Source organism: Rhinoraja longicauda, chromosome 14, assembly GCF_053455715.1.
Source record: "Rhinoraja longicauda isolate Sanriku21f chromosome 14, sRhiLon1.1, whole genome shotgun sequence".
Classification (NCBI taxonomy): Eukaryota; Metazoa; Chordata; class Chondrichthyes; order Rajiformes; family Arhynchobatidae; genus Rhinoraja; species Rhinoraja longicauda.
In genome coordinates this window covers 40,726,622-40,792,323 of record NC_135966.1, presented here as the reverse complement: position 1 = coordinate 40,792,323, position 65,702 = coordinate 40,726,622, and the positions used below count along the sequence as shown (strand labels likewise).

At 45.0% G+C, this 65,702-nt stretch overlaps 1 protein-coding gene across 2 annotated transcripts; it reads left to right on the top strand.

Annotated features, from left to right (window-relative positions):
* Positions 1-9,600: 9,600 nt before the first annotated feature.
* LOC144599930 (fibroblast growth factor 1-like) lies at positions 9,601-53,284 on the top strand. Of its 2 annotated transcripts, none has more exons than XM_078411195.1 (4): positions 9,601-9,788; positions 38,617-38,828; positions 43,472-43,575; positions 51,844-53,284. In XM_078411195.1, exons 2-4 carry the CDS (start codon positions 38,654-38,656, stop codon positions 52,036-52,038), a joined length of 474 nt encoding a protein of 157 aa, XP_078267321.1. In that variant the 5' UTR covers positions 9,601-9,788; positions 38,617-38,653; the 3' UTR covers positions 52,039-53,284. The 2 variants fall into 2 exon arrangements, with proteins under 2 accessions (XP_078267321.1, XP_078267322.1); XM_078411196.1 differs by lacking the exon at positions 9,601-9,788 and adding an exon at positions 27,812-27,939.
* The last annotated feature ends 12,418 nt before the right edge of the window (positions 53,285-65,702 follow it).

Here is a 65,702-nt window from a genome sequence, read left to right as displayed (position 1 = left end):
CCAGTTGCAAGGTTCAGAAAAGAGTGGTGTCAAGTTTCCCGTTCCAAGCTATATTGAAATTAACCTTGTTCCCTCCAGTTTTCACTTGCACCCGAGAGATGTACAGGTTAGTAGGTTAATTGGTGACACCAAAGTATTTCTAGTTTGCAGGCGAATTGTAGAATCTATGGGCAGATGTTGAGAATGTAGGGACAATACAATACAATACAATATAATACAATATATCTTTATTGTCATTGTACCCAGGGGTACAACGAGATTGGGAATGTGCCTCCCATACGATGCAATAATTTAGGTAATTTAGACAGCAGCAACCCAACGAAACGAAACAGTTGTAACAGTTTTGGACAGGGTAAAGTGCAAGTTGATCTATGCGTTGAGGCCATCGGCTCAGCAGGACCGGTTCATAGCAGCTATGGCCCTGGGGATGAATGTTCCTGAGTCTGGAGGTGCGGGCATAGAAGGCCATGTATTGTCTGCCCGATGGAAGGAGTTCGAACAGACTGTTGCAGGGGTGTGAAGAGTCTTTGTGGATGCTGGTGGCTTTTCTGAGGCATCGTGTGTTGTAGATGCCCTCCAAGTCTGGTAGCTGTGTTCCGATGGCCCTCTGAGCTCTATGGACTACCCGCTGTAGAGCTTTCCTTTCTGCCTCCGTGCAGCTGAGGTATCACACAGGGATGCCATGCGTTAGGATGCTCTCTATGGTGCAGCGGTAGAAGGTCGTCAGCAGCTGTTGGGGTAGACCAGACTTTTTCAGTGTTCTTAAGTAGAACAGTCTTTGTTGTGCCTTCTTGACCAGCGCAGCAGTGTTATTGGACCATGTTAGGTCCTCCAAAATGTGAGTGCCCAGAAACTTGAAGCTGGACACTCTCTCCACACTGTCCCCGTTGATAGAGATCGGGGCATATTCCCCGTTATGTGACCTACGGAAGTTGATGATCAGCTCCTTGGTCTTGGTGGTATTTAGGGACAGGTTGTTATCCGAGCACCAGTCCGCCAGGTTCTGCACCTCCGTTCTATAGTTTGTTTCATCCCCGTTGGTGATCAGCCCGATCACCGTTGTGTCATCTGCAAACTTGACAATGGTGTTGGTGTCGAATGCAGGAACACAGTCGTGTGTGAAGAGGGAGTAGAGCATGGGGCTCTAGAACACAGCCCTGTGGTGTGCCGGTACTCAGGGTGATAGTGGAGGACAGGTGCGGGCCCATTCTCACTGCCTGCGGTCGTTCCAGCAGGAAGTCCAGGAGATTACATGGAAAATTAATAGGGTCATGGGACCTTTGACCAACACAGTACAAATGAAAAACTGATATGCTCACGTTCACATGGACCATCTCTTACCTTCATCAGTTCTGACACAACTACAGGCTGCACTTTCAGAGCAGAACAGAGCCAGAAACCATTTGATATGCAGCAGATAGATACAAAATGCTGGAGTAACTCAGCGGGACTGGCAGCATCTCTGGAGAGAAGGAATGGGTGACGTTTTGGGTCGAGACCCTTCTTCAGACAGATATGCAGCAGTCTCACCTGTATCTGTCTCTTATGAACGTAGATCCCCTCACAGTTGTATAGGGCCCTGGTAAGACCGCATCTGGAGTATTGTGTACAGTTTTGGTCTCCTAATTTGAGGAGGGACATCCTTGTAATTGAGGCAGTGCAGCGTAAGTTCACGAGATTGATCCCTGGGATGGCGGGACTGACATATGAGGAAAGATTGAAAAGACTAGGCTTGCATTCACTGGAGTTTAGAAGGATGAGAGGGGATTTTATAGAAACATATAAAATTATAAAAGGACTGGACAAGCTAGATGCAGGAAAAACGTTCCCAATGTTGGGCGAGTCCGGAACCAAGGGCCACAGTCTTAGAATAAAGGGGAGGCCATTTAAAATTGACGTGAGAAAAAACTTTTTCAACCAGAGAGTTGTGAATTTGTAGAATTCTCTGCCACAGGGGGCAGTGGAAGCCAAATCACTGGATGGATTTAAGAGAGAGTTAGATAGAGCTCTAGGGGCTAGTGGAATCAAGGGATATGGGGAGAAGGCAGGCACGGGTTATTGATTGGGGACGATCAGCCATGATCACAATGAATGGCGGTGCTGGCTCGAAGGGCCGAATGGCCCCCCCCTGAACCTATTTTCTATGTTTCTATGTATTATTCATTGCAAGTATTATTCATTGGTAGCTGACTCTATAAGTGGGCAGAATAACCTCTAAATATTATCTGGAATGGATAATCTACTTCGGTCTAATCTACTTCAGCCCAGCACCTCTTGGTTGATTGATTGCATTGATTGAAAGATACTGCGTGGAAACAGGCCCTTCAACCCACTGAGTCCACACCGACCATCGATTTATGTTATCCCACCTGCGCATCACTCCGTATCCTCCAGGATCAATTTACAGATGTGCGGAGCAAGTTTGTTTACACAGAGGGTGGTGAGTGCCTGAAGGTTGCTGCTGGGCATGGTGGTTGAGGCAGATACGATAGTGGCATTTAAGAGGCTTTTGAACAGGCATATGAAAATGCAGGGAAGAGAGGGATTTGGATTGTATGCAGGCAGATAAGAGTTGGTCTAGGCATCATATTCGGCACAGACATTGTGGATCGAAGGGCCTATTTCTTTGCTGTGCTGTAATCTTCTATGTCCTATGAAGTCACCTCATTCTTTAACTCCAAATGCCCCTAGGATTGCAGGATGCAAAAGTGGGATAACATAGAACTAATGTATGTGTGATCGATGGTCAGCACGGACTCGTTGGGCTGAAGGGCCTGTTTCCACGCTGTTTCCCTAAAGGAGACTAAACTTGGCCTACAGTCAGCAATCGTCCAGCCTCCTCGGTGCCTCACTCAGTCTAATGAATCTGCTCTGCACTGTTTGTGTGGCTTCCTGCTGCCTGCTTTTAATTAGATTAAAGTCCTGGATATAGCAAATCAGGGAACAGAGTAGGGGACAGCTGCAAAGAGGAGGAATTAGAAAGTGCGGTTTGGCATTCCATCCCTTGGTGATGATATATTAAGGTGCTGAGTAGACGTTGCCTGTTGTTTATAAAAGAAAATGCACGCAAATTCAATGAAGAAACCTGCGGTTGCATTTGGATGTTGGAGTGGTGAATGTCTGACGTGTGAATGTTAGTGGAGATGTCTGAATGTTGGAGAGCTCGTAAAGTGGCTGCTACAAATTGATCCATGACAAGAAGTGACAGCGAGGATAATGCAATATTTTTTTAAGATGGAAAAGAAAAAGAAAAATGTAAAACATGCAAGAGTATAATTGTCCAATTTGAAGACCCAAGGAACTGATGGAGTAACTCATTGGATAAAGCAGCATCTCTGATGGATATGGACAGGCGACATTTTTTTGGGGGCCCCTTCTTGTGACTGCATAACCCACTGAGTTACTCCAGCACTTTGTGTTCTTGTCCAAACTGAATGTGTGTGGATCTGCCCAGACCAGTGGTGAGTTGGGAAGACTCCCCCTCGGCCAAATCATTCAAAGGCACGGCAATTCTTTCCACTGCTATGTGGATGACACACAGCTTTATCTTCCCCTGAAACCCAACAACCGGTCAAATTTAATCAGCTTCATGAACTGCCTTGAGGACATAAAATGTTGGATGGCACAGAACTTCCTTCAACTCCCCCCCCCCCCCCACTCCATCAAAACGATACCAGGCAGCCTTGGAAGCCTATCCTCCCTAGTCAGACCGCATATCAAAAACCTTGGCCTGACATTTGACTCTGCATTAAAGTTTGACAAGCAAGTCAACGCTGTGGTAAAAGCCAGCTTCTTCCAACTTCGTACCATAGCTAAAATCAAACCATTCCTCCAATTTGACGACCTTGAAAAAATCATCCACGCATTCATTTCCTCCCGCCTAGACTACTGCAACTCCCTATACACTGGGATCAGCCAATCATCCCTGTCCCGCCTGCAATTGGTCCAAAGCGCCGCAGCGAGACTCCTGACGGGTACCCGTAAAAGGGACCACATCACCCTGAATCTGGCCTCTCTCCACTGGCTCCCAGTACAGTACAGAATCAACTTCAAGCTCCTCCTATTCACATACAAAGCCCTAAACGGGCTTGCCCCCCCCCCCCCCCCATATATCAAAAATCTTCTAACCCACCACTCTATCTCCAGGTCCCTCAGGTCGGCCGACTTGGGGCTACTGACTATCCCGCGGTCTAGGCTTAAGCTCAGGGGTGACTGTGCTTTTGCGGTTGCAGCTCCTAGACGGTGGAACAGCATCCCTCTCCCCATCAGAACTGCCCCCTCCATCGACTCCTTTAAGTCCAGGCTCAAAACCTATTTCTACTCCCTAGCATTTGAGGTCCTCTGAGGGGGCGCTGTGAACTGTTTATGTATGTGCTGTTATGTTTGTGTGCCATTGTATGTTCTTTTTTAGTACCTGCACTGATGTACAGCACTTTGGTCAACGTGGCTTGCTTTTAAATGTGCTATACAAATAAAATTGACTTGACTTGACTTCATGTGTGGGTGCAGAAGTATTGTAGTCATCCAGACTCCGAATCTAATAATAGAATATATGAGTTCAAATCCTGCTCAGTCATGATGGTAAATTCAAGTAGGTTTATGCGACTAAACTGTTTCAAAATCCATTTAGTTTATTGATATCTGCTTTGGATGGAAACAAAACAAGGACAGCAGCTGGAGGAACTCAGCGGGTCAGGCAGCATCAGTGGAGGAAAATGGATCCGAAACATCGACCGTTCATTTCCTACCACAGATGCTGCCTGACCCACTGAGTTACTCCAGCGTCTCTCCCTTTCTTGCTACAGATTCCAGCATCTGCAGTCTCTTGTGCCTCCATGTAAGGAAATAACATTGTTATTCTATATTGTAACCCCAGACCACAGTTATCCCCTGAAAATGTCACACAAGCCATGTGTTTCAATGGCAATTAGAGATGGGCAACAAATCTTGGTTTTACCAGCAATTGCCAGCAAGGATGAATGAATAGAAGTCATGTGGTTGGATTTTGCCAACAACCAATTGTAATGAGAGGATCAAATCACTAGATGGCAACAGAATATAATGGAAGTGTCCAAATTCAACTGAGCAAAGGCATAAACAGCGATAAATCAGTGGGAAACTGAGGAATATTGTGACCATCTATGGGGATACATTTTGTAAACATTTGCTATCTTAGGCCTTTTGTTCTGTTACTGGCTTTTAATATGCAAGGTCAACTTCCAACAATAATTTGAATTGATTTATATTTATATTATAACTAGAAGGAGGCCATTTTGGCTCATTGAATCCATGCTGCATTGTAGTGCAATGCTATCCCCTCACTAATTTGTTTCCTGTTCTCCCTACATTCTCATCAGTTCTCCCCAAATTCTTCCCCCCATTTACACTGGGGGGCAAGTGACAGTGGCTAATTAACCTGGCTAAAACAACCCCAAAACTTGCAACAGGGGGTATTATTGGGCTGAATTTGATATTGAGTTAATTTGATATTGAGATATTAGAGTAGGAGCCCAAAAGCTTGGTCAAAAGGATAGATTTAAAGTACAATGGGATTGTAGCAAGCTCATGTGGTTGGATTCGTGAATCATATTCATAGAACTTAAAAACAAACAAAATAAAGCTAAATAATTGGATTGCGGTCTTAATGTTATCCCAAATCCTCTACTATTCCAAATAATTTCTGTTAGAAAAATTATAAGTTTGAAAAATGTAACTTTTTAAAGATTATTGTTAGCTGTAATTTCTGGTTCACTGCTATTTTAAGATTATTGGCATCTGTAATTTCTGATTTAGTGCTTCCTTAGGGGAGCATTACTACATAGCCAACCCATTAGTCTGTGGCTTTTGTGAAATAATTGAGTTCCTAAATGATATTGCAGGTTATATTCAATGCAGCGTGCAAGATATAGATTTTATTGTGTACACTGTCTTAAAAATCCAGATGTACATGAGTTGGTCTGCAATATCCTTCACGGTTGCAACCTGGGAATTAGATCCAAAAATATGCCCTTTTTTTCAGTGTTAAGTTAAACTTGTTTCCTGGAAATGTCACGAGAATATGTCTGAATGCAGAGTGATTGTAAAGCAAAGTCAATAATGGATGTCCCAGGAAATGGTGTTCTTGCACTGTGTATTATCTATGAAAAAGACAATTAAAACTCCAACCGTCAGAGGGATCGAGAGCAGGCTCTGCCTCAAAAAGGCAGTCAATATCTTCAAAGACCCTCACCACACTGGTCATGGCTCATCTCACTATTGCCATCAGGAAGAAATTACAGGAGCTTGAAAACCGTGACCACCAGGCTCAATAATAACTTCTTTCCACCAACCATTCGGCTCTTCAACATTGAACAACACCAACCACTCCCTCAATAACTATGATCATCCATGGATAGCGTTTGTGTTACAGTACAGACTACGATTTTGCACTATTATGGTTTTATGACGTTATCTTTGTTCATTTTTTATATTATATAATCATTTTTTTGTGTATTGCATTAATGGTCCAGTTAAGCTGCAAAAAGTAAAAAAATTGTTGTTAGGTTGCCGGTATATATAAAAATTAAACACTTTTGACTAACGACTCTTCAGTGAAAGGGAGGATAAATGTATCCACTGGAGCCCTATCAGTTGGCCACATTTGTTTGTGGCTGCCTCAAACTGTACACAGAATCTAACTATAGAAACACCAAGTGTCACTATGTGCTAAGGTCCTACCCAATTCAGTTTAGCCTGGGGATATTGTTGCATCAGAAGATTAAGGAGATTTGGGATGTCAAAGAGGATTCTCTTGAACTTCTACAGATGTACAGTAGAGAGCATATTGACTGGTTGCATCACGGCCTGGTTCAGCAACTTGAACGTTAAGGAGCAGAAAAGACTGCAAAAAGTTGTGAACACTGCCCAGTCCATCACCGGCTCTGACCTCCCCACCATCGAAAGGATTTATCAGAGTCGCTGCCTCATCAGAGACCCACACCACCCTGGCCACACACTCATTTCACCACTGCCATCGGGAAGAAGGTACAGGAGCCTGAAAACTGTAACATCCAGGTTCAGGAACAGCTTCTTCCCTACAGCCATTAGGTTATTAAACACAACAATAGATTATTATTATTATTATTATTATTATTATTATTATTATTATTATTATTATTATTATTATTATTATTATTATTATTATTATTATTATTATTATTATTATTATTATTATTATTATTATTATTATTATTATTATTATTATCATTATTATTATTATTATTATTATTATTATTATTATTGTTGTTGTTGTTGTTGTTGTTGTTGTTGTTGTTGTTGATGTTGTTGTTGTTGTTGTTATTATTGTTGTTATTATTTACAGTGTACTAAGTTTACATATTCTGTTGTGCTGCAGCAAGTACGAATTTCATTGTTCTATCTGGGACATATGACAATAAAGTACTCTTGACTCTTGACTCTTGATAATGTTCCATGCAATTGGACCTTGGACATTACCGAGGCCACATTCAGAGTATTGTGTTCAGTTTCAGTCACCCTGTTATCGGAAAGATGGTGTTAAGCTGGAAAGAGTGCAGAGAAGATTTAAGAGGATGTTACTGTGATTCGGGGGCCTGAGCTATAGGGCGAGGTTGAGCAGGCTGGGACTTTGCTCCTTGGAGCACATGAGTGATAGAGGTGTATATGATCATGAGTGGAATAGATAGGATGAATGTACAGACTCTTTTACCCAAAGTAGGGGAATCAAGAACCAGAGGACATAGGTTTAAGGTGAGTAGGTAAACAATTAATAGGAACCTGAGGGGTAACTTCTTTACACAAAGAATTGTAGGTATATGGAGCGAGCTGCCAGAGGGGGCAGTTGAGGCAAGTACTATCACATTGTTAAGAAACATTTAGACAGGTACATACTTAAGATAGGTTTAGAAGGATATGAACCAAACATAGGCAGGTGGAACTAATGTAGATGGGGCATGTTGGTCGGCGTGGGCAAGTTGGGCCGAAGGGCTTGTTTCCACGCTGCATGACTCTATGGCTATGAGGTGCAACAATCCTTATCAAGATTCATCCTGAGCAGCTGTGCCTCAAAGTACTTTACAAAGTTTTCCCAGAGATATATACCAAGATTAACACCAGTCACTGCTGGAAGATCATCATCTCAGTGAAGGTCTGCCTGAACATTCAGTCTAAGGAGATGTCCACAAGTGAATGCTGTTTATCAGCATGTTCCAGGGTACAGATGTTCATGCCGAGGGATGGATGAAGCTTGGTGCAGCCACTGCACATGCTTTATGGGGAAGGACCACAGCCTAAGATTCCACTGGGCACTGAGGAAGTGAACCCAGTGTAACAGCCTCTCCAAGGCTTTATACAAGCATTGTTTATGCATGAAACATGAATGGCATTGATGCGTTGTGGTTGATGGCTAAATGGACATAGAGAAAGACATATAAGAAAATAACTGCAGATGCTGGTACAAATCGATTTATTCACAAAATGCTGGAGTAACTCAGCAGGTCAGGCAGCATCTCGGGAGAGAAGGAATGGGTGACGTTTCGGGTCGAGACCCTTCTTCAGACTGAGAAAGACATGTCCCTTCTGCATTTATTAATTATGTTATAAATAAAGTATATATTTCAAAGAAATATCAGTCTCATCAGCTTTAAAACGGTGTCATGGGTGCTTGGAGGTGACATGCAGATCATTTTTGCTTTGGCAAACATTTCAAATTTAATTTGTAATTTGGACATGAGTTAGTATGTCTTACTGTCTCTGTTTGGATGTGACTGGGTAGGTTGATGCTAAGGATTCATTATTGGCTCTGTAGTTCTGTAGTATGAGGTCATTATTTCAAGAAGTTGTTTCATCTAAAGCAAAAGACAAAGTGATAGAGGAACTCAGCAACTTTGGAAGGAAATGGACAGACGATGTTTCAGGGTCAGGATCCTTCTTCAGAAACATAGTCTGTCCAATTCCCTCCACAGATGCTGCCTGGCCTGCAGAGTTTCTCCAGCAATTTGTTTTTTGCTCACGATTCTTGCATCTGCAGTCTCGAGTGCCTCCTCTTTGTTTCATTTAAAGTCTCTTTCCCAAGACTCTGAAGTTCAGCAACACAGCTGGCCACAAGAAAACATTTGGGAGAATTCTGGGCGAATATAATTTCTGAAACCCATACACAAGTCTGAGCAACCAACGAGGGCAGGTTAACCTCTTCCAGCAGAAGGATCAACAGACAAACCAGAGAATTCGGAAATTCTGTCTGTAGGTTCACACAAATAAAGTTACTTAAACTGTGAATATTGATCCGGGAGCCTGCAATCAGCACCAAATCCCCACAACTCGGAGAATAAGTAGGGAGAAAGTGTAAAGCCTGAATGTTTTTACTGGGAATAACAGTTCAAGTTGAGCACGCTAGCTCCAATTCTTTTTTTTTTAAACTATCGTTGCCACAGTGTGAACCTTATTTGATTCCAGCACCAACATTTTACTGTTATATCAAGAAAGCCTAACCGGAACGCGACGGACTCAGAGGTTAAAAAGCATTTGCCAGCTATTGACGTGTCTGTTGTTTGTTGCACTGCGTCGTCCAGCCCTAACCTTGCAGTCTCGCCAGGACAGTCAGCTGAAGGATTAGAAATCTGACTGGTTACCGGCTCAGGCAGTGGAGTTAGTGGAGCTCAACGGCAGGCAGATCCTGCACTCTGAGGCCTTTCGTGCTGACTCTGTGTGTGTGTGTGTGCTGCCGACTGCCCTTCCCACCACATTGCCTAGGTACCCGGATTCCTTGAAAGGTAAGGAAGCACTTCAATAAATATTTTCGGCAGTGCCAGGATGACACTGAACTGCACATTTAATGGTGTCAGGATGACATGCGATTTTGCAGGCCGACACAGATTAGATTTCAGCCATCAGTGGAATAAACCTGCTCACTCCTGCGTGTTTAAAATGGTTTATTTAAGAAAGATAAAATGCAGATAGAGAGACTATTTTTTTCTCTGAAAGAGATAAAGCTCTATTCCAATATGTACATTTGCTCTCGATGCCACTGACCTATAATTTAACTGTTGCATTGCTCTGGAACCTTGCATTTTAAACTGCCTCCCTCGTTATTTTTACAACACCGAGCTTCCTGTCGAAAATCTTTATTTTAGAGATTCAGCATGGAAACAGGCCTTGTGGCCTTCCTGAGTCCATGCTGACCACCGGTCTCCTGTTCACACGAGTTCTATGTCAACTCACCCACTCCCTACGCACTAAGGGTGATTTATGGATGCCAATTAACCTACAGACCCACACGACTTTGTGGTGTGGGAGGAAACCGGATCACCCGGAGAAAACCCACACAGTCACAGGGAGAATGTGCAAACTCCACACAGTCAGCACCCCAGGTCAGGATCGAACCTGGGTCTCTGGTGCTGTAAGGTAGCTGATCCACCAGCTGTTGCACCCAGCCACTTACCTTTTCCACAATAAAAGAGATCATGAGTCTGGTAAAAAGTAAAGAATAAATGTAGTACAAAATTCAGAGTTGCAGTCAGTTTTGGAATGTCCAGCTGGGGTCTGACTAACCACAATTCACTTGAAATATTTTGATCCATATATGATAAAATGTGGATGTATTTTTTAGAAGCTGAAAGGGACGTTGTTAAAATTCTCACTCGTATCCAAGATTAATACAGGAAGATTTTCACTCTCCAGGTCTCGACCCAAAATGTCCCCCATTCCTTCTCTCCAGAGATGCTGCCTGTCCCGCTGAGGTACTCCAGCTTTTTGTGTCTATCTTCGGTTTAAACCAGCATCTGCAGTTCCTTGTTACACAATACTTTTTTACCTTTTTTTCCACCCGATATTGTAGTTCCCTATTGTTCCAGTGATAGGCGGTGGTCGTGGTTTCTGGGTCCATTAAGAAAATGGTGGCCTGGAGGCAATATTGTGGAGCTAAGTACCAAATCCAAGGTTAAATGATACTAGCTGTGCTGAGGAGGAAGAAAGATCTGCTTTTAAGAAGCAACATCCATAACCTCAGAATCTCTGCTTTGCAGTTCCTGATTGAATACTTTGGATGTGTTATGATTCAAGAAACACGGATTTCGTACCTTGGATTTGGTACTTAGTTCCACAATATTGCCTCCAGGCCACCATTTTCTTAATAGACACAGAAACCACGACCACCACCTATCACTGGAACAACATGGAACTCCAATATCGGGTGGAAAAAATGGTAAAAAGGGTGAAAAGGTATTGTGTAAAAAGGAACTGCAAATGCTGGTTTAAACCGAAGATAGGCACAAAAAGCTAGAGTAACTCAACGGGACAGGCAGCATCTCTGGAGAGAAGGAATGGGTGACGTTTTGTGTCCTGGAGAGTGAAAATCTTCCTGTATTAATCCTGGGACAGCAACCCAGCATATTTAACATTGTGACAATGCTTTCTTGTGAAGATGGTTGAGGTATAAACGTTGCCCAGGTCATTGAAGGATAAATGTTGCCCATAACGCTGAAGGTAGTTCCTCTACTCTTTGAACTGGTGCCAGGAAACCAGGAGGGAGCAGACTAGACCTTGGTTCAACTTGTTTACGAAGAAGAAAGGCACCTCCGTATGTAAAGCTTCCCTACAGTAACCACTCAAGCAGAGAGCCATCCAAACTTAGAGCATCAAAGGCCACACTGCAGCCCATGAAATATGTCACTTGAGATCAGGTGATTCAGGTCCACTCTGGTTTTGTGGCTTCTGGGTTGAAAGAGGTTACATGAGTACAAATATTCACCTCAGGGCCCTAGAAAATGTATAAATCACTTTACCTGCCATTATCAGGTGATTTCTGTTGATAGACAATAGACAATAGACAATAGACAATAGGTGCAGGAGTAGGCCATTCGGCCCTTCGAGCCAGCACCACCATTCAATGTGATCATGGCTGATCATTCTCAATCAGTACCCCGTTCCTGCGTTCTCCCCATACCCCCTGACTCCGCTATCCTTAAGAGCTCTATCTAGCTCTCTCTTGAATGTATTCAGAGAATTGGCCTCCACTGCCCTCTGAGGCAGAGAATTCCACAGGATAGATGCATGGCCAAGGTTGTGTTGCATCCCTCAATCATGCTGATCCCACACTGTCCAAGCTCATTTACATGGATCAGAATCAGGGACCAGGAACCAGAAGACAGCTATGCTTGTGGATTATTTTTCTCTTCCTAAGAGAGTTCTTCAGGATTGTGGATGACTTACTTCTGCTCTGGTTCTCTGGAATAGAGTGCCTGTCTCACAAGTCTGGTGCTGGGTATGCATACAAAGGTAAGTCTGAAAAGGGGTCCCGACCTGTAACGTCGCCTATCCACGTTACCCAGAGACGTTGCCTGACCTTCTGAGTTACTCCAGCACTTTGTGTCCTTTTTTTACACAAACAAAGTGACTTTCCCAAAGGAGTTAACAAGGAGCTCAATGGTGAGGATGTTGACCCGAGAGAGAACACTATCACAAAATGCTGGAGTAACTCAGCAGGTCAGGCAACATCTAGGAGAGAAGGAATGGGTGACGTTTTGGGTCGAGACCCTTCTTCAGAATGATCAGTCTGAAGAAGGGTCTCGACCCGAAACGTCACCCATTCTTTCTCACCTAGATGCTGCCTGACCTGCTGAGTTACTCCAGCATTTTCTGATACCAAAGTCAGATTTAGTGGTAATTTGTCTATGTCTTCTGTTGGTAGTCCTCGTCTCTCAGAAGGGATCATTGTGGTCAGTAAACTATTAATTTTATGCCAGGTTGGGGGGGGGGGGGGTTGGGTCTGGTTTCCAAGCACCCTTTTCTATTGGTCTACCAAAGGTGATGGTGAATCTCGTCATTGATGCCTGGTGGCGATAAGAGGCGGCTCCCAACTTATGCGAAACAGTCCCAACTTAAAATAACAAGCCCATGGGAACCGCTGGTATCTCCACTGAATCCTGAAGTTCAGCAGTGAACACCTTCAGTTAAAAGCCTCAACACCCACATCTGAGAAGAGGAGTATGTATGAAGGGACCTCAAAGATGCTGTAAAGGTTAACCGTCTTCATGAAAGGAGACAATCTGGCTGCGATAACTACAAAATAGCTCATCCTGCTGGAGTACGGTGAAGGTCGTCTCCAAGGTCCTCTTCAACTGCCCGTCCGCCCGGTGGCTAAAGAGCAGCTCCCTGAATCACAGTGTGGATCCCAAGCATCCAAAGGCACAGTGGACATGATCTCAGTAGGTGGCCTTTTCTCCCTCTTATCCAAACCAATTATTCCTTTGGGGGTCACAAGAGAGGAAGAAAATTGCAGAAGAATCCCAATTTGTGGCCATAACCTTGTCAGCCTTCTCTCGAATGGAGTTTGCACGTTCTCCCTGTGACACCGTGGGTTTCCTCCATGTACTCTGGTTTCCCCCCTCATCCCAAAGACGTGCAGGTCTGGAGGTTAAATGGCCTCTTTAAATTGCCCTGGGTGTGTAGGGAGTAGGTGAGAATTTAGATGACATAGAACTAATATGAACAGGTGGTCAGTGCGGACTTGGTGGGCTGAAGGGCCTGTTGCCATGCTGTTATCTTTCAACTCAATTCAAATAATTGCATTCACCAAAAATAAAGCAGATTTAGTGTGGAAACAGTACCCCCTAGTGGTCTCAAGCACCCCCTAGTGGTCGACGGTACTGCACTACAACTGCAAAGGGTAACAGATCTGGAAAGAAAGAAATACTCTCATCAAAACCTGCAGGGATCACATGTTGTAACATCGAAAGGTAATCTTAAAGTAATACTTTCTGAATCTTGTTGTTAAATGAATCCCTCTTTCCCAACAAACTGTTGGCAGTACTGATAACAACCTTCTACTATAACAACTGTCATTGATCTGTGCGCACAGTGACAGCCCTTTCAGCCCAACTGGTCCAAACCAACCATGAGGCCTACGTGTAATTTCATTTGCCTGCATTAAACTTGCGTCCCTCTAATCCACTCCTGTCCAAGTACCTGTCCACGTGCCTTTTAAATGTTGTGATTGTATCTGCCTCTGCCACCTCTTCCGGCAGCTCATTTCAGACACCGATTGCTCCTTGTGTGAAAAACATACCCCTCCGATCTCCTTTCAATTTCACCCCTCTCAGCTTAAACCATTGCCCTCTGGTTTTTGACTCATCTACCCTGGGAAAAAGAATCTGACCATATTTTTTCCCCACTTGATCTTATAAACCTCAATATGGTCACAGCTCAGGCTCCCGTGCTCCAACGAGAACAAACCCAGCCCATTTAATCTCTCCTTATAACTATAGCTTTCCCTGGCAGCTCAGTCCATATTTGCACCAACATCTATATTAAAGTTTGCCCCTCTGGTCTCCTTTGAATCTTACCCCTATTATCTTAAGCCTGTGCTCTTTAGTTCTGGATTCTCCAACTTTGAAAAAAGACTGTGACTATTCACCTTGGCACAGCTGGCGGAGCTGGGGAACCTGAGTTCAATCCTGACCTTGGGTGCTGTCTGTGTGGAGTTTACACGTTGTCCATGTGATCCCATGGGTTCCTCTGGGTGCTCTGGTTCCCTCCCACATCCCAAGAACGTGCAGGTTTGTAGGTTAATTGGCCTCTGTAAAAATTGCTTCTAGTGTGTGTGTGTGTGTGTGTGTGTGTGTGTGTGTGTGTGTGTGTGTGTGTGTGTGTGTGTGTGTGTGTGTGTGTGTGTGTGTGTGTGTGTGTGTAGAAAATGGGATAACTTAAAATTAGTGTGAATGAGCGATCGACGGTCGGCATGGACTTGGTGGGCCACTGGGCCTGTGTCCATACTGTATCTCTGAACAAAGCTGAGCTAAACCTTATCCATTCCTCTCATGATTTTGTATCCTCAGCTCCTCTGCTGTCCTAGCCTATCCACCTTCTGCTGACAACTCAAGCACTTGAGTTCTGGTAACCCCTTGTTCAACACCTTTTCCGCTGAATGATATCTTCTTACAGCATCGTGACCAAAACTGCACACAATACTCCAAATATGTTCTCGCCAACATCTTGCACGGCTGGAGACTGACAGCCCATCTCCTGTACTCTGTGCCCTCACTGACAATAGACAATAGACAATAGGTGCAGGAGGAGGCCATTCGGCCCTTCGAGCCAGCACCGCCATTCAATGTGATCATGGCTGATCATTCTCAATCAGTACCCCGTTCCTGCCTTCTCCCCATACCCCCTGACTCCGCTATCCTTAAGAGCTCTATCCAGCTCTCTCTTGAATGCATTCAGAGAATTGGCCTCCACTGCCTTCTGAGGCAGAGAATTCCACACCTTCACCACTCTCTGACTGAAAAAGTTTTTCCTCATCTCAGTTCTAAATGGCCTACCCCTTATTCTTAAACTGTGGCCCCTTGTTCTGGACTCCCCCAACATTGGGAACATGTTCCCTGCCTCTAACGTGTCCAACCCCTTAATAATCTTATACGTTTCGATAAGATCTCCTCTCATCCTTCTAAATTCCAGCGTATACAAGCCTAGTCGCTTCAGTCTTTCAACATATGACAGTCCCGCCATTCCGGTAATTAACCTAGTAAACCTACGCTGCACGCCCTCAATAGCAAGAATATCCTTCCTCAAATGTGGAGACCAAAGCTGCACACAGTACTCCAGGTGTGGTCTCACTAGGGCCTTGTACAACTGCAGAAGGACCTCTTTGCTCCAATACTCAACTCCTCTTGTTATGAAGGCCAACATTCCATTGGCTTTCTTCACTGCCTGCTGTACCTGCATGCTTCCTTTCAGTGACTGATGCACTAGGACACCCAGATCTCGTTGTATGTCCCCTTTTCCTAACTTGACACCATTCAGATAATACTCTGCCTTCCTATTCTTACCACCAAAGTGGATAACCTCACGCTTATCCACATTAAACTGCATCTGCCATGCATCCGCCCACTCACACAACCTGTCCAAGTCACCCTGCAACCTCATAGCATCTTCCTCACAGTTCACACTACCACCCAGCTTTGTATCATCTGCAAATTTGCTAATGATGAATACAAGCATGTCAAATGACTTCTTCACCTCCCTTTCTACCCGTGTCACCACTTTCAGTAAAAGAGTGTGCCTTTACCCCTAGGTCACTCTGCACCACAATACTCTCCAGTGCTCTCCCATTTACTGTATAAGCTCTACCCTTGCTTGACATCAAAATACATCTCCTCACTCTTGTCAAAGTAAAATTCCTGATGCCATTCCTTGGTCCATTTCCCTAGTTGACCCAGATCCTTATGTAAACGTAGAAAGTCTGTCTCACTGTCCAATATACCACCAATTTTGGTGCATCCTCAAATTTTCCAACTTCGTTAACGACATTGGCATCCAAATCATTAATATAGATGACAAACAGCAGTGGACCCAGCACATGGCTCACCACTGGTCACAGGCATCCAGTCGGAAAAACAATGAAGACCTGGCCCATCTCCTGTGTCAGGACACGTAGATTACCCCATGTTGATCCTTAAGGGGGTATATTCTCTTCCTTGTAACCTTTTTGCTCTTACCATACCTGTAGAATCTCTTAAATCTTTCCTGTATCTTGTGTAGCAGAGCTATCTCAAGTCCTTTTTGTGCCTTCCTGATTTCCTCCAAAGCTTATTCTTACAGTTGTTATATTCCTCAATGGATTTGCTTGATCCCAGCTGGCTGTACCTAACGTATGCCTTCTTATTTCTGTAAAGAGTCTCAATATCCTCATCAACCTAACCTGCCAGCCTTTCCCTTCCCTCAAACAGGAACATGCTGTCCGTAATCTCTCCCAATCTCACCTTTGAAAACCTTGCACTTTCCAAGCATCTCCCAGCCAACTTCTGCGAGATCCTGCCTAATACCTTCAAAATTGACCTTGTCCCATTTTTTGTACTTAAAGTAGTTCCCAGTCAACAACTTTGGCAGATCTAATCCCCCATTAGGCCAGAGGAGATAAAAATAGTCAATTTCCTTCCGCAAAGAAGAATTGTTGTAACTGGATAAATAATAATTGTCACTATTAGTTCAATTTCCATTAGTTAGTAAACTGAACGTAATTTTGACGGCTTCCATGTTGAGATTTATATTCACACTTCACAATAAGAGTGAAGGCTTAGGCTTAGTAATCTAATAAGGTGACCATCACTGTGCCCTTTATATTTATTAAGTTTGTAAACAAAGACCAATTTCAGTTGTTTGTTAGTTGATATTAATATCTATAATTCTTTGTTACCCTCAGTCTAATAACCCTATCTCATCTGCCTGATCAATGGCATTGGCCAGAAAATAATAGTATAATCCTGAAGATTGTATAATAGTATGAACAATATTATAATATCTGAAGAAGGGTCTTGACCCAAAACGTCACCTATCCGTATTCTCCAGAGATGCTGCCTGACCTGTTGAGTTACTCCAGCGCTGTGTGTGATTTTAAGTATAATCCTCTACTTGGATAATTTCTTTAACAAGGAAAACAAACATCTTCGTGAGCTGTTCAGGGTCATGATTTAAGAGATAACTGCTGCAGGAACAAAGCACTGTTTTGTGTACCAGGATGCTGCTGCCTTACAGGGCTTGCAGCACCGGAGTCCCAGGTTCGATCACGACTACGGGTGCTGTCTGTGCAGTGTTTGTACGTTCTCCCCGTGACCGCGTGGATTTTCTCCGAGATCTTCGTTTTCCTACCACATTCCAAAGACGTACAGGATGGTAGGTTAATTGGCTTGGTATAAGTGTAAATTATCCCTAGTGCATAGGATAGTGTTAATGTGCGGGGATCGTTGGTCGGTTCGGACTCGGTGGGCCGAAGGGCCTGTTTCCATACTGTATCTCTAAACTAAAGCTAAGCACCGGAAAGACCAAAGTTAAGTAGTTAGCGGAAGAAGAGGGAAGTTGAGAGGATGTGAGTTTTGGGAGAGGGGGGAATAATGAAAGGGGGGAAGGAGGTGGTGGGACAGGACTTCCAAAGAGTGGGATCTGGGCAGTTAAAAGGAAAGCTTTTAATTTTGATACACAGAAGGTCAAGATGAGAGGAATAGAGGATTGGGGAGATTACAGTGGTAATGGCAATGTGGGCGGACAGGGATTTAAACAGTCTGCACAGAATTGAACTGCTGGGTGAACCAGACATAACATGGGTTGAGATGTGGGTAGGAGTGTTTTGGTTGAGCTGAGTTTCGTGGAAAGAGGAAAATGGAAAACCACCAAACACTATTGAAATCTGGAGGTGACAAAGACATTGATGAAGTTCTCCACTGTAGATGGGCCAACATTTGCATGGGTCTGCTTGACGATCAATCAGAACAGGGTAATCAAAGTCTGTGTTTATTGAAATGAACCGAGGAAGGCGTGGAGCTGAGGCAGACCCCAGGAGGAAACTGGGAGATAAACTATAAAAGAAATGGACAAACCCTGTCAGTGTTAACAGACCCCCAGCTGTCTGAATGATCAATTGTGTATTCAGGATAACAGAGATTCCTGGATTCAGAAAATAATTTTAGAAATGAAAATTAAATAAAACTGAAAATTGTAAATGGGATTGCACTGGAGTGAATGACCATTGCACCATCAAAGTGCACTATTTCATCAAAGGATATCTGACCGCACAATAATTGAAGAGTATAAGTCTAAACTGTGTTCATTATAGCGTCTGTCCGATATTTTATCAAAAGAACAGGGGTGGTGGGTGGGTGGCATGATGAGGGGCAGATGCACAGATCATTCACAATGCCCCTCTCCCCTGGCGTGTTCGGTGCCAAGGATGAAGTGTGCCTCACATGCACTGCACCTGTCAATGCTCTCAAATCTACTGCCCCGGGCTATTGAAATTGCCTGGCACAGCTCCAGCACAAGCCTGGCTGATAGCAAAGTCTAACTCCGTGAACCAGAGATGGAAACAATTGCCATGGGGCAAACGGTCTTCTTGCGCACCGTCAAATTCAATGCAAAACTTAACATGGAAACGGTGCTTTCAACAGCACTGTGCCTGAAGCTAAATTTACTCTCAATGTGTTTGACTTCCGTGTCCATCCTCCCTAGCAATCTTTCTTGATTACTTCCTGTTTTCTGCGGTTTCCAGACTGGCAAAGAAGGCAAGTACACCATTCAAAGTTGTTGTCTTGTCATCATGCTTTTAACTGGAAGCTCTATCTGATCTTTCACATTAACTGTTAGTGGTCATTAAGTGGTTGAAATGTTCAGCCCAGGGAGTGATCCGTAAGTTACAAGGTGCTCGAATCTTAGGAGGCAATCGGTTTCCAACAGGTGTGAGTTTTTCCTCCTCTCTATGCAACAACAAACAAATGGTAAAGATCAAACCATTTGCTATGTGCACACTTTCTATTCATTCCTGTCCTGTGTGGACTGTGGTACTGAATTAATTGCAGCTGCAGATGAAAGGAGGGATTAGCCGGGTCATAATGGGACCACAGAGAGAGAGAAAGGCGAAAGGGTGGACATTTTCTGCAGCATGAAGTAAGTTTCTTTGGCACAAGCACTTATGGGGACATGTAAATCTTAATTTAAAGTTGTAATCTTGATGTTTTGCTTTTGGGTTACATCCAATAGTATGATTGGAGTGGTCCATTCATCGAAGCATTAATCTTATTTCCTACTCCAGTTTGGTTTTTGATTCAGTCTGCATGAAAACTGACATATAAATCCAGGAATCTTTTTGTGTTACTGAGTGAACCTTTCTGGTCTAAATGGTAACACTCCACATGATTCTCTGGCTGAAAACTCCCTAATTGGGCGACACCTCCCTTTTTAAAGAACTTATTGCGGAATGTTGAGAAACCAGTACTTTGTGACATTGGTCCAAATATGTTTAAGTGAAACTACTGGGAACTGTATATAAAATGTCGAATCAGTCCAGGCAAATTAATAGCAATCCACTGAACATTTGGAATAATGTGAAATGAAACACCACCAAAAAGAGGAAGAAGCTAAGTTGAAGTTTGGTTGAAATCTGTTTAGTTTAGTTTAGTGAGACAGCATGGAAGCAGGCCCTTCGGCCCATCAAGTTCGCACCGACCAGCGATCCCCATACACTAGCCCTGTCCTACACACTAGGGACAATTTACAATTTTTACCGAAGCCAATTAACCTACAAACCTGTATGTCAAGGAGAGTGGGAGGGAATCGGAGCATCCGGGGAAATCCCATGCAGTCACGGGGAGAACGTACCAACTCCATAGATGGCACCCGTAGTCAGGATCGAACCCGGGTCTCTGGCGCTGTAAGGCAGCAATTCTACCGCTGCGCCACCATGCCGCTCAATACAAAATCTGTCTGCTAAAGCCACAACAAGTTTATTCAGTGGATATATTCAGTGGGTCTCAGCTCTGAGGCATTAAAATTGTCTGTGACATTTTAAGTCAAGTCAAGTCTACTTTATTTGTCACATACACATACAAGATGTGCAATGAAATGAAAGTGGCAATGCCTGCGGATTGTGCTAAAATTGCAAAACAGAATAGAATAGTATTTATTCACAAAATGCTGGAGTAACTCAGCAGGTCAGGCAGCATCTCAGGAGAGAAGGAATGGGCGACGTTTCGGGTCGAGACCCTTCTTCAGACTGATGTCAGGGGGGCGGGGCAAAGGAAGGATATAGATGGAGACAGGAAGACAGTGGGAGATCTGGGAAGGGGAAGGGGGAGGGGAAGAGAGGGACAGAGGAACTATCTGAAGTTGGAGAAGTCAAGCTGCCCAGGCGAAATTTGAGGTGCTGTTCCTCCAATTTCCGATGGGACTCACTATGGCACTGGAGGAGGCCCATGACAGAAAGGTCAGACTGGGAATGGGAGGGGGAGTTGAAGTGCTCAGTCACCGGGAGATCAGATTGGTTAATGCAGGCTGAGCGCAGGTGTTGAGCGAAGCGATCGCCGAGCCTGCGTTTGGTTTCGCCGATGTAAATAAGTTGACATCTGGAGCAGCAGATGCAATAGATGAGGTTGGAGGAGGTGCAGGTGAACCTCTGTCTCACCTGGAAAGATTGTTTGGGTCCTTGGATGGAGTTGAGGGGGGAGGTAAAGGGACAGGTGTTGCATCTCCTGCGGTTGCAGGGGAAAGTGCCCGGGGATGGGGTGGTTTGGGTAGGAAGGGAGTTATGGAGGGAACGGTCTCTGCGGAACGCAGAAAGGGGAGGACGGAACAGAAAAGAACAGAATAGAATTTTTTTTTTAAAAGACACAACACAAAAAAATAAATTAATACAGTAAATTAGTCCCTGGTGATATAAGAGTTAACAGTCCTGATGTTCCTGTGGGAAGAAACTCCGTCTCATCCTCTCTGTTTTCACTGCGTGACAGCGGAGGCCTTTGCCTGACCGTAGCAGCTGGAAGATTATGATTGGAAGAATTCATCCTATGATATGTACATGTGTGTGTAGGACAGAATTACTCCAGATTGCTACACACTGGTAATCGTGAGCATTTGTATGGGTGACACATGAGGAGAGAACAAGGCTCCATTGTGATCCCCCCCCACATTCAAGTATCAGCCAAGGTTTATGAAATGACCATGTGTAAAGCATAAATCAATGATTACTATCTGTGGAATTTTATTCCGGGGGATACCAACAACTTCGGGGGGGGGGGGTAGAGAGGGAGAGCAGGAGTAAACTACAACAAAAAATAGTTCTAGTAATCACATAATTTCAAAAAAAATTATTACACCCTATCCTGTGTTAAAAGTCAAGTCAAGTCAAGTCAAATTTATTTGTCACATACACATACTCGATGTGCAGTGAAATGAAAGTGGCAATGCCTGCGGGTTGTGCACACAAAGAATTACAGTTACAGCATATAAATAAAGTTAATAAGTTACTAAACATAGCACAAAAAGTGTCGACAAAAATTTAGTCTCTGGGGTTATAAAAGTTGACAGTCCTGATGGCCTGTGGGAAGAAGCTCCGTCTCATCCTCTCCGTTTTCACAGCGTGACAGCGGAGGCGTTTGCCTGATCGTAGCATCTGGAACAGTCCGTTACTGGGGTGGCAGGGGTCCCTCATGATCTTGCTTGCTCTGGATCTGCACCTCCTGATGTATAGGTCCTGCAGGGGGACGAGTGTAGTTCCCATGGTGCGTTCTGCCGAACGCACTACTCTCTGCAGGGCCATCCTGTCCTGGGCAGAGCTGTTCCCAAACCAGACTGTAATGTTGCCGGACAGGATGCTCTCTACAGCCCCAGAGTAGAAACAATGAAGGTATATTCAGATTATTTCACACGCCATATCTCTTCTATCATAGGATGCACAACATAGGAATTGGCAGGCTTTGCCTACAATTGAATTTAATTATTACCGCAAAACTGCAGACCTAGATGGAAACAGCAAGTATAGGGTTATAGAAATGTTCCGCACTGAATGAGACTGTTTCATCTATTCCGACCATCTCAGTAACACTGCTCTGCTGGTCTCTCCCCACCGTCCTGCAATTATTCTCCTTCAAACTGAGTGCCAGGTTCCAGGGAGCAGAGATGGGCATCCGATCACAGCTCTCTGAAATGGGTCGATAGTTTGATGTCAGCGGAATGCTACACTTACAGAAATGTCGTCTTTTAAATGAGGCGTTAATCGGACTCATCCGCGCCTTCGAAGGTGACCATAGAATAATCCACATCACAATTGATGACTAGTTTACCCTCAATCAACATCATAAAGTCAAGATCATGTTGCTCTTCCTTTTGGGTTGTATGTGATTAATTTCTGCGTTCCCAAAGTCACAGCAGGAACCAAGGACTCCTGACGCAGAAACTCAATTCCAGGCCTAGTCACAGGGAGACATTACCAGGCGGACAGAAGAAATGATTTGAGGATGTGCTTGAAAACATGCAACATCCTCTCATTATCGGGATGAGCCCAATATTTGCTTTATTGTATTCAATCGGGGTATTTGGATCAAATATAGGTCAACAATGTGATCAATGGGATGTGTGTTTATGCCCATGCAACCAAGAAGCTTAATGGTGAGGTACTAGTATTCCAGCAATAATTTGCTTAAATAGTAAGCAATCAGTCTGAAGAAGTGTCCCGACCAAAAACGTCACCTGTCCATGTTCTCCAGGGATGCTGTCTGACCCACTGAGTTACTCCAGCATTTTGTGTCTTTCAATAGTAAGTGCATTGTCTGCGGAATCAAATGCCACGGTAGCATTGATGAAAACTACAAGGTTTTACCATTTCTCATGGCATCTTTTTCGCACAGTGGGTGGTGCATATATGGGGTGAGCTGCCGGAGGAGGTAGTTGAGGCAGGTAGTATCGCAACGTTTAAGAACCATTTGGACAGGTACTTGGATAGGACAGGTTTAGAGGAATATGGGCCAAACGCAGTCAGGTGGGACTAGTGTAGATAGGACGTTGGTCGGTGTGGGCAAGTTGGGCCGAAAGACCCGTTTCCACACTGTATGGGTCTTTGACTCTTAATCTCTAGCTGCTAATAAATAAATTGAAATAGAGATATTTTGATACCAACCATGTATCGCGGCTAAATGGGGCGGCACGGTAGCGCAGCGGTAGAGTTGCTGCCTTACAGCGAATGCAGCGCCGGAGACTCAGGTTCAATCCTGACTACGGGCGGCGTCTGTACGGAGTTTGTACGTTCTCCCCGTGACCTGTATGGGTTTTCTCCGAGATCTTCAGTTTCCTCCCACACTCCAAAGCAGTACAGGTTTTTAGGTTACTTGACTGGGTAAATGTAAAAATTGTCCCTAGTGTGTGTAGGATAGTGTTAATGTGCGGGGAGCACTGGGCGGCACGGACTCGGTGGGCCGAAGGGCCTGTTTCCATGCTGTATCTCTAAATCTAAATCTAAAATCTAAAATTTCTTTCCTTTGCTTGTTCTGGGTCATTACATTGGTTATTTAAGTCATAGGGTGCAGGTGAGATACAGCACTAAAATAGACTCTTTGTAACTCCATCCATAAACCATTCATTTAGACTAAACCTGCATTCATCCCACATTATATTTACCCATATTCTCATCAATTGCCTCTTAGCTTCTAATGCTCACCTACTCACTACAATTCAGTGGCCAATTAAGCCACCAACCAATACCAATAATAAACCAATATGGTGGTGCAGCACTAGAGCTGCTGCCTTATAGTGCCTGAGGCCCGGGTTCAATCCTGATTACTGATGCCGTCTGAACGGAGTTTGTACATTCTTCCGGTAAACGCATGTGTTTTTTCCAGAGGTTCTAGTTTTCTCCCACACTCCAAAGACATACAGGTTTGTAGTTAGTATGAAAAAAACCCTGAAAATGCTGGTTTAAATCGAAGGTAGGCACAAAATGCTGAAGTAACTCAGCGGGTCAGGCAGCATCTCTGGAGAGAAGGAATGGGTGACGTTTCGGGTCGAGACCCCTCTTCAGACTGATGTCAGGGGAGGAGGCGGGACAAAGATAGGATGTAGTTGGAGACAGGAAGACAAGTGGGAGAACTGGGAAGGGAGAGGGGATAGAGAGGGAAAGCAGGGACTATCTGAAGTGGGAGAAGTCAATGTTCATACCGCTGGGGTGTAAACTACCCAAACGAAATATGAGGTGCTGTTCCTCCAATTTGTGCTGAGCTTCATTCTGACAATGGAGGAGGCCCAGGGCAGAAAGGTCAGATTGGGAATGGGAGGGGGAGTTGAAGTGCTGAGCCACCGGGAGATGAGGTTGGTTAAGACGGTCTGAGCGGAGGTGTTCAGCGAAACGATCGCCGACACCTGGAACAGCGGATACAGTAGATGAAGTTGGAGGAGGTGCAGGTGAACCTCTGTCTCACCTGGAAAGGCTGTTTGGGTCCTTGGATGGAGTCGAGGGGGGAGGTAAAGGAACAGGTGTTGCATCTCCTGCGGTTGCAGGGGAATGTACCTGGGGAGGGGGTGGTTTGGGTGGGAAGGGACAAGTGGACCAGGGAGTTTCGGAGGGAACGGTCTCTGCGGAAACAGAAAGGGGTGGAGATAGGTAGATGTGGCTATTAGTGGGATCCCGTTGGAGATAGCGAAAATGTTGAAGGATAATATGTTGTATGCGACGGCTGTTGGGGTGGAAGGTGAGGACAAGGGGGATTCTGTTCTTGTTATGAATAGGGGGAGGGGGAGCAAGAGCGGAGCTGCGGGATATTGAGGAGGCCCCAGTGAGAGCCATATCTATAATGGAAGAGAGGAACCACCCTTTTCCTAAAGAATGAGGACATCTCCGATGTCCTTTAATGGAACACCTCATCCTGGGCGCAGATGTGGCGTAGACGGAGGAATTGGGAGTAGGGGATAGAGTTTTTACAGGAAACAGGGTGGGAAGAAGTGTAGTCAAGATAGCTATGGGAGTCAATAGGTTTGTAATAGATGTTAGTCTCTCTCCTGTGATGGAGATGGTGAGATCCAGAAATGCTGGAGATGTCGGAGAAGGTCCAAGTAAATTTAAGAGCTGGATGGAAATTGGTGGTGAAGTTGATCAAGTCAGTGAGTTCTACATGGGTACAAGAGGTAGCACCAATGCAGTCGTCAATGTAGCGGAAGTAGAGTTCGGGGATGGGGCCAGTGTATGCTTGGAACAGGGATTGTTCGACGTACCGGACAAAGAGCAGGCATAGCTAGGGCCCATGCGAGTGCCCATAGCTACGCCTTGGATTTGGAGGAAGTGGGAGGAGTCGGAGAAGTTGTTAAGGGTAAGGACCAGCTCTGCTAGGCGGAGGAGAGTATTGATAGATGGAAATTGGCTCGTTCCGCGGTCAAGGAAGAAACGGAGGGCTTTAAGACTCTCCTGGTGGGGGGTGGAGGTGTAGAGTGACTGGACATCCATAGTGAAGGGAGTGGGGGCCTGGAAACCGGAGTCATTGAGGAGACGGAGAGCATGTGAGGTGTCTTGGACATAGGTGGGGAGGAATTGGACCAGGGAGATAGAAACATAGAAACATAGAAACATAGAAGCATAGAAAATAGGTGGAGTAGGCCATTCGGCCCTTCGAGCCTGCACCGCCATTCAATATGATCATGGCTGATCATCCAGCTCAGTAACCTGTACCTGCCTTCTCTCCATACCCCCTGATCCCTTTAGCCACAAGGGCCACATCTAACTCCCTCTTAAATATAGCCAATGAACTGGCCTCAACTACCTTCTGTGGCAGAGAATTCCACAGACTCACCACTCTCTGTGTGAAGAAATGTTTTCTCATCTCGGTCCTAAAAGACTTCCCCCTTATCCTTAAGCTGTGACCCCTGGTTCTGGACTCCAACATCGGGAACAATCTTCCCGCATCTAGCCTCTCCAACCCCTTAAGAATTTTATATGTTTCTATAAGATCCCCCCCCCTCAGTCTTCTAAATTCCAGCGAGTACAAGCCTAGTCTATCCAATCTTTCTTCATATGAAAGTCCCGCCATCCCAGGGATCAATCTGGTGAACCTTCTCTGTACTCCCTGTACTAGGATGGAGCCAAGGTAGGTGGAAGTTAATTCAGTGGGACATGAACAGGCAGAAACAATGGGGCTGCCAGGACAGTTCTGTTTATGGATTTTGGGGAGAAGATAAAATCAAGCCGTGCGGGGCTGGGGAACGATAAGGTTGGAGGCTTTAGAGGGCAGAGAGCCGGAAGTGATGAGATCAGTAATGGTGTTTAATTGGCTTTGATAAAAATTGTAATTTGTCCCTAGTGTGTCGGATAGGGCTAGTGTATGGGGATCGCTGGCCGGCACAGACTCAGTGGGCCGAAGGGCCTGTTTCCACTCTGTATCTCCAAACTAAACTAAACTAAACTGACCTGTGTGTTTTTGAGAAATCAGAGCACCTGCAGGAAATGCACATCTTTGCAGGGTGAATGTGCAAACTCCACACAGACAGTACCCATGGTCAGGATTGAAAGCAAATCACAGAGACTGTGAGGCAGCAGCTTTACCAGCTCGGCCACTGCACTATCTCTTGCAGCTTCCAATCTCTTCTGTTCTAATGACATTTTTTTGTAAACACCCTGAGTAAATTTGGTCCCTGAATTTACTTAAGACTAGATTAAATCCATGCAGAGTTATGGAAGTCTGAAGAAGGGTCTCGACCCGATACGTCACCCATTCCTTCTCTCCAGAGATGCTGCCTGTCCCGCTGAGTTACTCCAGGTTTTTGTGTCTATCTATGGCAGTGCTTAAGCTATGTTACACGCCTGTTTAAAATCTCCATGTTTTGGATCTGCAAAACAGGAGTCCATCCTGTATTCTTCTGACTCCTAGGAGAACATCAGACACACTGAGCGACTCCAGCAATTTCAAACCCTCGTCATTATTTTTGTCCTGTCATTTAATATCTCAACCTTTTGTGCTTTATGTGGCACAGCAGATATGATTCCACGAGTTCTGGTCCCTTTGCTCCAGGCTTCTGGTGATGTGTGATAAATAATGTTCCTATTTCTGAACTCTGAGTCAGGCTCCTTATCTTTGGATAAACTAATGGCGATTTCTAATTCAGTTGCTTATTCTTCACGTCTGTTGTTTAATCTTTAAGACAATAGTATTAAACAATTCTCTCTTCCGCCTACTCGGTGAAGCTTTCCATCTTTCTGCAAACGTGTCGGACTCCGTATTTTATTTCCTCATTGGATACTTTTGATGAGCCAGGCATTTCCTTCAAGAAAGCCAGATGCACTGTTCTCTTGAAAGATAAATGTCCATGCTTTATTAGGATGTTTAAAAAAAAAAATCCCGAGATTTTCATCAAAAATTGGTAATATTTTCACCAAGTGTTACTTTAACTGGAAAGCAATCCCCGAAGGAAATCTGTTCTGAGAGAGTTAATTTTGCAATGAAAGGGACTTCACGGTAACAGGGAGGAGGAATGCAGAGTGTGCTCGGGGGAGTAAGGACTATTCACTGTTTGAAAGCCCTGGTTTGCTTTTACAAAGAGGCTTTTTGACAATTTACGTAAGTTTCAAAAGTCACAAGCAAGTTGATCTTCACTACCGGTCTGGCCAGGTCGGAGGCAAGTCAATTGGTGAGTTGAATTATAAAGCTGTGACATTTCGATGTATCTATTAAGTTGCTTCCAACGTATTTATTCTAGCAACAATTTCTCAGGATCTAACATCGATCTGAGGTAGACATTATTTAGTGACAAATATTATTATCACTAATGTACTGATGAACATGAAGGGTGGCACGGTGGCGCAGCAGTAGAGTTGCTGCCTTGTAGCGCCAAGGACGCAGATTCAATCCTGACCTCGGGTGCTGTTTGTACGTTCTTCCTGTGACCTCGTGGGTTTTCCCTGAGTGCTCGGGTTTCCTCCCACATTCCAAAGACCCTAATGTACGGATTTGTAGGTTAACTGGCTTCGGTAAAGATTGACAATTGTCCCCAGACAAACTAAACTAAACAAACAGATAACGCTTCATCTATTCAGCAGGTCTGGCTGCATTGGTAGGAAAGGACGCAGTGTTAATGTTTCAGGTCGAGGACGTCCCCTTCTTTGAGCTGAAGTGTTGACTCTGTTTCTCTTCCCATAGATGAGGCCTGATCTGCTAAACTTTCCCAACATATTCTGTTTTTATTTTAGATTTCCAGTAAGTTCAGTTTTTTTTAAATTTTCATTGCTATTAATACACTTTGGTCGTGAGATTACGAGGAAGTCTTGAAAAAGTTCAAAACTCACCAGTAAATACACATTAGTTTAAGTACTATATATTCTGTGAGCACTTTTCCACTTGAAATAGTACAAGTTAACTCTCTTCAATATCTTTCAGAGAAAGCAACTGTGCTCAAATGCCAATTATCTGCTAGTTTCTGTATTATAATTTTTCCTTCAGGTTTTGTTTATTTTCCTTCTTCATTTCCATCCCATTATGGAAGGTTAAATTGGCCAACATATCCGTTTCTCTCATGAAATTCAAAGTGTTCCTTGGCTGGTTTCCAGAAGGGTCAGTTACATTCTTTGTGAAGTGACTTGTACAACCTGAAAAGCAACAGATTTTTTTTATTTTTTTTATTTTTTGCCTTCCATCACAGTGAAGGGGTGTCTAGAGGAGTCACTGTGATGGACGTTTGTGTTAAAATTGTGTGTCTTGTGTATTTTACTCTGTACTGTTGTGGCTGCGTGGCAAATGATTTTCGTTCAATTCATTTTGAATGACAATAAAGGTCATTCAGATTCAGATTCAGGAATGGTTGACATTTGGTCAGACACCAAGGAATATTGATGAACAGACTGACCTGGTTTCATAATAATGCTCAAGAAGCTCAATGTCATCCAGAACAAAGTGTGCTGCTTAATTGCACCGTCACTCACGGACACATAGTGCTGGAGTAACTCAGCAGTTCAGGCAGCATCTCTGGAAAACATTGATTGGTGATGTTTCGAGTAGAGACCCTTCTTCAGACTGATCCTCTGTCTTTGCAGTGCCTACCATCGAGAGAATATAGTGCAGTGAATGATTTTGGTTGGTCTGGCAAGCTATGCAAACTTGTGATCACTACTAGCAAAAGGGGCATGTGCAGCAGGCATGTGGGAACATCACCATCAACAGGTTCCCATCCAAGTAACACAACATCTTGATTTGGAAATATCACACTCTCCCTTCATTGGCACTAGGTTTCAATGTCTACCCAGTGACATTGGGTTGACCACCTTTACCTGAAAATCATCAATGGTTCAGAAATTTTGCTCACCAAAATCACCTCAAAGGCAATTAGGTAATAAATGCTGGTCTTGCCAGCAAGTAGCAAATTCCCCCAAATGATTAATTTTTTTATAAAAAAGATTGGAATTGTTTGAACGATGTAGGAGCTCCTCCAAGCATCAGTAACTGCTGAGACTGTATGTGCTTGTACTCAATCAAATAAAACCCATTCGAGCACGATGTGTTCCTTCCAGGTGCCACCCAGTCCAAGAGCAGCCTATTGTTGGTGACATGCTCCAGACATGGGCCTAATATGGATGTTACCTTCACATCGCCCGAAACATTTTAGGAGCACCATGTTGAGGCACTTGCTTTGATTGTTTTTCAGTGTGTTCACAGCTACTTCCCATTGCTGCATCCGAAACAAAATAGTTCATCATAAATTTCACAGGAAGAAGGCGTTGCAGTCTGATCCTCCAAGCCCACCATTTCAGTGCAGGTTGTGATTGATGTACCAGTCAAAAGGCAGATCTTTCTCAGCCATCAAAAGGCAGCATCGTAAAAGGACTTGTCATGGCAGGGATACGGTTCCTTCCTCAGCCTAATAATTCAAAAGAGATCAGGAATTTGTAGCAAAGGAGATGCTGGCAATTAACAACATAGGTCAGACTATTGACCTCCCCAACCTTCCAGTTTCAGCTTCATGCCATAATCTGAACAGAAAGCACTGGAGTACTCAGCGTGTCAGGCAGCACCTGTGGAGGGTAAAAAAAACCAAGAGTTGGCATCTTGGGTTTATGGCTTTTTCATCAGAGCTGAGAAGAATTAAAGATAAAACATTTTTTAAGGCAGGGAGAATGAAGTTGGATAGGAGGGTGGGGTCATGGGGCTTGGTTGCTGCAGAAAATACAAGGCTTGAGAGTAATTGGATGAAGATCTGGAGGGAATAAATTGCAAACAATTGATAAGGCTTAGCCAGAGAGCTTGGTAAAGACATTTACGAATTAAAGATAATAGTTCTAAGGAGTCGTGAATAGGACAAGGCAGATACTGGTATTTGTTTATTATTGCTGTGCGCACCAAGATATGGTGAACAACAGTCTCACATGCTCTCAAGCAAATCATACCGTACAAATGGAATGAGCTTAGATGGGGATGCTTGGCTAGCATTGGCGAGTTGGACCGTAGGCCCTGTTTCCATGCTGTATCATTCTCTGACTCCATGATAACATCAGATACTATAAAAAAGAAAATAAACATATTATCTAAATTGTTTTGTTGCAGTTTTTGTTACCTTGGCTCGGTATGTTGGGGAGGCCACACATGGAGTGCAATGCACAGTTTCGGTTCTCCTACCTAAAAAGAAAGCAAATAATAGCACTGGAGGCATTTGAAAGGAAATTCACTGTGCTAAATCCTAGGATTAGAGGATTGTCCTATCGCGAGTGGCTAAACAGGTTGGGTCTGTATTCTTTGGAGTTTAGAGAATAAGAAATGATGTCGTTTAGACATCAGATCCTGAGGGGAGAAGGCAGGGTACATGTTAAGCTGGTGAGTTTTCATAAGTAGAATAGTCTGGAAAAAGGGGATATAGTTACTAGAAAAGAGGCTGGTAACTTAAAATGTAGGTGGATTTTTTTTCATAGGGTTATGGCGAGTCGTAGGCGAAGTACGTTGAGGTAGACGTTTATTGTAACATTAACAACCGTGACAATCAACGCATCAAACGACAGACAACGATAAATCTTACTGTCTCCTTCGGAGGACTAAACGAGACTGAACCGTTCCTTTACCTGCGCACCACCTCACCCCTTCTACCAATCAGAGGGTTCGATGGTCTGGACCAATCCCTGTGTCCCTACATGACCCCCCCCCCAGAACCCTCGGTGCGGTACCGGGCAGGTGCCCGGACCACCTGACCGGAGCTGGTGCGGAGAGGAGAGGGGGGCCCTGCCGGGGGTGGGGACGGGGAAACCGGCACCGCGGGAGGAGAGGAAACTGCGCAGTGGCAAGGAGACCGGGGGAAGTGGGGTCCCGAACGGGGGCAGCGAGGGGGAAAACTGCTGTACGGGAGCCGCGGCCGGAGGGCGGCCTCGGCGAGGAGGTTGAGCCGCCGTGACGGGCTGGTCTGGGTCCAAATAGGCAGGCTTGAGGCGGGACACCGAGACGACCTCTTGTCTTGTACCCACTTCTAACGTGAAGGTGACTGTGCCTCTCTTCACTACCCTGAACGGACCCTGGTAAACTGGCCGGAACGGGGGACGGTGGGCATCGATGCGCCGGAAAACGAACTCGCAGTCGCCCAAAGCCGGCGAGACATGTGAAGGGGGATCCCTGTGACGAGAAGCAGGGACCGGGGCCAGGGACCCCACCCGCGCTCGGAGTGCAGCTAAGAGTGCTGGCATGGAGGGAGGGGGGGTGGAACATTGGGGGAGAACGTCGCCTGGTACTCGCAGGGGCGAGCCATAGACCAGGTCTGCCGAGAAAGCTCCGAGATCGTGCTTTGGAGCCGTGCGGATACCCAGGAGAACCCATGGGAGCTGGTCGGCCCAGTGGGGGCTGGACAGGCGGGCAGTGAGTGAGGCTTTAAGCTGCCTGTGGAACCGTTCCACCATCCCGTTGGCCTGGGGTGATAGGCGGTGGTTTGTTGTAATCGGGACCCGCACAGCTGAGTCAGAGCCACCCACAGGGATGAGGTGAATTGGGCGCCCCGGTCGGTAGTGATGACGACCGGGACGCCGAAACGGGCAATCCAATTTAGCGCCAGAGCCCGCGCGCAGGAGGCTGCTGAGATGTCGGACAACGGGAGCGCCTCTGGCCACCGGGTGAACCGCTCGACTACCGTGAGGAGGTGGGTTTAGCCCCTGGAGTGGGGTAACGGGCCGACGAGATCCACATGGATGTGGAGGAATCGGACTGCGGGGACCGTGAACTGCTGGACGGGGGGCCGAGTGTGTCGGTGGACCTTGGAGGTTTGGCACGGAATGCAGGAGCGGGCCCAGGAGGTCACCTGCCTCCACAGCCCGTGCCAGACAAAGCGAGCCGCAACCAGAGCCGAAGTGGCCCGTATGGACGGGTGTGCCAGGCCGTGAATAGTGTCGAAAACCTGGCGCCGCATGGAAGTGGGTACTACCGGGCGGGTGCGCGGCAGGGAAACGTCGCACCAGAGTTTAGTACGCGTGGGACCACAGGCTACCTGTGTCAACCGCAACCCCGAGGTGGTGTGGGGGTACAGGGAGGGGGTGTCTTCCAGGCGCTGAGCCTCCGCGAGCTCCTGGAAATCCACCCCGGAACTTACCTCGGCAACCGGGGAAACCGCCGGTCTGGACAGGGCATCCGCGACGGCGTTTAGTTTTCCCGCAATGTGCCGAACGTCGGTGGTAAATTCCGAAACGTAAGTGAGGTGTCGCTGCTGGCGGGCCGACCACGGATCGGAAACCTTCAAAAAAGCAAACGTCAGTGGCTTGTGGTCAGTGAAAGCCACGAAAAGGCGACCCTCTAAAAAATAGCGAAAATGATGGATCGCCAGGTAGAGGGCCAGGAGTTCCTGATCAAAGGCACTGTAAGCTATCTCGTGGCGAGTAAGCTGACGGCTGAAAAAGGCCAAAAGGTGCCAGAGGCCGTTAACCTGCTGTTCTATGACGCCCCCCACTGCCACGCCGGAGGCATCGACGGTGAGGGCAGTGGGGGCAGAGGCGCGCGGGTGGACGAGCATGGTGGCGTTCGCGAGGGCCAGCTTGGCTGCTGCGAAAGCCGCGTCGGCAGCAGGGGACCACACGAGCTCGGTGGGGTTACCCACGAGGCATTGGAAAAGGGGGCGCATGATCCGGGCTGCCGCCGGGACGAAACGGTGGTAAAAGTTTACCATCCCTACAAACTCTTGTAACCCTTTGATAGTGTCGGGGCGGGGGAAGGAGCGGAGAGCAGCCACCTTCTCGGGCAAGGGAACGGCACCTGCCTGTGTGATCCGATGGCCCAGGAAATCTACTGAGGATAGTCCGAATCGGCATTTGGACGGGTGTAGGATCAGACCGTGGTCCTGCAACCTTTGGAATATGGAGCGCAGGTGGGACCGGTGTTCGTGAGCCGACCGACTTGCCACGAGAATATCGCCCAGACATATGAATACAAAAGGCATACCCCGACCCACATGATCCATGAGGCGTTGGAACGCCTGGGCGGCGTTTTTGAGGCCGAAAGGCATCCGCAGCCACTTGTAAAGCCCGAACGGGATGATTGTGGCGGTCTTAGGGATGTCTGTGGGGCGAACCGGGATCTGGTGATACCCTCGGATTAAGTCCAGTTTTGAGAAAACCGTGGCACCCTCTAGGCTGGCAGAAAAATCCTGAATATGCGGGATCGGGTATCGGTCAGCCGTGGTGATGGCGTTCAGACGTCGGTAATCGCCACATGGTCTCCACCCCCCAGATGCTTTAGGGACCATGTGTAACGGTGAGGCCCACGGGCTGTCTGACGGGCGTATGATCCCCAGTCGTTCCAAAGTGAGGAACTCTTCGCGAGCGACTGCCAGATTATCAGGGGGTAGGCGTCCGGCTCGGGCGAAAACAGGTGGTCCCTCCGTAGGGATGAAGTGCACGACTCCGTGCTTGGCTGCAGGTGTGTCGAATCGCTGGACTAGGAGCTCCGGGAAATCAGCGAGTATCGCAGCAAACGGGTCGGAGGTCGTAGTGACGGCCTGGACGGTCGGGCTGGATGACACGGAAACCGAAGGAGCGGGGGGGTCAACGCTACTGGACGACGGTTGCAGGCTCTTCCCGCGGACGTCAGGGATTAACGAAAAAGCCCAAAGGAAATCTGCTCCCAGGATTGCCTGGCCTACATCTGCGATGATGAAAGCCCAGTTGTAGGTCCTGGAACCAAAGGACAGGGACATGTCCCGTGTTCCGTAGGTACGGACAGGGCTGCCGTTGACCGCAATGAGTGGGGGGCCGGTCTTACCTGATCGTGCTTCTTGGCAGGATGGAGGCACAATGCTGACGATCGCCCCGGTGTCCACGAGGAAAACGGTACCCGTGTGTTGCTCCGCCAGGTAGAGGCGATGGTTCTGGCCGATCGAGATTGCCTCTACATTTGATCGGCCGAGGCATTTCCTGAGAATGTGCAGGGGCTTCTACAGTTGCGTGCCGCTGCTCCCCACCTTCTGTGAAAGAAACACCAGCCGCGCTGGTGTGTTTCTATGTCGCGGGCCTGTTTCAAAATGGCCACCATCGACGTAGCAGCTTGGCGGGTTTTTTGAAAAGTGGCTGGCGGATGGGCACCATCTTGGCCGCGCGGTCGGTCGCTCACCTGTGTTGAAACCAGATTTACTGACCCGGGGCGCCTCGCCTTTGCCGCGACCAGTGCGTCCGCCTTTTCTGCGAAATCCATCGGGTCCCCGAAAGTAACGTCTGCTAGGACTACGCGGACGTCCTCTGGCATCTTTTCGCGGAATGCCTCCTCGAACATGAGGCATTTGGTGTGCTCTCCCGCTAGAGTCATCATCTCCGTCATGAGGACCGATGGCGGTCGGTCCCCGAGCTCAGGTAAGTGCAGGAGTGTGCTGGCCCGCTGTTGTTGGCTGCGCCCGAAGGTTTTCAGCAGCAGCGACTTGAGTCCCGCATACTTATCGGTTTCTGGCGGGTCGGTGACGTACTGTGCGACCCGTGCGGACGTTTCCGACGGCAGGGCGCTCAGTAGGTGGTAGAACCTGGTCGCGTCCTCCTGTATTCCCCAGAGGTGGAACTGTGCCTCCGCTTGGGCGAACCACAGGCGTGGTTGGTGGGCCCAGAACGGGGGCAGATGAACGCCGACTGCGTTTGGCGTCGATGCCTCCCGATGGGACATCTTGGTGATCTGTGATCATGTCGGGGTCACCACTATGGCGAGTCGTAGGCGAAGTACGTTGAGGTAGACGTTTATTGTAACATTAACAACCGTGACAATCAACGCATCAAACGACAGACAACCATAAATCTTACTGTCTCCTTTGGAGGACTAAACGAGACTGAACCGTTCCTTTACCTGCGCACCACCTCACCCCTTCTACCAATCAAAGGGTTCGATGGTCTGGACCAATCCCTGTGTCCCTACAGGGTGGTGAATTTCTGGAATTGTCCACTCCAGAGGTTGTGAAGTCTAGATCATTCAAAGTGATTAAGGGCCTGTCCTACTTAGACGATTTTAAGGCGACTGCCGGCGACTAGGCTGTCGCCGACAGTTCGCTGGGTGTCGTGGGCATGATCGTGAGGAGTCTTTCAAGAATCGTAGTGGATCTCAGCGCATCGCTGAGAAATCATCCGGAGTGAAATCTCTCGGCGGCAGCTGGCTTGTCGCCAGGTATCGTTGCTTATTGCGGGCGCTGTCGCCTGCTGTCCCCAGGTTTGCTAGTTTCTCTTAGATACATTTAGAAGCACATAATATTAAAATAAGTAAAATCATTTCAAGATACCATAAAATGCTTGTGTTTAACCAATGTATTTACCGTCAGGACATTTGACAGGTAGATTGGAGGCGACAGTTTGACGGTCAGGTAAGCGTGGGAATTTTCGCGATGTTTATGGCCATCAGCGATCACATTTAAAGTGGGCTCCCAACCCAGATATGCAACCCAGAAACTAGATATGCATCTCCCGTACATTTTCAAAGAATGCCCACACACGTTTCACACAAATCCATTTAACCACTTTTAAAATTAAATTTCTCAATACTGCTATTAGTAAACTGGAAGTCAATCCAGTTTACGCCTTGTTACAGTGAAGCTTGTTTTTTAAGTAACCCATACAAGATGTTATAGTTCAAAACTCTCAAGTACTTACCGACTTGTCAGTGATTTCAGCGAAAATTAGGACACCGGAGAAGCATTCACAGCATAGGAATTTCGCGATGTTTCCGAAGACGGTGTAATCTCGACCTGACTCGGCATTGTCGTGGTCATTGTCGTCGGGTAAAAGAAAATTTAGGCGATCTGCTACGACTTTGACAGTCGCCGGCAGTAGCCTAAAAAATCGCCAAAGTGGGAAAGGCCCTTTAGGATGGAGGTAGACACAAAATGCTAGAGTAACTCAGCAGGTCAGGCAGCATTTCTGGAGAAAAGGAATAGGTGACGTTTCGGGTCGGGACAGTTATCAGTTACCTTCTTTGGTTTTCACTGCAAATGGTTTAGCTGATCAGATAATCATATTTTATGGTTAGGGCATTAAAGGAACACTGGCAGAGAGGAAACACACAACCTAAATGCACAAATAATGCCAATTCTGCCTCAAAACAAGATCTTCAATGAACACTGTTATGGGTACTTACATAGAAAACATAGAAAAGAGAAAAATAGGTGCAGGAGTAGGCCATTTGGCCCTTCGAGCCAGCACCGCCATTCAATATGATCATGGCATATCATCTAAAATCAGTACCCTATTCCTGTTTTTTCCTCATATCCCTTGATTCCTTTAGCCCTAAGAGCTAAATCTAACTCTCTCTTGAAAACCTCCAGTGAATTGGCCTCCACTGCCTTCTCTGGGTGAAAAAGTTTTTTCTCATCTCATTCCTAAATGACCTACCCTTATTCTTAAACTGTGACCCCTAGTTCTGGACTTCCCAACATCGGGAACATTTTTCCTGCATCTAGCCTGTCCAATCCATTAATAATTTTATATATGTCTCTATAAGATTCTCTCTCATCCTTCTAAATTCTAGTGAAATCAAGCCCAGTCGACCCATTCTTTCATCATATGTCAGTCCCGCCATCCCGGAAATTAACCTGGTGAACCTACGCTGCACTCCCTCAATAGCAATAATGTCCTTCCTCAAATTAGGAGAACAGAATTGCACACAATACTCCAGGTGCAGTTTCACCAGGGCCCTGTACAACTGCAGTAGGTCCTCCTTGCTCTTCAACTCAAATCCTCCATCTGCAGGGATATGTGCATTGGTGGTAATGCCAGTTTTATTGCCGGTCATCAGCTGCCCTTGATACAACTGCAGTGGGCTACCTTCTTGAACCATTGTGGGGCCTTGGCATCAGAGGACGTATTAGACTCAATACGCATCCAGCAACGATGCAGGAAAGGTTCAAAATATGTCAAAATCAAGATGATAAGTTGTAAACTGGTGAACATGAAAATAATGACCTTCCTGTCTGCTTATTCTCCTTGACTCTCTAGGCAGTGGGCTTGTTGCAGTGCGCCCTGTGGATGATGCACACTCTAGCTACTGTACTCTGGAGTGAACGGAGTGAACACTTTAGCCAGTGGAACATCGACAGCATTTCCTTTCATTGATTTCCACTGGAAAGCGCGTGTGTGTGTGTGTGTGTGTGTGTGTGTGTGTGTGTGTGTGTGTGTGTGTGTGTGTGTGTGTGTGTGTGTGTGTGTGTGTGTGTGTGTGTGTGTGTGTGTGTGTGTGTGTGTCCTCGTCCACCTGTGTGTGCATGTGTGCGTGTCTACCTGTGTGCGCATGTGCATGTCCGCAGGAGTGTACATGCGTGTGTTTGTCCATTGGCTGGTGCATGCAACTGGGTGTCCACATGTGTGTGCACGCACGTGTCTGCAGATGCATGTTTGACAACAGGTATGTGCATGCGTGCACGCAAATGTGTGTCTGCGTGTGACCATAAGACCATGAGATGTAGGAGTAGAATTAGGCCACTCGGCCCATCGAGTCTGCTCCGCCATTCGATCTATTATTCCCTCTTAACCCCATTCTCTTGCCTTCTCCCTGTAACCTTTGACGCCCTTACCATGTTCACGTGGGTGCCATGTTCCTGCGTGTGCATGCCCTTGTGAATGCTTCACGCTCTGGTATGCGTGACGGTGACTGTGCTCACCGTTTTGCACTGAATAGTTTGTCATTAGTTGCTGTTGAAGCTCAAATAGAAAATAAACCAGAACGAGGGAAAGGAGGAGACAAAAACTGGCATGTAAAAAAAAAACCCTGAAATATGTATAAATATCCCAGTGACGCAGACTGTTAATCACTTGAGTTATTGCTTCTCTGGTATTTTTAGTTCCTTAACTGGTACTCATTGAAGTGCATGGCTTGTTATGTGTCCGTTGATTTATTCCAGGAGAGAAGACCTGTATGAGCACCGAACTGGAGGCAGTATGGATGTTGGAACTGTGACAAGTTTGTCAAACTTGTCTGATTCTGATTCCTTCACTCACTTCCTGGCGAGTTACAAAGACCCAAAACTCTTGTACTGTCAAAATGGAGGGTATTTTATACGCATTCTCCCTGATGGAAAAGTGGAGGGAACAAGAGACCGCGGCGACTTACACAGTGAGAATCCTTTTCAGTCAGCATGTGCTCTGTACTTGTTTAAATATGTGTGTGTGTTTGGACTTGTGTTGGTTGCTTGGCAACTGCTTTGAAACTTAGCAAGTTCCTAAGTTCAATTCACTGAGAACTCTTTAGCAGCTAGAAAAACCAGGCAAAGCTGCAGGGGATAAAGAAATCTTACAAGTTTAAACTTAAAGCAACATAACTTCATAGAACAAATTTGATTTGAACTTTGCTGTAAATTGAAACTTAAGTTCTTCAAGAGCAATGAGGGTCACTGTGCATAATTACACCTCGTTGTTCAAAAGTAAGAGTTAAACAAGCCTGGAAGAACTAAAACTTTCACTTTCTGTGAGTCTGACGAAGGGTCTCGACCCGAAACGTCACCCATTCCCTCTCTCCCAGATGCTGCCTGACCTGCTAAGTTACTCCAGCATTTTGTGATACCAAAGCTTTCACTTTCATCACCTGTGGGGTATTTTCTTTTCCTCACTCAGGACCACACCCTCTTACCGAACTCAGGTTATCTTTTTTCAATGGTGAAAATTGGGGAACTATTTGTGTATAGATTAGGTGTTATTACCTAGTAGATAGACACAAATTGCTGGTGTAACTCAGCAGGACAGGCAGCATCTCTGGATAGAAGGAATGGGTGACGTTTCCAGTCGAGACCCTTCTTCAGTCTGAAGATGTGTCTCGACCCGAAAGGTCACCCATTCCTTCTATCCAGAGATGCTGCCTGCCCCGCTGAGCCACTCCAGAAGTTTGGGTCTATCTCCAGTGTAAACCTGCATCTGCAGTTCCTTCCTACACATAGTTATTACACAGTCCTGTCCATCTCTGTCTGATATGTAGTACTGGGCCTGCTATTTATTGGGGAGATGTGGGAAGATGCATTGGGAAGGCATTAGGGTCAAGATGCTGGCAGTCCAGTGGAGGGAAAGGAGGGGCTGAAGGTGTTGATGGGCTTCCTTCAAGAGCTTCAGTGGAACATCGCAGTACCTTCTGACACATGGTGTGAGCTCAGTTAGCATTGGCATGCTGGTGCTGATATTTTTAAGTCAATAACAAGGCCAGTGCACAGTTGAAACTCTTCTTCCTAGTCTCATAGTTCTGAGGCTGATTTCAGTGTTCTTCCACCGGACGCATGGAATTCATCTCTTCAGGAAACTGAGACCTCTCAATCTCAAGGGTTGGTATCACAGTGCCTACTTCCACCAGGAGAGAAGGGGGGGGCAAGGTCTTATTCAAGAGAATGCAACAAGAAAACATCTCTTGGCCCTGCAAGTGGTTAGAGTTTGGAGTTCACTGGAGGATTGGTGATGGGAAACAGCTTGAATTGTAGTTCCAAAAGGGAACTGGATGGATAGAATGTGAAAGAGGATGGGGAAAATGGCAGGAGAGTAGAATGAGTTGAATTGCACTTACACTGGGCCAGTACAGACCTGGTGGGCTGAATAGCCTCCTTCCATGCCATAACCATTCTTTTAGTTTTAGTTGAGTTTTATTTAGTTCAGAGATACAACACAGAAACAAGCCCACCGACCAGCGATTCTCACACGCTAACGCAATCCGACACACACTAGGGATAATACTAAGGCAATTAACCTACAAACCTGTTCAGCATTGGAGTGTGGGGGGAGAAAACTGGAGATCTCGAAGAAAACACACACAGGTCACGGGGAGAACGTACAAACTCTGTACAGACAGCACCCATAGTCAGGGCCGTCTTTACAGCATTATGGGCCCCGGGCAAAGCAGTGTACTGGGGCCCCTACGACAACTACTCACAGGAATAAAAATGTAAATGGTCGATAAAATGGGGCCCCTATGCTCGTGGGGCCCCGGGCAAGTGCCCATCAGGCCCATGCGTTAAGACGGCCCTGAACCCGGGTCTCTGGCGCTGTAAGACAGCAGCTTTACCGCTGTGCCACCGTGCCACCATTTTATTTTGCATCATGTTCACAAAGTAGTGAGCATTGAGAATAAAGGAAACTGGCAAAATTCCTGAAAAGGTGCCCTTGAAAGACTGGATAATATTTTGTTTGTGAATGCTTAAGAATTATGCCATAACCTGCTACATTAGCAGCACAAGCCAAGAAAACTTGGCTTTCTTAATCTGGCAAGTTTAAGAATTTGATGGTATCAGACTGTCTGGACAATTGGGTGTTATTTCCAATTAATACAGATTAATTCCAATTAATTTGTATTAAGTTTGTACAGATTTTCGAATGAACAGATAAGTATCATGGGAGCATAGGAAATAACCCAGGTGAATTTAAAGGGAGTGTGGAAACAGAGCCTTAGTGTGTTAAAAAAGAGGGTGCCCTGCCATTAGGATCTATAAACAATCATCCTGTGGATTACCTGAGTGTTGCTGTATTTAATTCAATTCTTTTTAGTTTAGCACTTTAAAGAAACAAAGCGGAAACAGGCCATATGTCCCACCGAGTCCGTGCCGACCAGCGATTACCCCAGGCACGAGTACTATCCTACACACGAGGGACCATTTACAATTTTTACCAAAGCCACTTAACCTGTAAACCTGTATGTCTTTGGAGCGTGGGGGGAAACTGGAGCACCCGGAGAAAACCCACGCAGGTCACGGGGAGAATGTATAAACTCTGTACAGACAGCACCTGTAAGTGAGGATGGATCCTGGGGTCTCTGGCGCTGTAAGGCAGCAACTCTGCCGCTGCACCACTGTGCCACCCACTTCCCTCTTGTTCCATTTCTCTCCTTTTGCATTTAGACTAACTGGTGTAGGTGTGGCGTGGCGTTGTTCCTTCACTGCTCAGGTTAACTTCTTTGTTTCCATGCCATCATAAAAGTAGAGAAAATCTCTGGCATGAAGAAAGCCATTTGGCCCATCAAGTCCAGTTTAAACCCATCTCCCAATTCACCTTCCAAATCCCAGTAGCTACCAGCAGATGATGACCTCAATCCAAGTACCTTTTCAATGTGGTGAGGATGCTCCCACCAGATGGAGATCCTCACTGCCCCCTGGAAGGAAGGGAAACTTCTGCAATCCTCAGTCCATTACTTTAAACCGAGCTGTTGACCTCTTTGCTAAGGAAAACAGTTTATTTCTATCCACCTTAGCCAGGCCTCTCATGACTTTACATCCTCACTCCCCCCTCAGCCTCCTCTGTTCCAAAATCAACAAATCAGCTGGCTAAACTTTCATCATAACTAAAATCCTCCAGTCCTGACATTTTCCATTAAATCTCCATACCCTCACCACTGATCTCACGCTCTCCCTGAAATTTGCTTTTCACACAAGTCCCACGGTGGTTTTTTTTTTGCTAAGTCACATCATTTTGAACCTTATCTTCCCAAAGTCATATCTTCTGTTTTCTTACTCCGTTGCATGGTATTTTTCTCGCATCCTTTTCTCAATTTTTTGGTAAACGAGAAGGAAAGAAAACAGAATTGATGGAAGCGGTGCAGTTAAGGCACCATCCGTCTGAAACAAGGATGGGAAACAGCTAAAAAAGATCAAAGGAGCCACATCAAGTACTCTGATCTCCTAAAGCTGTGGGACAAATCCTCATCTTTTAATCCCGATAAGTATTTCAGCCTTGAACTCTCAGACTACTAGCTGAGAAATGTTTGCTGTGTGACTTGGTGCTTTACCCGATCAGAGCTTCAGAGAACAACAAACTATTGGTGCCTGTGGGAACCTTTCCTACATGGGATCCTCTTTCATTTCTTTCATCAGATGTGAGGTCCCAAAGACATGCGAGTTTGTAGGTTAGTTGGTCTCTGTAAAAACAAAATCCCCCTACTGTGTAAGGAGTGGATGAGAAAGTGGGATAGCATAGTTCCAGTGTGAATGAGTGATCCGTGGTCAGCGTGGATTCAGTGGGCTGAAGGGCCTGTTTCTATACTATATCTGTAAACCAATGCACTCAAATAGGCACAAAATGCTGGACTAACTCAGTGGGACCAGCAACATCTCTGGAGAAAAGGAATGGGTGAAGTTTTGGGTCGAAACCCATTTTCAGACGGAGAGTCAGGCCGAGGCATAGAGATATGAAAGGGTAAGGTGTGAAAATGACAGATCAAAGGGGACGATGGGCAAGGAAAATGTAGAATAGCTCATTGTTAGCTGAGGGACAGGTGAGTAGGAGGCATACAATCAGTAACATTTAATCAGGTGGACAGTGAAACTTGTCGGGGAACTAGGATGGGGGACGGTTGAAGAGAGAGGGAAAGCAAGGGTTACTTGAAGTTAGAGAAATCAAAATTGGTACCGCTGGGTTGTAAGCTGCCCAAGCGAAGTATGAGGTGCTGTTCCTCCAATCTCTGTTGGGCATCACTCTGACAGTGGAGGAGGCCAGTTTGAGAATGGGAGGGGGAGTTAAAGTGTTTAGCAACCCGGAGATCAGGTAGGTTTAGGCAGAGCGAACCGAGGTGTTCAGCAAAACAATCGCCGAGGCTGTGCTTGGTCTCGCCGATATACAGGAGTCCACACTTGGAACTGCAGATACAGTAGATGAGGCTGGAGGAGGTGCAAGTGAACCTCTGCCTCAAAAATGTACTCAAATAATTCACAAACACGTTTCAGAAGCTCTTGGGCCATATCAACACCATTGTGTCAGGTTGTGGCAAATATAATTCATCCTTCCCTTCTTTTTCAGTTCAGCTTCAGCTACAAGCCGTGAGTCGAGGAGTGGTGACAATTCAAGGGATTGAGGCCGGCCAGTACCTGGCAATGAGTGAGAAGGGACAGCTTTATGGTTCGGTAAGTAAAGACCGGAGCATATTTCACCAGTGCATCATTGTTGTGTGTACATTGTACATTGTATCTATATCCAGGGATACTGGCACTCCCTGACTTACATAAGGGTTATGTTCAGTGAACCCTTACGTAAGTCAGATTTTATTTAAGTTGGAATCACTATCCCCATCCACTGCACAAAATGATTCACTGAAGAGTATTACATAACTCAGCTGTGTCATGATGGGATTCAAACTCACGTCTCTGGATGAATAGCACAAGCCTCTGCATGCCTCACCCACCGAGTGATGTTCACTGACACAACACTTGATTAAGGGTGGTTTAGAACATGGAACACAGAACAGTACAGCTCGGGAACAGGCCCTTCAGCCCAGAATGTCTGTGCTGAGTCTGATGTCGAATTAAACTAATCCCCTCTGTCTATATGTGATCCATATCCCCCCATCTTCATGTGTCTACCTACGAGCATTTTAAACGCCTTTATTGTATCTGCCCCACCATCCCTGGTTTAATCAGATTCCCCAGGAGCTTTCAAAAGACAATTGAAGATACTTTTGAAGGGGGATTAATTTACAGGTTTACAGTGGCTTCTCCAGTTGAGTCGCTATCTCACAGCTCCAGTGAACCGATCTCTAGGACTGAATGTGTGGAGTTTGCAGGATCTCCCTGTGGGTCACTCTGGGTAAACTGCTCATTGTAAATTGTAACAAATGTGTAGGTAGGTGGTAGAATCTGGGGGAGCTGAGGGGAATGTGAGGAGGATTAAAAGTGGGATTAGTATATGATGGTGCTCCATGGCCAGTGTGGACTTGGTGGGCTGAAGGGCCTGTTGGAACTTAAAACAATACAGCACAGGAAGAGGCCCTTCAGCCCACAATGTTTATGACATACCTGATGCCTTGTTAAACTAATCTCATCTGCCTGTACATGATCCATATCCCTCCATTCCCGGTACTTCCAGGTGCCTATCTAAAAGCCTCTAAAACGCCATTATTGTATCTGCCTTCACCACCACTACTCTCTGGAAAAACTTGCCTGCACATCTCCTTTTAACTTTCCCCCTCTCACTTTATAGCTATGCCCTCTAGTGTTGGACATTTCCACACTGGGAAAATGATTTTATGTTCTAAGTTTCCCAACTTCTATACTCAATACACTGACTGATGAAGGCCAATGTACCGCTGTTCCAGATGCCAACCTCTCTACATCGACGAGACCAAGCGCAGGCTCGGCGATCGTTTCGCTGAACAACTCAGCTCAGTCCGTCTCAACCAACCTGATCTCCCGGAGGCTCAGTACTTCAACTCCCCCTCCCATTCCCAATCTGACCTTTCTGTCCTGGGCCTCCTCCATTGTCAGAGTGAGGCCCAGCTCAAATTGGAGGAACAGCACCTCATATTTCGCTTGGGCAGTTTACACCCCAGCGATTTGAACATTGACTTTTCCCACTTCAGGTAGTCCCTGCTTCCCCTCTCTATCCCCTCCCCCTTCCCAGTTCTCCTACTAGTCTTCCTGTCTCCATCTACATCCTATCTTTGTCCTGCCCCCTCCCCTGACATCAGTCTGAAGAAGGGTTCGACCCGAAATGTCACCCATTCCTTCTCGCCTGAGATGCTGCCTGACCCGCTGAGTTACTCCAGCATTGTGGGTGTACCAAAAGCCTTCTTGACCACCCTATCTACGTGTGCTGTTCTGTGCTGTGTGATTCTCTGACTTTTTAAGGGAAAATTGCTGGAGCATAGGACAAAATGAAATGTCTTGAGAGCCGGCATAGAGATAATGGGTTAAATAGCCACTTTCTGTTCTGTGAGATCTTACAATTCTTGCAGTATCATAATTATCTGAGGTAGAATGAGAAAATGCTCAGCAGGTTAATGTTTTGTGCTTGGACTTTTCTTTAAAATAAACAATGCGAGAGATTTAACCACCAAAGACCAGTAGGATTCTGTCAGGAGACATGTACGGATCATTCAATTCTGAAACCCTTTCTCTTCATATTCAACTCTGCCTGACTCCAATATTAATGAATGAAGTACAGACAGCAGATGACCAAACCCAATCCTTTGAACTCTAGCCCCTCATTATTGCCTTCCCAGCTAAGGGGGGGGAAGTGGGTCCTTCTTATTAACCGTATCTATGCCCTCTATTTATAATCAAATAAACCAGAAATAACTCCCCCCTCAGCTTCCTCTATTCCAAAGAAAGCAAGCCGAGTGATACATAATTTTCTTCGCAAATACTTCCTGGATTTTAGTCCAGACCACATCTGATGATTCCTAAAAGTCATCAATTTGAAAGGAAAGGGTTGAAAGAAGCCCCCTAGCCCGGTGGCTAGTATTCTCTGCACCAGGATCAGGTGGCACGGTGGTGCAGTGGTAAAGTTGCTGCATAATGGCACCAAAGACCCGGGTTCGATACTGACTAAAGGTGCTGTCTGTACAGAGTATGTACGTTCATCCCGGGATCTTATCGGTTTCCCCCGGATGCTCCAGATTCCTCCCACACTCCAAAGACGTACAGGTTGGTAGGTTAATTGGCTACGGTAAAAATTGTAAATTGTCCCTAGTGTGTAGGATAGTGCCAGTGTGCGGGAATCGCTGGTCGGTGCGGACTTGGTGGGCCAAAGCACCTGTTTTGGTACTGTATCTCTAAACTAAGCTAAGCTAAACAGGAGCTCACGGTTTCATGCCTCACTCTGCCACCTTGAACTAAAAATCTAAGCTCCGTTTAAGAGTGAATTAAATTTCTCACTCAAACAGTCGTATTTTTGCCGGGTTAACCTACTTATCCAGATTGTATTGGCCGCTTTCTAATCTGTACCCAATCCAGGCCGCTCCAACTTGCTCTTACCTCTGCTTGTGCTTCTAATGCAGGCAGAGCACTGCCCTGTCAGAGGTACTGATCGTCAGAGGAAGCATTAACGTTTCATCTGCTGACATAAATGATCTCCTGGCGCTATTTTTAAAAGAAGTTGGGGAGTTTACACATTTATCCCAGCCGGTGTCAATCGCTCAACCCACAGCACCAAAGAACCATTTGTCCATTTACTTCACTGTTGTTTCTGAGACTGTGCACTTAGCAAACAGCACACCGTGCCTTTTGCATTAAAGCAGTGACTAGACTTTAAAAAGGACTATTGAGCACCTTGACTACCTGAGATTTGGAAATGTAAGTCTTCCTTTGTATTTTCTATTTCAGCAGAGGAGAAGTAGAGCCGTGTCCTGTGCTCTAAAAGGATTCTTTGATCACAAAGAGCTCTGTATAATAACTCGTGTATCCATAACAACTTCCTTCCCACTCCCCCTCCTCTCCTGCCTTCCTTCCTTGCTACTCTTTCTCATGCTCTTTCCTGTCGAACCATAAATCACATCCCACAGCTTGAAGAGATAAGTATAGGGGAAGTAACATCTTAGTAAATTACTGTTATAAGACAAAGGAAACACCACTCACCTGCACACACTGAGCTCAGGAAGGGCTTCTCTTCCCTGAAGCAAAATAAACTGGAAAAGCAACTGCGAGAAAAGGTATTCTTCAAGTTAGTGCCATGCAATATCAGGTCATTATTCTGCTTGACAGCAAACAAGCTGCCTTTAACAATATATATTTTTTAATTGATATCAAAGTTTGTTCTCAGTCGTAGTGTGCTTCTTCATTTTTTATGTTAACATAAAGGCTCTGACACTAATCCATTCACCAAAATTTCCTTCTTGAGAGTATGAACTATTAAAGTTCTTGAAGAACTGGAAAGGGTGCAGAGAAGATTTACGAGGATGTTGCCAGGACTTGAGGGCCTGTGCTATAGGGGGAGGTTGAGCAGACTGGGACTATATTCCTTGGAGCGCAGGTGGAAGAGGGGTGATCTTTTAGAAGCATGCAAAATCATTTGAGGAATAGATCGGGTAGAAGGCACAGAATTTCTTGCCCAGAGTAGGAGAATCGAGAACCAGAGGACATATTGTACATTTAAGATGAGGGGGAAAAGATTCAATAGAAACCTGAGGGGTAACATTTTCACACAAAGGCTGGTGGGTGTGAGGAACAAGCTGCCAGAGGAGGTAGTTGAGGCAGGTACTATCGCAACGTTAAAGAAACAATTAGACAGATACATGGATAGGACAGGTTTAAATGGATATGGGCCAAACGCAGGCAGGTGAGACTAGTGTAGATGGGACATGTTGGTTAGTGTGGGCAAGTTGGCCCGAAGGGCCTGTTTACATGCTGTATCACCCTTTGAGTCACCACCCTTGAGATTCCATTGAAGGTACAAATGAGCCCAATGACCACTGGAGATCACAGACATGCCATTTTTGGCTGGCACTCACTTCATAAGCTCGTAAGTTCATAAGGCATAGGATCAGAACTAGGCCATTCGGCCCATGGAGTCTACTCCATCATTCCATCATGGCTGATCTATCTTTCTCTCTCAACACCGTTCTCCTGCTTTTTCCCCATAACCTTTGACACCCTTACTAATCAAGAATCTATCAATCTCCACTCAAAAAATACCCAATGACTTGGCCTCCACTGCCGTTTGTGGCAGGCTATCTTCAGTCAACTTTTCCAGAGACCCCAGTCTGAACCTGTTCCCAGAAAATTGGGCATCCACTGACGTGGTAACAATGTCAATAAATGACAAATAGGGCTCAATTGAGGTAGGTTGAGAGATCGGGGATACATTCTTAGCTTACGAGAGAGTCATTCAGTAGTCTGATAACAACAGCGCAAAAGCTGTTGCTGAATGTGGTGAATAGGTGCTTTCATGCTTTGGAACTTCTGCTCGACAATTTTCCAAAATCTGGAAACAAGCAAAGAAACCTGCAAAGAAGGAATGTGGGTGGTACAAGGAGAGGAGGAGGAAAAGGGAGGGAGACAGAGAGAGCAGAGTTTAGGATGAGATAGCCATATTTTCACATCCAAGTTTAACACCTCATTAAAAAGTTACAATTACCAGCAGACTTTTTAAAGTTGGAATCATTAAAATACTTTAATTACATTGGAATATAATGTAAAATATATCTTTAACATTGCATTATCATAATTTGGACATTAAGTGATTTAAAGACTGCAAGTAATCAAGTGATTATTAATTAATTCGTGAATTTATTGTAGTTTTAATCACATGATTAAACAATAGTAAAATATATTATTTTTGAATAATGCAAAAAGCAAATGCCTTGATTTTGGAGTGGAAAATAAGGAACAGACTGATGAGGATGAAGTGAAGTGGTTAAGTGCTGAGAAATTGAATTAACGTTTTTCAGAAATGCCCAGTTTCCAAACTATAACATGAAAAGCCTGCCAAAGCTTTTAAGCAAAACCTATGCAGTTTTCCAATTTTTTAAACCTCTTTATAATAGCAGGAAGAAGATACACCCCTGTTTTAATCAACAAAGTGCTGAAGGAACTCGTATGTGTAGGAAGGAACTGCAGATGCTGGTTTAACCCGAAGATAGGCACAAAAAGCTGGAGTAACTCAGTGGGTCAGATAGCGTCTCTGGAGAAAAGGAATAGGTGACATTTCGAGTCGAGACCCTTCTTCAGACCGGACCCAACCCGAAACGTCACCTATTCCTTTTCTCCAGAGATGCTGACTGACCCCCTGAGTTACAGTATTCCAGCTTTTTGTGCCTATCTTCTGCTGAAGGAACTCAGCAGGTCAGGCAACATCTGTGGAGGGAAATGGACAGATGACATTTCAGGTCGGGACCCTTATTCAGACTGATGGAGTAGAGGGGAGAAAGCTGGTAAAGAGAGATGAGGGGAAGAGGTGTGGCATAAAGGAGTTGATGGGTGGGTGCAGGTGAGAAGTGATGGGGCTGATGGGTGGAGATTGGAACAGGTGAAATGGAGACAAAAGGGTGCTCGATGAAGGATGACTGAAATGTGGAGCCGGAGAGAGGGACAGTTGGTGGAAGTAGATAAGGGGACAAAGGGGAAGGAAAGAGGGGGATTAAAAGAAAGATAGGGGATGTGGAGTGGAGAGGGGTGAGGAGCCAGCAGAAGGAGGAGGGGAATGGAACAGAGTAGAAACATAGAACATAGAAACATAGAAAATGGGTGCAGGAGTAGGCCATTCGGCCCCTCAATATGATCACGGCTGGTCATCCAAACCCTGTTCCCGCTTTCCCCCGTGACGGGATAGTGGGAGAAAGTTTTGCGCACGGGCAGGGGTGGGGTGGAGATGGATGAGAGATGGGGGGGGGGGGGGGGGAGGGGTGATGACCTGAAATTGGAGAATTCAACGTTCCTGCCGTTGGGGTTGTAGTCTGGCGTAGCAACATATGAGGTGCTGCACTTCCAAATGCTGTTCAGCGTCATTGTGTAAATGCTGAGCAATTGACGTCTGGGAAGTTTCCCTTTGTTTATACCCTGTGCGCAGCACTGAGGCATGTCAGGGCTGGAGAAATAGATTGTTTCCCTGTGTGACCATAAGCATTGCCAGAGATTACTTTTGCTGAATGAAGATGACATGTGACACGTCACAGAGACGGGACAGGTAGTTGGAAATAAAGTGCAATTTGACCCTGATTTCTGTGTAAAGAGGAACAGACGAAAGGGACTGAATGGAGCATACTAGTTGTGAATAGCACAGTGCAGTTTGAAGATGCACTATTCTGCTCCAGCAATGTAATTAATCCTGTGTTCATATATTCTTAATGATTGCATTAATCAACACATAAAATTCCATAATCAGTAGCCAAAACAGTTGGGCTAGCTCTTGCATTAATAATATAAGACGCTGGGCAATGTTCTCTTACTCACATCGCACAGTGTAATTTGTACATTATGAAGACCAGCTTTAATCAGTGAGTAATATTCTTGTCTCTATATCATAAGGTTGTGGACTCCAAAATGGCATTTCCTGAGGAAGTCATATTATCAGTGGTCTTGGCCATCAGATGAAACCTTAAACCAAGGATTTGTTTGCCTATTCATAAAGATGAAAAAGACCTCTTGGGACCAGAGGAAGGACTTTGCTCTGAAGCCCCGGCCAATATGCTTCCTCCGCTTGCATTAACTAGTTGTACGCCACACTGCCTGTTTATTGGGCCTTGCATTGTGCGAATTGCCTGCCAAAATAGCCCATTGGGGATGCGCTTCAGAAGGAGTAAATCACTTGCTCTGAAACGCATTGGAAGGTCTTGTGATCATGAGGAGACGAGATGTTACTGCTAAAACCCAAGGTCCCAAGCACAATCCCTCCTCCATCAATCTAGTAATCCACTTCCTGCACTAAGTCCTTCACTTATTCCAGGGCATAGCAATTCCTGGCTGACTGACATTTGATGTTCTCCTTTCCTTGCCTTGAGGGTGCTGATTCACACATTCTACAGGTGCAAGTAGCCTACTTATTATCTCTTTGCAGCGATTGTTGGCAGGGTCTTTTATGATGGGCGGGGGCAATGTAACCTCACTGTTCGTGGCCTCAGCTAATCCACGCAGGCTCAGCATCAAACAGATGACATACAGCTGCCGAGCCCCTGGGTGGTTCCCTGACCCCTCCTTAGCCGGCAGGGAGACAGAGCACCTCCAACCACAGACCTGACAGTCTGCTGGAGAGGGAGGGTGGACTCCAGACTAGCTAACCCCGGATGGACCAGAACTGCAACATTGCAGCGGTTCAAGAAGGCAGCGCATCAGGCCCTTTCACAAGGTCAATTAGGGATGGGCTTGCACTTCTGGACTTGCCAGCAACACCCACATCCGCAGAAAGATAAAGGAATCATTGAGGATGGCGATTACCATGAAGGGCTAAGACACGACACAAGTTGCTTTGACTGGGCTCATGTTACCTTGGACATAAAAGATTAAGGAGCAATTTAATTGAGGTGTTTGGGATGATTGAAGGAAATGTTGATGTAGATAGAGGGAATCTTTTAACTTTAGTGCAGGGGGGTGCAGTACTGGAGCCGTAAAGTTAGGCCCAGGCCACAAACAGTGTTATTCTTCACTGAAAGGGTAGTGGAAATCTGAATTCACTGCTCCACATCAATAGAGAATTCAAAGGCAAAATTGAATGAGTTTTGTTATAGTAGGGTACAAAATGAAATGGCAGCATCTCTGGAGAAAAGGGATGTGTGATGTTTTGGGTTGGGGGCCTTAAATCTGAGGATTGAGTGCAGACTTTTCCTTTTGCCCCAGATTCCAGCATCTGCATGCAGCCTCTTGTGCCCCAAACTGGGAACTTCCTTCTCTAAGACTTTGCCTACAAGCCAGCAGGGGGAGTGTGTTTCATTTCAATTGTTCCTCTTCCTTCTATTTTATACACAGCCATCTCCAACGGAAGAATGTTTCTTCCTGGAAACCCTGGAGGAGAACAATTATAATACCTACAAGTCCAAGGAGTACGTGGAAAGGAACTGGTACGTTGCCATTCGGAAGAATGGGAATGCCAAGCCTGGACCTAAAACGGGGGCTGGACAGAAAGCAATCCTGTTTCTTCCCATGCAAGTGACAAGCGGTTAAAAGCGGAAACACTACACACAACAGCCATCTGATTTAAACAGTTTCTGAAAGGACTGGAATAGGAGCCTGCATGGATTAGGTAGTCATTGGTCAACATCTTCAGAGTGATCACCACTGGCATAAGATGGGACCTGAAGAATATTTACCCCCTAATTTCTGCCCATGCTTTACTCTCCTTTCCTGATAACACTGACTTTCTCTAGAACCATGGAGGTTGTCGGGTCAGCGTGCACCTTCTGACTTGCCACTGACGTGTCCATCCCAGAGTGTGAGCCTTGGTAGTGATCAGCATTCAAAGGCTCCAGACAAAAAACAATCCTGGCCCAACTGGGTAATGCTTAACACAGGCATTTAACAGCAGCTCCATGGAGATTGGAATCGTGGATGCAAGTTTTGGATCATTACTTTTTTATGCCCACTACCGAAACATAGAAGGATTATTTGGATCTGCCCCAACTAAGCCTGACAGACCAGAGAAGAATCCAGGCACCTCCAGAATTGTGCAGCCTATTAACAAATCAAGTGCATATCTTCTCAACTACGGAAGGATGTGGAATGGGGGGTGTTGCCACTAGAGACCGATGGTGAGGGACTGGGAAGTTACAAAGACATTCCATAACTGACATTTAAGGACAAATTCTCTTGAGTTTTCAGCCGTAGTGAAGTAGCTGACCTCGCTATAAGGTCACTTACTCTCACAGTAATTCATTTGTAAAGATGGACACAAAAAGCTGGAGTAACTCAGCGGAACAGGCAGCATTTCTGGAGAGAAGACTTTGAGAATGAAGAAGGGTCTCGACCTGAAACGTCTCTCATTCCTTCTCTCCAGAGATGCTGCCTGTCCTGCTGTGTTACTCCAGCATTTGGTGTCTATCTTCGGTTTAAATCAGCATCTGCAGTTCCTTCCTACACAATTAATTTGTAAATCCTGGTAACTTCAGAACAATCCCTGGGATGTTGTATTATGGATTGGAAAAACACAGGCTGACTATAAACACAATTATCTGTATGTTAAATAAGTACTGCACTGTTTCCAGATCTTCAATCATTACAGGCATGTGAGCTTACTTTAAGGATTCAGATTTTAAAAACTCACCTCGTATCCGAATTTTAAAATATTGCTCATCAGTAATTGTCATTTTATTTCAGGAATCACATATTTTAAGCAGCCAACCTGAAAGATGACAGATTAATGCCAGAAATTCTGCTCACTATATTCTCTGTATCTTGTAAACATGCATTTATTCATTAATATTTGGATGAAGTCATTAAAGAAACAGTGTAAATCCAAAGGCAGTGGTTTCCTTTATGTATTCATGAATCATATTATAAAATAATTTATGATAACATTGTCTGTCACCTTATTGTGAAGACGGCGCCATGAGAGAGGGCGTGCAGCGTAGGTTTACTAGGTTAATTCCCGGAATGGTGGGACTGTCATACGTTGAAAGACTGGAGCGACTAGGCTTGTATACACTGGAATTTAGAAGGATGAGAGGGGATCTTATCGAAACGTATAAGATTATTAAGGGGTTGGACACGTTAGAGGCAGGAAACATGTTAACCAATGTTGGGGGAGTCCAGAACAAGGGGCCACTGTTTAAGAATAAGGGGTAGGCCATTTAGAAGGGAGATGAGGAAAAACTTTTTCAGTCAGAGAGTTGTAAATCTGTGGAATTCTCTGCCTCAGAAGGCAGTGGAGGCCAATTCTCTGAATGCATTCAAGAGAGAGCTAGATAGAGCTCTTAAGGATAGCGGAGTCAGGGGGTATGGGGAGAAGGCAGGAACTGATTGAGAATGATCAGCCATGATCACATTGAATGGCGGTGCTGGCTCGAAGGGCCGAATAGCCTACTCCTGCACCTATTGTCTATTGTCTATTGTCTATGATGTAACATTCCTGTATTTTCTGTTTATTAGCTCTGTGGAAATCAATTTATATTATTCAAAGTAGTTCCAATACTATTTTAAATGGTAAACATATAACCTGTTAACATATAACCAGTAACTAAAAAGTTTTTAAAAAACTGCAGTTGCTGGAAAAATGTCATATAAACAGAAAATCCTGGGGATACTCAATAGATCAGGTAGCATCTGTGGAGAAAGAGCATAAAAGATAGAAAGGTATAGCACAGAAATAGGCCCTTTGGCCCACAATGCCTGTGCACAGACATTGTGGGCCAAAGGGCCTATTTCTGTGATGCCAAGGTAACCCAATCTCATTTGCCTGATCAAGATCCATATCCCTCCACCCCCTTCATAGCAACGTGCCTATCTAAAAACTTCTTAAAAACCGCTGTTGTAAGTGCCTCTACCACAACTCCGAGCAACACATCACAGGCACCCTCCCCTATTTGTGTAAAAAAAATACTTGCCCCACGCATCTCCTTTAAACTTTGCCTCTCTCACCTTAAAAAATCAGGTGAATTTAATCATTTAAACATTTAGGTTAATAATCCTGCATCACGTGGAAACTGATTTTCAAATTATTATGCAAGATCATTGGCCTGTAATGTTAGCTGTGTTTATCTATCCACAGATGCTGACTGCTCTCCTGGGTGCCTCCAGCACTTTTTGTTTTTATTTTACTTAAGTTATAACCAGTGACCTGCTTACACCATGCCCTGCGGTTTACTGCACAACATTTACTTCTCCCACACCGCACGTGATTCCCGTGTCCAAAATGGGAAAACTGAGAATGAACCGGAGCATAGCTTGGGGCAAAAGGTAGAAACAAGGAACTGCAGTTGCTGGGTTTTTTTTTAAATCACAAAGTGCTGGAGGAACTCAGCAAGTCAAGCAATATCTCTGAAGAACATGAATAGGTGACGTTTCGGGTCAGGACCCTTCTTCAAACTCGAAACGTCACCTATGCATGTTCTCCAGAGATGTTGCCTGACCTGATGAGTTATTCCTGCATTTTGTGTCTCTTTTTATTGCTTGGTGCAACATTGCTGATATTCATTCAACCTTTAATTTACCTTTTCCTCTTTTTTAAACTGTGATCTTTGAACACCCTCAATTTATCATGTCGATCAACTTCTCACAAATGTCCCACATTTTATTTTTCTCTGTTTCTCTTTCTATTGCCATTATTATTCTTTTACTTTCTGTCTCTTTGTCAGAGTCCACAAATGGTTGCTTGATGCCCAATCCTAGGGGGTGGGATGCAAAACTCCAAGCTGACATTTCAGTGCGATATACATTCATAAGACATGGCGGCAGAATTAGACCATTCGGCCCATCAAGTCTGCTCCACTATTCTATCATGGCTAATCTATTTTTCCCACTCAACCCCATTCTCCTGCCTTCTCACCGGAACCTTTGATGCCCTTACTAATCAAGAATCTTTCAATACTCACTTAAAAAATACCCAATGACTTGGCCTCTTCCGCCATCTGTGGCAATGAATTCTATAGATTTACCACCCTCTCAATACTGAAATTCCTTTTCATCATTCTAAAGGAATGTCCTTTTACTCTGAGGCTTTGCACTCTGGTCCAAGACTCTCCCACTAATGAGGGGACAATCCAAAATGTTGTCTTTCAATTACGGTTAAAAGGTGCAATGTTTTCTCCTGTACTCTGCCCATTATTAATTTCACCCTCAAAAAAAATGAAGTGCCATTTACTTAGATTAAAACTGGCTCCACACCACAATATATTAATCTGACCCCCACCCATCTCTACACAAGAAAAAAATAATCAGGTCATTTAATTTTTTTAAACCAAGAAAAAAAACTGTCTTGAAAATGTATGTTTTAATAAAACCGCGTTGCCCCAAACAGAAGTTGCAATGGGACCTGCTGATGGAAAATAAAGTTCTTATAACGAACTTGTTACGCATCCAATGATGATTAATAGTTTCTTTTTATAAACCGTCCAGCCTCCGCGCACCTCCTTTCTCCTTACGCAAGTCTTTCGGCGCTTAAAATCAGTCACAAAGTAGTCATTTTCCGATGACCTATTAACAAATACAAAATCAGTAGAAATGAGGAACTGCAGATGCTGGTTAGCACGCAAAAGGACACAAAGTGCTGGAGTAAGTCAACCGGTCAGACAGCATCTCTGGAGAACAGGGATAGGTGACTTTATTGGGTCAAGACCTGAAATGTCACCTATTCGGGTTCTCCAGAGATGCTGCCTGACTAAACAAAAAATCTGCTCCAGTTGTGGAGAGATCCCTGCTCATTTTGCAATGTTAGCTTTAACCTCTATTCAAAATGGGCACCGCTATTTGTAATCACTTACATTGTTTTTCATGTTTGGTACATGGCAGTTTGTGATCATGAAAGCTAACCCACATAGGTAGTTTTTGAAGTCATGATTTGTAAGTTTGCAGATGATAGCGAAGTGGGTGGCCTCGGAGATGGTGAAGATAGTTATCAAAAATTGCAGCAGTGTCTTGACAAGTTGGGCAAGTGGGCTGTGGAATGTTTAATTGAGTTTAATGCAGATAAATGCGAGGTGTTTTATTCTATGAAGTCAAACCAGGGCAGGATTCTCACAGTCAATGGCAGACCCCTGGAGAGTGTTGGGGAGTAGAGGGATCTAGGAGTGCAGGTACATCGTTCTTTGAAAGTGGCACCACTGGCAGATAGGGTGGTCAAGAAGGCTTTCGGTGCATTGGCCTTCATCAGTCAGGGTACAAAGTAGAGAAGTTGGGATGTTATGTTACAATTGTACAAGATATTGGTGAGGACGCATTTGAAGTATTGTGTTCAGTTTTGGCCAGCATGTTCTAGGAAGGACATTGTGAAGTTGGTGAGAGAGCAGATAAGATTTACAAGGATGTTGCCAGGACTTGAGGGCCTGAGCTCTCGGGAGAGGCTGGACAGCCTAGGTCTTTATTCCTTGAAGTGCACAAGGATGAGGGGGTGATCATGTCGAGGTGTATAAGGTCATGATGGGAATACATAGGGTGAATGTGCAGAGTCTTTTACCCAGAGTAGAGTACCCAGAGTTCAAGGAATCAGGAAGCCGAGGACATAGGTTTAAGATGAGCGGAGAAGTTCATTCCGTTGGGTTGTAAGCTACTCAAGGAAAATATGAGGTGCTGTTCCTCCAGTTTGCATGTAGTCTCACACGGGCAGCGAAAGAGACCCAGGATAGAAAGGTTGGAATGGAAAGGGAAGTTGTGGACTACGGAAATGACAGAGACCCTGCATTTGGAAAAAATAAGATTTGCCTTAATCGACAAACCTGAGTTATTTTTAAAAATATGGTCTCCATTTATTGAATTTTTAGAAAAGTAAATGGGTTTGGCACAGGACTAAAATAAAAATTGTAAATTAAAAGTTGAAACTTGAGTTAGGGGTTGGATGTACAACTGTGGTTATTGTCTCCCGGATCTACTCCCTTTAATTTTTATAGTTAGATCCTTTTTTTTAATTTTTTTTTTTTAACCCTCTTATTCTCTCTCCCCAAGTTTATAGTTTTTTTTAATTTATTTTTACTTTCTCTCTTCAAAAATTTAAAAATTGAAGCTATGTAAGAACTCTGTAACAAATGTGTTTTTTTATTTCTATTTGTACATATGCTTTTCAAAAATTTTAAAAAAAAGAAAGAAAAAAAAAGAAAGGGAAGTTGAAATGGTGAGCAACTGGGATACCCAGCAGGCCTTGGCGAACCGATCACAAGTATTCATCAAAATGGTTGACTGCTCTACATGACATAGTCTGCAGGGTAGCTTACAACCCAACATTATGAACATTGAAGGTAGACACAAAATGCTGGAGTAACTCAGCGGGTCAGGCAGCATCCAGGAGAGAAGGAATGGGTGACGTTTCGGGTCGAGACCCTTCTTCAGACTGATGTCAGGGGAGGGGGCGGGACAAAGATAGGATGTAGTCGGAGACAGGAAGAATAGTAGGAGAACTGGAAAGGGGGAGGGGATAGAGAGGTGAAGCAGGGACTACCTGAAGTGGGAGAAGTCAATGTTCATACCGCTGTGGTGTAAACTGCCCAAGTGAAATATGAGGTGCTGTTCCTCCAATTTGATTTTAAGACCACTTTATTAACCAGACAACTCTCAGCAACTGGGACATGCTGTTTATTCGATAATGGGCCATCTGAAAGTGACTGCTGTATGACTGATTTAAGGGAGTGTAATTTAAGTTGAGGGAGCATTGAAGAGAATCACCTAATCACAAATTAGGTTGAAAGAAAGATCACTGACCTGTAACTTGACCACTGTTTTCATCTTCATTGATGCTGCTCGAGTCTTTTTGTGTGTCTGACATTTTCTGGTTTCATTCTTTAATGTACATTAAGCAACTTGTATTTATCACAGTCACAGCATGGTCATAGTGTAGATGAAGATCTTTCCATGTGTCTATATGGTCCCGACTCCCTGTACAAACAACCTGGCTGGTTCACTACCAATTCTCTTCCTTTGACCGCACAAATTATTTTCTCTCCAATACTTAGGCAGCCCCCTTTTCAAGACTAAAACTAAATTTGCCTTCATTACTGCACTTTTAAGCACATTCCAGACTCTAGCAATTTATACCGTAGAAAATGAGGGGTGATATTATAGAGGTGTACAACATTGTGAGAGGAATAGGTCGGTTAAACGCAGAGTCTCTTGCCCATGGTAGGGGAATTGAAAACCAGATGACATAGGTTTCAGGTGAGGGGAGAAAGAATTAATAGGAATCTGAGGGATAACTTTTTTACACAAAGGGTGGTGGGTGTATGGAACAAGCTGCCGGAGGAGGTAATTGAGGCAGGTACAATCGCAATGTTTAAGAACTATTTAGACAGGAACGTGGATAGGATTAGTTTAGAGGGATATGTTTTCAGGCTGTAAGACTATGACTCAAAATGATTTAACTCTTTTCATTAAAAGAACATGAAGGCCAGTCTTCTTCTCAAGGCACTGATGGCCGGTTCATAAGCACCTGCCAACCTATGGTGTCTTCCTGGTCTTTGTTACAGAGGTCTGTACTGCACACAGTGCAGGAGAAGAAGCCTTGGCCATGAAGCCTATGTAGCTAAGATTTTTCTACCACCACTATACTGGACTACACTGTATTGCAGGATACATATCACACTGGTATTCAGTGCAATAGTGAAAGAGATATCCCTGGAAAATTGACATAAACTACAATGAAGAGGAGAAAATCTAGCCAAACATTATGTAGAAACAAAGAACTGCAGCTGATGGTTTACAAAAAAAAGTCACAAAGTGCTGGAGAAACTTAGTGGGTCAGGCAGTGGGTGTGGAATACCTCAGCAGGTCAGGCATCATCCCTGGAGAATGAGAATAATTGATCTATTTTTCTCTCTCAACTCCGTTCTCCTGCCTTTGCCCCATAACATTTGACACCCTTACTAATCAAGAGGTATCCGGAAGAAGGGTTCCAACTTGAAACTTCATCATTCATTTTCTCCAAGGACCTTGTCCACTGAGCTACTCCTGGAATTTATGCCTTTTTTTAGCCAAACATTGTGTGTTGTCAAATCTTAGACAATAGACAATAGACACTAGGTGCAGTAGGAGGCCATGCAGGTCTTCGAGCCAGCACCGCCATTCAATATGATCATGGCTGATCATTCTCAATCAGTACCCCGTTCCTGCCTTCTCCCCATACCCCCTGACTCCGCTATCCTTAAGAGCTCTATCTAGCTCTCTCTCCTTAAGAGCTCAATCTAGCTCTCTTCGCCTTGATCCGAATATAATAAACACACTCCAAGGACTCTGAATACAAACAGTTTTATTCTGCCATTCCTTTGTATTCAGTATCCTTGGAGTGTGTTTATTATATTCGATCAAGGCGAGGATCTGACATGTATCCCTCCACCTAATCCTAGAGCTTATCCTTCTATAGGGAGGCCACGGTGGCACAGCAGTAGAGTTGCTGCCTTACAGCACTTGCAGCGCCGGAGACCCGGGTTCGATCCCGACTACGGGTGCTGTCTGTACGGAGTTTGTACTTTCACCCCTTGACTGCGTGGGTTTTCTCCAAGATCTTCGGTTTCGTCCCACACTCGAAAGACGTGCAGGTTGGCTTGGTGTATGTGTAAATTGTCCCCAGTGTGTGTAGATAGTGTTAATATGCGGGGATCGCTGGTCGGTGCGGACTCGGTGGGCCGAATGGCCTGTTTCCGCGCTGTATCTCTAAACTAAACTAAACTAAACTATACCTTTCTTCCTCATCTATTCTTCCGGCTTTCCCATGAATGCACTAATGCTAGTTACTTTATTTTCTCTCTGTGGATGCAAACTTCACGCACTCCCCTGTAAAGGACCTAAATTCTTTATTGCTAACAATCTGAGTTGGGACATAGCTAAGTCTCACCCCTGTTTTGTACAGAAACATGTAATAACAGCTTGAATGGTTAGGAGGTGATACAATTCGATTTGCACTCCTATGTTATTCATCCTAAATGATACATCCGCAAAATCAATCACAAAGCAATCATTTTCTGGTGGCCCATTATTGAAAAAATGGTCTGCCCCCATTGCTGAGTGAATGTACTTATGTGGTGCTGAAACCCAATGTAAACATCCAACTATTTTGCTTGGGGCTCAGATGGCAGCATCCATGTCCTTCTCCAGGGATCTGATACACCAGCCTAGTACTGAGGAAGTACTGCATTGCTGAAAGTGGCATGTTTGATGTGAGAGGGTGTGGTTGTGCAAGGTGCAGTCAGAGTAGTTCAGATGAATGATTCTAAATAAGTGACTGCAGTTCATCATGCAGATGGTACCCATTGCCGCTGCTGTGAAGAAAACACATGTTTAAGACAGTGAATGAGTTATCACTTGATCCCAGAATAGGCCTAGATAGAGTGGATGTGGAGAGGGTGTTTGCATTAGTGGAAGAGTCTGGGACCAGAGAGCACAGCCTCAGAATAAAAGGTCACACCTTTAGAATGGAGATGAGGGGAAATTTCTTTGGTCAGAGGGTGGCAAATCTGTGGAATTCTTTGCCACAGACTGCTGTGGAGGCCAAGTCATAAGGTGTTTTTTAAAGCAGATATTGATAGGTTCTTGATTAGTAAGGGTGTCAAATGTTATGGGGCGAAGGCAGGAGAATGGGGTTGAGAGGGAAAAATAGATCAGCCATGATCAAATGGCAGAGCAGACTCGATAGGCCCAATGGCCTAATTCTGCTCCTGTGTCAAATTAACTTATGAGAATGTCATCAGGCTTCTTGTGTTGTGCTAAAGCTGCATTCTACTGCAGATGACCACTATAAATTGCCCCCAGTGTGTAGGGAGTGGATGCGAAAATGCGATTACACAGAACTAGTATGAACGGGTGATCGATGGTCAGTCTGGACTTAGTGGGCCGAATGCCCTGTTTCCATGCTATTTCTCTAAACTGAGCTAAGCTAAGTATAAACTAAGTCTGTTTACCCAAAACAGATGAGATGATCCACAAATAGTGACCGTTAGTATAAGTAGTCAGCAATAATTCCATTCAGGAGCGTGGAAGAGTGGTCTTCAACCAAAGCATGCTTAGAATGTAGAACCTGCAACTCATGGTGTGTCAGTCGGAGGTAACAAAAACCAAAAGGGGGTTAATGGGCATGTGAGAGGGGATCGGTGCCACAGGTGTAAAGGCAAAGAGAATAGGATTGACGGGATTGCTCTTCCAGGATTTGTCATAGACCCCCCTAGGTAACTATAAGCAGTGGAGCAATTAATGAAGAATAGTGTAGACATTTTAGGGAAAAGGCTAACTCAATTCATGTTGGCAAAATGAATCGAAGGATACATGGATGGGGTTAGACAAGGTTCTCTTACAAAATAAACTCCAGCATGGATGTTACTGGCCAAATGGACTGCTTCTGAGTGAGTATTCTCCATCAACTCGGCACGGTGGCACAATGGGAGAGTTGCTACCTTACAGAGCATACAGTGCTAGAGACCTGGGTTTGATCCCGACTGCGGGTGCTGCCTCAATGGGGTTTGTATAATCTCCCCAGCTTGGTATAAATGTAAATTGTCCCTGTATGTGTAGGATAGTTTTAATGTGTGGGGATCGCTAGTTGGCGCAGACTCGGTGGGTCGAAGAGTCTGTTTTGCGCTGTATCATATCATATCATATCATATATATACAGCCGGAAACAGGCCTTTTCGGCCCTCCAAGTCCGTGCCGCCCAGCGATCCCCGTACATTAACACTATCCTACACCCACTAGGGACAATTTTTACATTTACCCAGCCAATTAACCTACATACCTGTACGTCTTTGGAGTGTGGGAGGAAACCGAAGATCTCGGAGAAAACCCACGCGGGTCACGGGGAGAACGTACAAACTCCTTACAGTGCAACACCCGTAGTCAGGATCGATCCTGAGTCTCCGGCGCTACATTCGCTGTAAAGCAGCAACTCTACCGCTGCGCTACCGTGCCGCAAACTAAACCAAAGATTATAGAGCAGAGCAAGATAGACCACTCGACCCAAAAAAACGTAGTATGTCATGGCGCCATTTTAGTAGGCAGAAACTTGCAGAAACATTTTAAAAGAAAAATAACAAAAATCTGTGAATTGATAGATTAGATATATTCTGGGTTTTTATGGTATCATCACACATACTGTTCCCCCAAAACACTGATTACACTGCGAGATGCATAACGGAAGGTGGGTTTTGCCTACTAAAATGGCGGACGTTACGCTCCTTTGCGTACTTCATTTGGGTATAGGCGATTTCGGCGGAGTGGTTCATCTTGCTCCTCTTGTATCTTTGCTCTAAACTAAACTAAACTAAACAAAACATGCAGGGGTGCTGAACAATATGCATTTAAAAACTGTAGTACTCTATCCAGTGTTTATTTAAATAAAATTAAAAAATTTAATTTATTCATATACTCTTGACTTGCAGTTTTAAGATAATGGAAAGTCTCTTGAGCTATGTGGCTGGTCCAGTAGCTTGTATTTCTGTGGTTGTTCCAGCTGAGTTACCAGTCAATGGTGATCCTGACCTCCAGGATGTTGAGTACCTTAGCGGGAAAGACAGAATTTGCATTCATGAAACACCTTTAACAACCTGAGGCTATGTCAAAGCACTTTCCACTCAACTCAACACACATGAAGTGTAAACAAAAAAGGGCACAAAGCGCTGGAGTAACTCAACGGTTTAGGCAGAACATGAATAGTTGATGTTTCGGTTCGGGACCATTCTTCAGACTGTTTCTTCAATTCAGTCTGAAGAAGGGTCCCAGCCCAAAACATCACCTATCCATGTTCTCCAGGGATGCTGCTCAACCGGTTGAGTTAGTCCAGCACTTTGTGTCCTTTTTTTTTGGTAATCTAGCATCAGTAGTACCTTGTTTCAACATATGAAGTGTAATTGCCTCAGAAACATCAGTCGACATAGCAGCCAATTTGCACCCACAACATGATAACGACTAGACCTTCAGAAATAGATGTTGATTGAGGGCCAGATAGCCTGAGAAAACATGGAAGGGGAGATAAATCTCAGTTAACATCCCAGCTGAAAAACAATACCTCCAGCCATGCAGTACCCATCCCCTTATGCACTAGATCTTATGCTCATATCTGGAGCATGTCTCTAATTCTTTAACTTTCTGACTCACAGGTGGAAATGAAACTAGCGGATACTGGGGGATAACCTCTTAGTTTGGAACTTCAGGGCAGCAAAAGAGTGTGGTATCCGTGTGCTCACCTTTTTCCCAACCAGAAATTTAAAAAAAGATGGCAGCCCTGGTTTTGATTTCTACCCACTAATACCAACTTTGGCTGATGATTGAACAGCAGTTGGAAGAATCATTGTCCCCTAACATTCAACTACCTGGATCTAGGTACCCACCAAGAGAATCGTCAGTCGGTCGGTTTTTAGTGCTGCCCAGGCAGTGGCCAGGGAGTGGGAACCCGCCGTGTGTCAATATGTTCATAAAAGGAGGAAAGAAAATGCAGAAGAATGGTCCCAATTCGAAACTCCACCTAACCATTTTCTCCAAAGATGGTACCTGGCCAGCTGAGTTACTCCAGCACTCTGTGTCTTTTTTCATTTGTAAACCAGCATCTGCAGTTCCTTGTGTCTAATGACAATCAATGCCACTATGGTGGCGCAGCAGTAGAGTTGTTGCTTGTCAGTGATGATAGAGACCCAGGTTCGATCCTGACTACGGGTGCAATCTGTATGGAATTTGTACGTTCTCCCTGTGACTGCGTCGTTTTTCCTCGGGTGCTCCGGATTCCTCCCACACTCCAAAGACGTACAGGTTTGTAGAATAATTGGCTGGGTAAAATTGTAAATTGTCCCTAATGTGTGTAGAATAGTGTTAGTGTGCGAGGATTGCTGGCCGGCGCGGACTTGGTGGGCCGAAGGGCCTGTTTCTGTGCTGTATCTCTAAACTAAACCAATGACTGTCAATAAAAGTTTTGTTTCATTTTAACTCGGCGAAGCAGTTATTCTAATCATATATTTAAAATATTTTAACATAAACCCTGCCAGTCTAAGTAAAATAAAGCACTTGCTTTTTTTTTGCATCACATCTGCCTAAATACTAACATAATATTCATGTTATTCTAGAGGCTCTTTTGTTTGAAACCACCTTCAGGTTAATGAAAGGGTTAAGCTGTTGCAAAGTGCTTCAGGAAGCCTGCTGGCCCCAGGGTACAGTAAGAGCAGGAAGGGAGTCATTAGCTGTAAACTGACATGGTATTACTTCCTTCTGGATTACTGTTTAAGGAGGGCAGGAATTTGAGCCCTGTCACTACCACAGTAAAGTAATTTGGCAAGCATGTGTCAGCACTGACAGCAAAGAAGCCTCTTGTGGTTTTAGCGAGCTGCTGTGCATTGACAATCATATATTTATACGTCTGGTCAAGGTCTATACTTTACTATTTGGAAGTTCTGGCCTTCCGTTTCTTTCAACTACTGTCATTTAGATGTCACCTAATGTAACGGTAATCTATGATCTGTGGGCCTCTGAATTTGACCTTGATGAGTCTGAGTTGCTTCCGGGAATAAAAATGCAACATCAAGAATGTGTCATTAGGACTCTCCTTATGGTTCATTGGGCAAGTACAGCAAATGGCCAAGTGCTGTGGATCCATACCCTCCAAGGCCGCTGACTGAGATGATTACTTTTATTTATTTTTAACTTTAATTTCTTCATGGGCGATGGTCATCATTAGCATTTATTGTCCATCCTTAACAGCTTTCAAAGTAAATAGTTTGTGGAGTGAACTACATAGCTGGCGCACTGGATTCAAATACAGGCTAAAGTAGATTAATTCAATAGATTTTGTTCCCTAAAGGACATATGAAGGGGATGGATTTTTACAGCAATCCGGTCAATTAATGGTCACTACTGATAGAGCATCAGAGAAAAAACTGGATCACAAGAGAGCCTAATGTGGAAACTTTCGCACATATAAGTGACACTGGCATTACTAATCAGACAACATTTGCTGTTAATGTTTGTTTACTTAATATTGTGGGTTCGACCTCTGTCCTACAACCTCCACAATTAAGACAGGAATCTCCACAAATTTCCCAAATTCTTGGGAAACAATCTCATCAATGAATAACATTTAACCTGCATAACTTTCTACCTCCTTCACTCCTGAATAGCGAATGCACGCAACTTAATGACTTTGATTTTGGACAAAAGTATTGAGCTGGCAAAAGCAGATCAAAGGCCTAATGTTGCTCTGAATGACTTTCCCTTTTATTGATCAC

What these genes read in the sequence shown, in the direction of transcription:
- LOC144599930 (XM_078411195.1), top strand. Translation starts at nt 38,654, where the DNA reads ATGGATGTTGGAACTGTGACAAGTTTGTCAAACTTGTCTGATTCTGAT. An exon ending in AGACCGCGGCGACTTACACA is followed by an intron (nt 38,829 to 43,471) that starts GTGAGAATCCTT and finishes CTTCTTTTTCAG; the next exon opens with TTCAGCTTCAGCTACAAGCC. An exon ending in AGGGACAGCTTTATGGTTCG is followed by an intron (nt 43,576 to 51,843) that starts GTAAGTAAAGAC and finishes TTTTATACACAG; the next exon opens with CCATCTCCAACGGAAGAATG.